Raw genomic sequence first — 72,089 nt, forward strand, 5'->3', positions numbered from 1 at the left:
AAATATATTTTCTATCTGGAAATAAACTAACCTACGCTAAACAAAATGGATATCGAAAAATTTTGATTGGATGTGTTTGGGTGAATGATGGACGTGGGGGGGGGGGGGGTTGCCCTCCAATCAGTTTCGACTATAAAAAAGGGTACTAGCCCTTTGAATTTCCAATCAGATGAACCCCTTTTGAAGTTTCTATGACAAAGCCTTCCATAAAAACCTTATATACCCCAGGACATAACTTAAAACCCTTGCCCTGAGGGTTGTTGGGGAGTGTCCTTCTCAAAAACATATTTTCTATCTGGAAATCAACTACGCTGAACAAAATGGCCATATCAAAATTTTGATTGGATGTGGTTGGGGGATTGATGGGCGTGGGGGAGGGGCTAGTTCCCCTCCAATCACTTTCGATTTTTAAGAAGGGAACTAGCCCTTTGAATTTCCAATCGAATGAGTCTGTTTTGACGTTTCTACGACAACGCCTTCTTATAAATCCTTATATGCCCCCAGGGCATAACTTAAAACCCTTTCCCTGAGGTTTATGGGGGAGTGTCCTCTGGGGGAGTGTCCTCTTAAAAAACATATTTTCTATCTGGAAATCAATTAGCCTACGCTGAACAAAATGGCTATCTCAACATTCTGATTGGATGTGTTTGGGGGAATGATGGACGTGGGGCGCTAGTTGCCCTCCAATCACTTTCAACTATTAAAAAGGCCACTAGCCCTTTGAATTTCCAATCGAATGAGCCTGTTTTGAAGTTTCTACGACAACATCTTCTGTAAAAACCTTATATGCCCCAGGGCATAACTTAAAGCCTTTGCCCTGAGGGCTGTGGGGGAGTGTCCTCCTCAAAAACATATTTTCTATCTGAAAATCAATTATGCTGAACAAAATGGTTATCTCAAAATTTTGATTGGATGTGTTTGGGGGAATGATGGGCATGGGGGGCTAGTTGCCCTCTTATCCCTTTCGACTTTTAAAAAGGGCACTAGCCCTTTGAATTTCCAATCGAATGAGCCTGTTTTGAAGTTTCTACGACAACGCCTTCTATAAAAACCTTATTTGTCCCCAGGGCGTAACTTATAACCTTTGCCCTGATGGTTGCGGGGGAGTGTCCTCCTCAAAAACATATTTTCTATCTGGAAATCAACTACGCTGAACAAAATAGCAATCTCACAATTTTGAGTGGATGGGTTTGGGGGAATGATGGGCGTAGGGGGGGGGGGCTAGTTGCGCTCCAATCACTTTCGGCTATTAAAAAGAGCAAACGCCCTTGTATTTCCAATCGAATATGCTTGTTTTGAAGTTTCTACGACAACAACTTCTATAAAAACCTTATATGCCCCCAGGGCATAACTTGAAACCCTTGCCCCGAGGGTTGTGGGGGAGTGTCTCCCTCAAAAAGATATTTTATATCTGGAAATCAGCTACGTTGACAAAATACCTATCTCAAAATTTTGATTGGATGTGTTTGGGGGAATGATGGGCGTGGGGGGGGGGGCTAGTTGCCCTCCAATCACTTTCGACTATTCAAAAGGGCACTAGCCCTTTGAATTTCCAATCCAATGAGCCTTTTTTGAAGTTTCCACGACAACGCTTTCAGTAAAAACCTTATATGCCCTCAGGGCACAACCTAAAGCCCATGGCCTGAGGGTTGTGGGGAAGTGTCCTCCTCAAAAAAATATTTTCTATCTGGAAATCAATTACGCTGAACAAAATGGATATCTCACAATTTTGATTGGATGTGTTTGGGGGAATGATGAGCGTGGGGGGGGCTAGTTTCACTCCAATAACTTTCGACTTTTAAAAAGTGCACTAGCCCTTTGAATTTCCAATAGAATGGGCCTTCTTTGAAGTTTCTACGACAAAGCCCTCTATAAAAACCTTATATGCCCCGAGGGCATAACTTAAAATCCTTGCCCCGAGGGTTGTGGGGGAGTGTCCTCCTAAAAAAACATTTTATAACACGAAATCAACTACGCTGAACAAAATGGCTATCTCAAAGTTTCGATTGGATGTGTTTGGGGGAATGAATGGCGTGATGGGGGGCCTAGTTGCCCTCCAATCACTTTCGACTATTAAAAAGGGCACTAGAACTCTCTAATGCCCTTTGGATGTATTTGGGGGAATGATTGGCGTGAGGGGGGGAGGCTAGTTGCCCTCCAATCACTTTCGAATATTAAAAAAGGCACTAGAACTCTCGATTTCCAATCGAATGAACCCTTTTGAAGTCTCTACGACGATTCCTTCTATATGAAGTGCCCTGCTTTAAAGAAAAGAAAGTAATAAACTGTACATTGTCAACATTGATCTTATATGCCCTCAGGGCATAACTTAAAACCCTTGCCCTAAGGGTTGTGGGGGACTGTCCTCCTCAAAAAGATATTTCCTGTCTGGAAATCAACTACGCTGAACCAAATGGCTATCTCAAAATTTTGATTGGACGTGTTTGGGGGAATGACGGGCGTGAGGGGGGGGGGGAGGTAGTTGCCCTCCAGTAACTTTTGACTATTGAAAAGGGCACTAGCAACTCCAATTTCCAATTGAATGAGCCCTTTTCGTAGTTTCTACGACAACTTCTTCGATACGAAGTGCCCGGGTATGGAGAAAAAAAAACACATTGTGCCCACATCGTTCTTTAATTAGACAGCGCTAGCGCGCTGCCTATGATTTGAACTTATATAATGATTAACGTTCTTGCATCTTCATAAAATGAAAAAATTCTTGCTAGACAGTTTTCTTCCAAATCCATTTTTAAAATTTCGTTCCAATTGACCGTGGTGCACTCTTTGATAAGCTTTAGCTAGTACTGCAGCTACGATCCCTTGAAAAATGTCTAGCATGTATTCATCACCCTTTCAGATCACCTAGGTTTTAAGCCTTGATTAAATGTCGTTACTATAGCTTTCAGTATTTTATAATTCAAACGAGAAGCCCACCCCCTCTCAGCTGTACTCGCCTTAAGTTCCTGGAGTCCCCTAAATAGATAAGTTCTAAAGAGTTTTCTTCCGTTCTTTCCAAAATTATTTTTCGAATGTATGATAAGATCTGAGCAATTGCTATTGTATACTATTTATGCTACCATGTTCGTTTGGTCCACATCCCAGCTTCCATAAATATTCTTCCCTCCTTTGCATACTGAAGATTAATTAACCCGGCCAAATAAATGACCCCTGCGCATTTGAGCAAACTATGCTCTCAAAACAGAAGAAAATAATCCGTACTTATTAGACACGTTACAAACAGTCTTTTTGTGACTAAACTAGACTATAACTTTTGAAGAAGATACAATCTCATCTGATTGCTAAGTTGAGACACACATGATTTTGAGTCTTTTAAGTTCTTTTTTTTACGTCTTTCAACTTGAAAGTTTTTAAAGCGAGTATAAGGTTTTCTATAACCGAGGTAAATGACCAAATTTATGAGAATTAATAAATATTAAAAGTTTTGAGTTATTAATGATTATTTCTGAGTTTTTTTCTCAGCAGGGGCCTCCCCCAGGCCACTCAGTGCGTCCCTAGGTGGCGCATAGGGTCACGTCCTACAGATATGTGGGATACCTCCATGGATATGGGAGGAACGGACCAAGGGGGGCCCAGTTCTTGGGGTCTTGAAATCTAACTGGAACACCCTCAACTGGGGGATAAGAAAGCAAGTGGAGGAGAAGGATGGCCCCTCTGATGTGCACTGGGCAGGGCCCACCGGCGAGTGGACACGTCCTTCCAGTCAAAATCGACACCCCCAGCAATGAGTAAATTGTTCGTGATGTAGGATGCTATAAGGACGCAATTATTCGCAAGAGATATAGTTTTCCCCTGTGAGGGACTTAAGAGTAGTGGCTTTTCGCTCTGTCCGGACGTCAGCCAAGAACCCTCTTTTTCACTTTTATGATGATTATGAGCAAACAAATGAATGTGAGGACAAGTGTTACCGCTTCCGCGATAGCCATACTTTTAGATCTACCATGTCCAGGGCAGCCGACGATACGACGACCGCAAATCACGAGAATACCTCAACTTTGACAACTCCACCCTTGGAGGCCATTATATAACCTAAATAGACTTTATCAATTGGTACCCTTAACATCAAAACCATTGCAAAACAAGGAAAAAAGGAACTCCTGAGAGAGATGAACCGTTGCAACTGGGACATAGTCGGCCTATCCAAAACACACCTCCCAGTCACCGGCGAAGAAAAACTTGATGACACTACTCTTATACTGTCAGGAAACACTGATGGGAAACACCGCAAGGGAGTTGGCTTCCTACTCTCCAGTAAGGCTAAAAGATTACTAATCGCAGCAACACCCATCTCTGAACGTCTGATCATAATTCACCTGAAAGACTCACTAGCGAATCTGAAAATTATCCAAGTATATGCGCCCGACTCTAGCAGAGATCATGAACAATCTGAAAATTTCTATCTCCAACTTCAGTGTCAAGTGGACTTCGTGGCAAAAAGAAGATATAGCGTTTGTCATCGGGGACTTCAATGCCATTGTCAGTGACGACCCATCTGACAACGAGGACGTGATGGGTAAATTTGGCCATGGCCAGCTGAACAAAAAAGGTCAGCGCCTAATCAAATTTTGCCGAGATAGTATTCTTGTTATCACTAACACATTATATCCTCGTATCTAGACACTCAAAATCTTCCATCACAAACACAGTCATTTTGGTTGGTGGAGACTTCGATAGCGACCACTCGCTTATTATGACTGCATTTAAACTACGTCTAAAAGCGGTCGCAAGACGCTTCAAAAAGCCACCCAGATTCAGAGTTGACCTCTTAAAAGACCAAACTATCTGACAAAAATACACCGCTACTCTTTCCAAAAGAATTTCTGAACTCCTCTATGCATCCCCGCTAACTCTATCAAAGGATGGCATCAATAATATTGTGAAGAGTAGCTCGCACGATATGTGCGATGTCGCCCAGTCAACCCTGAGAGTCCAAAAGGCGGACCAAAAACCTTGGATCACGGATGAGATAATCTCATTATGCGAAGAAAAACACAACCACACTAACAAACTAGATAGGAAAAGTCAGGATATGTAGAAATGATAGAAACATGTGGTAGAGAAAGCCACTCGCCGTGATCACCACTCCTATATAAGGGAACAAAGTGAGCAATGCAAAATGACATTCAGGAAAGATGACGTTCACTTCATGTACAGGCGAGGGCAGGAGCTAAACAAAAAAAAGGAGTGAAAGTCTCTACCCTCCTCGATGAAGATGGTAACCAGATGGAAAGAACACTTTGAGAACACATTCAACTCAACGTTCCTCCCAGACCCATAGGTGGTTAACAGCCTCCCCATAACCGCCGCAGACCCAAGCCCACCCCCAGTTCATTCTAAGATAGAATCGGCTACCAAGGGTTTAAGGATAAACAAATCTGCGGGCCCAGATGGAATCCAACCGGAGTTACTAAAAGTAAATTGCATTCCTCTTGTTGACCATTACCTAAAAATTGCTACTGTTGCTTGGGAAGAAGTTCACTTCCCCTCTTCATGGCGTGAAGCCACGATAGCTCCACTCCATAAGAATGGCTCGAAAGCAATCTGTGTTAACTACCAGCTAATGAGCCTTACGAGCCTCGCCACTAAAATACTCACTAGAGTAATACTGAAGCGTATAAGAGCTATATCTTTAACTGTTATCCCAGGATATCAGGCCGGTTTCTGCCCAAACAGGTTAACGACTGATCAAATATTTACGGTCCGTCAGATTACTGAAAAATATCTTGAACTTGTATGTAGTATTTTCTACCTTTTCATTGACTTTAAGCAGGCTTTCGACCTCATAGGGAGAGAAGGTCCGTGGTACATTCTTCTCCACCTTGGTATACCACAAAACATAGTATTATTGATCAGAGATATGCACCCAAAGTTCAGAAGCCGCGTCATGACGGGAGAGGGCCTTTCCGATAGCTTTGAAACATCGACTGTGTGCTGCAGGGTTGCATGCTTTCACCGGAACTGTTTAACCTGTTACTTACCGCCGTCCTATTACTCCTTGACAACTCGTCAGGTGTCCTCATCGGGGGAATATTGATTGATAAATTAGCTTATGCAGACGACATAGACCAAATAAATGAGAACCTTGGGGATCTTCATTTCCAGGCCGAAAACATCCAGTCAACCACCAGCCGCTTTGAAATGACCATCAATTCCGCAAAGACGAAAGCCATGCTCTGTTCACGAAAGCCGTAAAACCAAAAAAGTTTAAGCCTTCAGCTCAGTGGTGCCAACATAGAATGGGTCGAAGATTTCACCTATGTTGGTAGCCTTATAGCGTTCGATAACAACCACTCGAAAGATATTAAGAGGTGCCTAGCGCTTGCCAACTTTAGCTTTAAAGCCTTGATGCCGATTTGGAGGAACAAGAATTTGTCGACACTGCTATAAATAAGACTTTTCAACACACTGATTATTCCCATTGCCATTTACGCTTGTGAATCATGGGCCCTCAAAACAAATGATTAACTTTGCCTAGCCACCTTCAAAACAAAGTCACTTCACCATTGCGGGCATTACGCACCTGGACATGATCTCTAATATTAGACTGTTTGAAAGCCTCAAGATCAAACATACCATACTTGAAAAAATAAAACTGCAACAGCTTAGGTGGCTAGACCCCATCCAGCATATGGAAAATTCCCGTCTTCCATGGTTGCGTGCATGGTTCTCGCCCCAGAGGTCGGCCCCTGAAAACAGGGAAAGACAACTTCTCTACACTCATAACTGCCCCAACTACTACGCCTGACTGAAGATAGATGCTCATACAAACGCCACATCAATAACATAGTGAATGAAGACGCCCCAAAACAACCTTCGAGGATGGATGGGACTTAAGTCAAGTAAGTTTAAGACATCAACACTCATATTTTCCATTTTATCTTCATTACTAGTTAAAAAAATTATTATTTAAAAGATAAAGTTGTGACACAGAGTCAAACTTTAGCGTAAAGAGCGAGGCTTTGAGGAGGGGACAGCCCCTTTCATATACGGAACAATTTCTGTTCGTTTAAGTTTTAATGTCGCTCCTTACTTTCAGCTAAAAAAAACTTGTTTTTTTTTAGTTAATTTCTGAACGTTTTTGAGTTAATACAGCTTTGATTTTGGCTCACCGTACATGAATATTTAAAACAAAATTCGCATATTAATTTTCCTTTTTTTGGCTAATTGGCTTTCTCGAAATTTTGTTCTGACATAACTTACAAATTAACTTACGTAACGAATTTCTATATTCGTATGTTTTTATTACGTATATTAGGAAGTTCGCTCCCTAGTCAATACCTTGCTCTTCACGCTAAAGTTCGAATTTTGTTCGAATCACAAGCCCCTGAATCACAAAGGCCTGTTAATTAGAATAGATAGCTCTTTTTAAAGTGCTAAAAAACTTTTGCATAAAGAGCGAGGCATTGACTAGGGGGCGAACCCTCTCATATACGTAATAGTTTCTGTTTTTTTAAGTTTTAATGTTGCTCGTTATTTTCTGTTGAAAAAAACTTGTTTTTTTTATTTAATTTCTAATCGTTTTTTAAATAATGCTATTTTTTTTCTTCATAGAAAAGTTCCTTCCCCCAAGGAAATATCCTCCATGGAAAGATCCTCCCCCGTCACCCCTACTCCGACCCCCGAGTAGAAAAAGAATCCTTCTGAAAACGCCTGTATATTACCCAATAACCAATACTATATGTAAACAATGGGCAAAGTTTATAACTTTCAGACCTTCCCCCGGGAACTGTGGGGGATTAAGTCATCCTCAAAGACATATTAATTAGGTTTTCTATTATGCTGAACAAAATGCATATCTAAAAATTTTGAATGGGTGACTTCGGGAAAAAAATGAGCGTGGGAGGGAGCCAAGTTGCCCTCCGATTTCTTTGGTCTCTTAAAAAGGGCACTAGAACTTTTAATTTCCGTTCGAATGAGCCCTCTCGCGATATTCTAGGACTACTGGATCGATACGATCACCCCTGGAAAAAAAAAAAACAACAAACAGATAAACACGCATCTGTGATCTTTCTTCTGGCAAAAAATGAAAAATTCCACATTTTTGCTGATAGGAGCTCGAAACTTCTATAGTAGGGTTCTCTGATACGCTGAATCCTGATGGCGTGATTTTCATTAGAGTTCTGTGACTTTTAGGGGTTGTTTCCCCCTTTTTTCAAAAATAAGGCAAATTTTCTCAGACAGTTAACTTTCGACTGGTAAAATTAACTTTGATGAAGCATGTACATCTAAAATCAAAATTCAGAATTAATACTTCTAATTCATCTATTGATATCAAATTTCTGTTTTTTAGATTATTATTTACTACTTACCCTGGTAGCACCTTAGGCTACGTACAGTTCGTTACCACGAACTGTTTGATAACGTCCAAGTCAAAATTTTACTTTGTGCACAGAGGCATTAATTTGTGGAAGGCGAATAGTGAAGTCAAGAATAACGAGAGTTTGAAAAATCTCAAGTGTTTCTTAAAGGATAAATTATATGATACATAAAATTTTGAAAGTGTAAAAACGAAAAAAATTATAAATATATATAAAGTTAAATTTTTTTTTTAGTCGGGGAATTGGAAAATGATAACGGACTGGTATTTGATAGTTTATGTAGCAGGTAATTGGGTGACTACTGTTAGTTGATTGGTGATATTTCGACTGAATCAAATTTTAGATAAGGGTGTATTTGTTTTTCATGTTTACTGGACTGCGCCTTTGGAGAGCCGTGTGTTAGGCTCTTGGGCAGCACAGAAGAGTATTATATTGTTATGTTTCTGTGAACATTTTACTTTGTTCGATAAAATAGATTAAAGTTAGTTTTTGACAATTCCATTTTTTGATTCGCTCTTATCTCGAACTTATTTTTTTAATTTATGTGATGCGATAACTTATAAATCATTTTGCGAGCCTTTGTGTCGACTGACTGTCTCAGAGACTAAGAGTTCACTAGTGAATACTCCAATGGGACGAGATATCATCGAAAGCAGTCAAGAATGCGTGGTTTTACTGCGAAATTTGACCAAAAAGACAGTGAAATTTTACCTCCCTTTTTTTCGGTGATTTTGTCAATTAAAGCTACTGGCATCATAGGGGACTCTCAAAGCGGCAAAATACCTCAAATAATAATTGAGTTGATTTTCAATCTTTTCCCATCAGGTATGCTAAACCATTATCAGGGACTGAAATAAAAAAAATCTTGCTCCGTCTAATCGACAAAAAAAAATTTAAACTTTCTGATGCTGCAAGGTTTATTAAAACTGAGTATCTTTATATCCTGCACAAAACGGAGGAAGTTAAACCTTTTTCTTAAATTTTCGGGAAACTAGGCGTCGGATTTTAGCTTTCTGTCGCTTTTTTGGTCTCTCACCCAAGCAATACAAGTTACGGCTAGACCGCACAATTAAGTTTAAATCGTTTTGCCACACAAGCTAAAAAGTTAACAGTGGACGAGAGTTGGTTAATTCTTTAAAATACCGCATTGCCTTAAGTATTATTAATTTTTGTTTTTTATCAAACCTGCAATGTATACGTACGTACTCCAGGGTTTAGATGCTATTCTAGAATTGAAATCTCTGACTTGTGGACCGTTATACAGTTATTTATTGGTAAATGTTGAACAACATATTATTTTAAAGCAGTATGGAAAATACCTTGTCCAACCATTCTGGTAGGCTAAGTTGAAAGTGATTAACAACCCTTCCCAGAATAGTCGTAGTTTTTAACTGAATGTTTCTATTTTGAGGGATTTATACCCTTTTATGGGATTTTGTGGAAATATTTTTTTTCTGGAAAGGGATACGAGATTTTCCAGGGATAATTGGTGTGTCTAGAGATTCGCCATATTAGGAATTGATACATTCAAGATTTTTGGGATTCAAAGAAAAGATTTTTCTATATTATAAACATCGACAGTCCATGTTTAAAAATATATCTGCAGCATGTTGAAAGTCCTCAAAAATTCAAATTAGATTAAGGAAGAAGACATATCCCTTAATACATCCCGTAATGAGCAGCAAAAATCTGCAATTGCCTCATTATAGAGCACTTCTGGCATGTTCAACTTCTGAAAACAATTCTTCTGACAGTTTTTTCCAACCAACTATGAAATCCTAGTCAGGAAGATACCCAATGGGCATTCTTAAAAAAATTGCATCCTATCGAATGTAAAAGTAACATTCAACTACAGTTAGTATCCAATGCAGATATCAACGAGACAAATAAAACTGCTTCTTATTTTCCTAAAATATATTCAGCAGAATATTATCCTGTCCAGCTGAAAATTTGATAGTTCATATAATAAACAAAATATCCACCAGGTTAAATATCAAGTAGTTCAAGCTGTAATACATCCAACTAGGTGACAGTGAAATAATTTATGGTGGGAATACCCGACTAGAATTCCCAAAGTGGGAATACCCGACTAGAGGAACAATAAGATCTCTTAGTCTGACCCTTGTGACATTGAAGAGTTAGGTGAAGTCAAACTTGTACGAAAGGAAAGAGCATAAGCCAAGACAACGAGAGCGCTGAAAGAAATAAATAGCCCTTTAAGCCTGCTAAGCTTCACAACGTATATTAGCGAACATACGATCTTTTATGTGACAAACTGAAGCATATAAAATCATCCAGAGAAATAGCATTCTGCAGTGTCTGCAATAAAAAGTCCATGTCTGGAAAGTAAGAACTAATTAAACGCGCTATGTATAAAATAGAATGATTTTATTTATACAAGCAACCATAGTTTAGAATAAAAATTCCGACTAAATGGCGCTAGTACTTACACCAAAACCAAGAAAAAAAAGAAGAAAAACACGAGACTACAACTTATTCAACACTGACATGTAAAAAGGAACGAACGAATTGGTGAAACGATTTGTTCTTGGAGTAGGCAATTTCAGTCTCACTTTGTTAGCTGACCTTGTGTTTATTTTATTCCTCATGACTGGTGTTTTTCACTACTAAGAAGAAATTGGCCAAGTTTGCATATCAAACCCAAATGACGTTCGTGAGGGACGGTAGTTTCAGGACAGATAATGCCTATTCATAACTTACATACGCGTCTGAAAGAATAACTTTAAAGGCTCTTTTTTGTAATGACTCAAGTTGATCGCTTAGGAAACTTGTGTTGTTGAATTGAGGACCCCATACAGGGCAAGAATACTCGAGAATTGGTTGGATGCATGTAAGATAAGCCGTCTTAAGTTGGGACACAGAAAAACCGAAACGACGTAGTAAGATAAGGGTACGCATCGCACCATAAGCCTTCATAGTGATTGTATCAACAAGAGTACTAAACGAGCAGTCAGCACTAAATGGGACACCGAGAATTACAGCCGAAGATACACTAGCATTCGGTACAGGAGGAGATGGACTTCACGGACTAGGAAAAGACACATAGATTTAGTAGTAAACCTGATTTAAAGACATAGAGTAGTTACAAACTTGGAGAAACAAGGGCACGCATAGTAAGTTTTATAGTGGTTAACAGTTCGCCTTTGGTTTTAGTTGAATATTCAGTGTCATTGGTCGAAACTTTACGGCACAAGAACGGTTTGGAAAGGATGAAGCCGCAGAGGAAAAAACAAATAATATCATGCGACCGGGCCTAGTAGGGAGCTATAAAGACAAATAAGAATGACTGCTCTATCTATGATTATTGATAAAACTAGAGATTTTAACAACATCAAACAGCTGAATTCATATATTTTTTTTTGTTCAGAATTGGGTCTAATCAACATAATCAAATCAGCAAAATGTATCTACGATTGCTAATGAGTGTTTTCTGAACACTGAAGTGCAAATGCCCAGTGCTGTCGGTTTCAGTACGAATACAATGATCATGATGATGGCCAATATAAGCTCACCTTAGTATGTCTAATGCAAATTTTTAGTGAATAGTTGTTGTTAAATGTACTTGCTAAATATACCTTCTGTATGCCTCATATGCATGAAAAATTCCCAGTAAATTTGAAAAATCTCTGTAGGTCTGTCAACTCTCATATCAACATGACTGCTAGGCAAGGATTAACTCTGAAGGTGTTCCAAGCATTTTGCGACCTCCACCTTCATATGGCACTGTCACAAGGAAAAACAGAATGACTTTCACCAAGGTTAAAAGCCTTCAAGCTATGTTTCGTGAATGTGTCACCCAACTCATGGTCATAACTAGGTTTTCGAAAAACTTCATAACCATCTGATCAGAACATTACTTTATATCTAATGTATTCGGGCTGTTGAGACTTTAATTGTTTCTTCCAGGCCACGGATGGCTTAGACAAGAAGTAGAAGAGCTCGTCAGATGCTTTGCCAGCAACTTTAAAAACCTATTCTGCGTAAGGCCCACTTCAAACTCACTGAATTTCAACGAAATTCAGTGCGTGTTCGACATATCGGTCAAGTTAACGGAATCATATTGATTTGGAAAGATTCTCAATCATTTATATTGCAGCAAATACACAAATGAAAGCATAATTCAACTTTCAAGATCTTTGAATTGCCAAAGTGTTGTTAGGGAAAAATTGTCTTGGCTATAAAATTCTGTCAAATCATCTCGACAAATTAAAAGCATGCCCGGAAGGTATAAAGCAAATATTGATGGGGATCAGAAACTCCAAACCACAATCGGCAAAAATATACAGGGGACAGATATTAAACCTAAAGGACAGGGCTGGATATGTTTTTTCCCAAACCTCAGTTGAGTCTTCCTTTTAGAAATTTCGCAGCATTATTCAGCGAGTTCCAAATAATCAAAACTGACTGTTGCAACCGCCCTGAGCAAGCAGACTTCTCGTCGGTTTCAGTCCAAATACACAATGAGGAGGGTCTACACCACACCAGTACCATATCAAATCAATGATTTTTGACTCCTCGATTAAAAAAAAGCCTAAAATGGTAAAGGCCAATGCTACTTCCGAAACGGCAGCGTCACTGGTGTCTCAGTGCTAGCTTTCTTGTAAATAGTTAATTCACTAACAAAAAAAAAATATTCATCGAAACTCCTTCTAAGTTGGAATAATTACACGCAGATATTCAAAAAAATTAGAGGGGAAGAAAGGAGTTAACGCAATATATTTTAGAATACCGGGGGGGGGGGCATATTTGTTGTCATTTTTTAAAATTAAAACAACTCCCAAAAAAGTAATTTTAAAAACCTACGAGAGGACAAAAAAAAAATCTATCGGGACACATACACCAAATCACTCCACTGAGGGAGGCACGTGGTACTGCCCCTAACTCCAGATTAACATGGTCTTCATAAATATTTCTGTATATTCCTATAGATATTGACACATATCCCATAATTACTTTGTAATTTAAATGAATGCCACTGTTTTTCTTTACCTCCTCCAAATTGATGTATTCCCCCTCTATATGAATTTCTGATTGCTGGGTTGCCGAGTTTCACAAGTACTTTTATTTTGTTCTTTATCAGTATATATCCACCCTATTTCTGTCGTTTTTTTCTTAATTATCAGTAAAAAATGAAACTATTGACTAAGGTTTTGGTACGTATACATTGAAAAGGAACTTTTAGACCCAGCCCTCTTCCAAACCTCACAGTTCTAACTATTTTTTCCACTAATCGCTCTTTTACCCCCCCCTCCATCCCTTCCACCTTTCCTGATTCCTGGGAATATTTTTGAACGACACCTGTAATACGGTTGCTTTATAAGCGTCAAGCCCCGAGCAAGCGTCCAATGTTACCATAGATTATGACCGTCCTGATTTGCACTCTCCTAAAGTAAACTGTGTAACTCCTAAACTAAACTGTGGCCTTGCTCAAGTAGGCACTTATGCTGTTATCTCGTCAATCAGATAAGCTAAAGATATTTCATTTTAAAGACCTTCATATATTTTGATCATTAATAAGAATTCATCAGTCATTGATGTTTTTTTGTCACTTCTTAATTATATTGTTTATTGATTTATTTCTTCTGACCAAATTTGTTCCTATTATGGCAATAGAGCAGTATTAGAAGAGAGGAAGATGATACAATTTTAACTGTAAAATATGGTATATACAGAGATAGGTGGCCTTTGAGCTGTGCCACCCAAGATGTTTAGATTATTGCTAATTCTCAAATATTTCCTAATTACTTGTCTGGTCTTTCGGTTTTCTAAGTTCCATACAGCCCAGACAAATGTCAGGAGACTTACCTAATACAATGCCACACTATAGGCCATATTACCAAGGGTAGGGGACAATTAGTAGAGAACAATATGACCTCTGTTCTCAGATCAGAAGCATCTCACAGGAATGAAAAAATGGATGAGTTCAACAATAATTAGCATGGTGCGCGATAATCAAAACACAACTATTTTTTTTCCTTCAACAACTTGAAGCCAAGGGACCCAAATCAATTAACTTTATTTAATTTTTTTAGGCTTTACTTCAAAGCATTTACTTGTCTAAGACAAAAACAGAAACAAAAATATAAGCAGTGGTTTCTTAGAAGCCAGTTGCAAAACAAAAATTTAACACTTTCTCAAAACACAAAAAAAAAACAAGTTAAACAACAAGAGCTCTTTCGATAGGGCTCATATATTAGTAAAAACAGCAAGATTATATATATATATATATATATATATATATATATATATATATATATATATATATATATATATATATATATATATATATATATATATATATATATATATATATATATATATATATATATATATATATATATATATATATATATATATATATATATATATATATATATATATATATATGTATAAATGACCCACATATAATGAAAAATAGTGGATTAAAAAAGGAAAATAAATTAAATTTGCTACACAAAAACAAGTACATAACTATACAAACGTCAAATATACATATAACAACAGAAATATGAAACAAAGTATCTTCTGATTAATCTTTTCTATTTATTCTACACATAATCATAGTATTGAGTTCTAAAACAAAAGAGTAAAAAATCAGATATTTTTGTGGAAATGCAATAACGCACCTATTAGACTATTGATATGGAAACATTAAAATTATTTAATCGGGAGTAGACTCCAAGAACGCAATATTATAAAGCTGCTTTGACTAAAAATTAATACATTATTAGATAAGTACTATACATCTAATAACGTTATGATAACAATTTAGTGGTAGGTGTGTGGCCACTTTCACGTGTTGCCCCCAATGTACCTTGATTGCGGGACAGACGTTAGCGAAAGAATATCTGCTGAATATGGACATCTTTATGAGTCTTAGAGCCCGGAGCCAACAGTGATGAAGGGGGACGAGACAAGCGGATAAAAATGACCAATTAAAGTTGCTGCCTCTTCCAGGCAATGAAGCGACACCTACCAATAAATGTTTTTTTCTAGAAATAACCTAATATAAGAGCCCAGTGCTACAAACTTAAGATCTTTCCCAGAAATAAGGTTTTCTCAACACATCGTCAGCCCCTGAGGCTATAATTATCACAGAACGTAAGATAGCAGAAGAGGTACTCGCAATGGGACTCACGGATATATGACCGCTATGAAAACAACACTGAGATCTTCATTGTAATATCTGGACATATTAAACTTATTTTTAAGCCGTGTAGGCAATGGGTACTTGTGTCCCAAGTCTTGATCATCAGATTCAACCTCAACTAAACAAAAATTAAACCACAATGCTTTGTATTTAAATTCCCCTCACACAGACAGGCATTTCTGTTTAACTTTGCTGGAAATGAAGGTAGCAATATCTGTTTAATATAGTAACTTCTCAATTTTATCTGTCCTTTTTTTTACTCTAAACCTTCATTGGAATCACCAATGCAAAACTAATGAATATATGATCTCTCTAAAAGGCTATTTAGTATAATGTTTGCTACAACTGCCCTATGTCTCCCATAGTGATTCGTACATCTGTGGTTTTAGTTGTGGCTGCAATCACTTATTGACTTCAATAACATTTTGATATGAAAATGAATGATATGAAAAGGTCAAAAGGGATAAGAAGGAGTTCTCTGGAGAGGCAAAGCGAGGTATTCTGTTGGTGTGTGTTCAAAAAGAAGTAAAACATTACATAGGCGATACCAATAGCATACAATAAGACATTGGAAGGATTCAAGGGACAAAATAATTGACGGTCCAAAATTATTTTTTTGCTTTAAATGTTTTCTTTTTACTGTTTAATTCATGTCGTCCGGCTTTGTTGCTAGTTTCAAATCAAATTTTGCTTGTTTTCCAGTGCTGATCAAGGGTTAAAGAGTCATTTATAATGCTCTCACATAGATAACATCGAAATTTTACTTTTTTTAATTCGGCAAAGCAACACTATAAATTGCAGTGCTACTATTCTTTTTAATCCTATCATTCAGCAGTCAAACTCACAAAGGTCCAAATTTCAGCAATTTCCCATGTTCTTTTATGTGGAGTTTCCGATGTCTATTCAAATTCGAACAGTTGGTAAAGTCTTTATTACAAATTTCACACCGATAGGGCTTTTTTCCAGAATGGATAATCATGTGACTGGTTAAATTTGAACTTCGAGAAAAACTCTTCTTGCACATTACACACGTGAATGGTTTTTGCCCTGTGTGAATCCTCATATGATCAACTAAATGGGATTTCCTGGAGAAATTTTTCTTACACTTTTTACACTCGTATGGCCTTCCACCAGTACAAATTCTTCGATGTCTGGTAAAGTGATACTTTGACGAAAAAACCTCTTTACATATGTCACATTCATAAGGTTCTAACTGTAAAGCGTTTTCTTCAAACTGAAACAGAGCTACTGCTTCTTCAAGAAAACCTGGGTTTTGACCATCCATATTTTCAAAATAATAGGGACTATCTATTTTAGAGACTTCTTCAAACTTTATAAGTGGACTGCTTTCATCCTGGTATTCATAAAGAGATGGGGTTTCCCTCCGTGAAGCAACTTCAAAAACTGGGTCTATTTCTTCTTTTATGTAGACACTGACACAGTCAGGCATATAAAGGGTTTCAGATTCTTCTATGGATGAATCATTGCCGCACAGTAAATCAATTCGTTTTCCTGAAATAAACAAAAATTTGAATCTCCCTGAAACTGGATAATACACTTTTTCATACATCCCAACTTCTTGCTAAAATCGACAACAAATTTCAAGAAGATATAGAAAAAGAAGCCCTCCTCCCGAACATTTTCAACCCAATCACCCAACTATCACCTTTTTAGAAGAAATGTAGGCCCGTAGCACCGTATTTGAACCAGAATTAAGCAAGGATTTTCAATGTATATGATTCGAGGACCGAAGTGGACCCACAGAGCCTCCAAAAACATCAGATGTGCCAGAAAGGAACCAGAAAAAATCTACAGAAACTATAAGTAAAATCTTAAAACATGATGAGGTTCCGGGAGTTTTATCTCGAGGGCATTCTTGGGAGAATCATTACACTGGGACAATTTTATGCAGACAATGCGTTTTCTTTTGTTTAGTTTTCTCTTTCTTTTCAACATTTTTTATTATTGTTTTGTTTAATAAGTTGCTGCATAGTGAATAAATCCTCATCTCTATAATGCACGAAACTTTTGATCCCGTTGAAAGGGGTTAACAGACCTCTCCTAAAATTCTAACTTATTTTTTAAATTGACTGTGAGCTTCAGGATAGAGATAATTTTGAGTTTAGTTAAAAAAAAGCTAAAAATACAAGAGATGTCAATTAAAACATATATTCTGTTTAGGTTTTTTCATTAAATTTCGTTAATGTATTCTATTTTACATGTGACCTTATTACCTTCTTTTCTACAAATTTGGATAAAATGAGGATTGGGGAATAGGCTATTGAAAAACAGTATTGGAATACCTTTATCCAGAAAAGCGCATTTTGAAGGGACCACTAACAATTCTGTATTTTAAAATGAGCCAGAAATAAATAAAGGTTAGTGAAGAAACTAATAAAAAACACTGATCAGCAAAGATTGACAAGTAACTTAAGTCAAATAAAAATTTAAAAGTTAGAAGTTTTGTTTTTACACTTTCTATTATTTATTAGCAACAAGTTGGGCGTTAAGACAATCTAAAATACAATAGTAAGGTTTTCTTTATATAACTTTTAGTGCTAAATATAATGTTCAATATATCATCCACAAATGCACAACTATTGTTTTCTGGGACCCCAGAGACTCCACAAAAAATTAACAAGTCATTGCCTCTAGAAAAAGTATGATCATGTTTTTGAACCAAGTATAAAGTGACGTTGAGAAAAAGTACTAGTCAAACTTCATTCCTTTTTTTTTATATTTCTATTTTCTAGATTATATTCTTATCCGTTAAATCACAAAGAACATGATTAATTCCTTAAGACCATGATTTTCCTAGATTTTTTATTTAGTTGAATATTATTTTATTGAATATAGCGATGACACGTTGAATAAAAAAAAATAAATAAGCAAAACTAATTAGTCAAATTTGATTAAAACCATTTATCCAACCAAAAATTAACCCATTAAAAATCTGTTGATTTACAAAGACAGTTAAACCTCCTAGTGGCTTCAATTCACTAAAATTTAGGGGTGAAGGAACAATTGTCGATTATTTTTTTCCATTGGAAAAAAAAACTATTTTCAATGAAAATAACCCAAAAAATGTATTTTTCTAAATTTAGGGAGGGGGGGGGGCGACACTTTCAAAGAAAAGCTAGAGCTTCTTAAGCTGTTTGGTCGCTTAATTTTTAGCGTCTTTTTTAACCTGTGCTATATTTCTCTTCAATTTGGCGGTAGCTTCTACCAAAAGCTGGATAACCGCATAATAATATTAACAATAACATGTTTTTTTTATTACTCTGGAACCCTTGGGGCCATGGTAATGCAAAATTAAGAATTTAATTCTACTTAGGCTAGTTCTCACTGTATAAACAAAAACATAACGCAAATTAAAAAGATCTATTTCTGTGCTCTATACTGGAGGTCTTATTAACTAAAAATTGAATTTTTAATTTTACAGAATTTTTTTAAGACACATGTGGTTGAGAAAAATTCAACTTAACCAAATTTAAACAGTCAAATTTCATTTTCACTGTCTTTGATATTTTAAGAAAGTTATATTGCATTTCTGGAATGATAGCTTAGGACTAAGTTATGAACTTCGAAAGTTGATTCTTGATTGGCTAATTCTTAAAGTGCTTAAAGTTGATTCTTGAACATTGGCTAATTCTTAGCCAATGTGGTTTAAGAAATTATCTTAGAGCCAATCATATTTCCCGTAGAAACTGCCTGGCTGAAAAGTCCCATGAAACGTCTGACTGGCTTACATTATCACTATGCAAGTCTCAGTATTAGTAAAAACTAATTATGACTGGGGCATAAGGAGAACAATCATTTCTGGTTTGGTGAGTTCATCAGAACGTAAATACTTCTAAGTATGGTACTTTAAAAATATGAAACAGATTTTTGGTTCTGATTATCACTTTAAAATAGCAGTGAGTTTGAGATTCTGGTCTTGCTTTGAGTACTTCCAAAAGCAAATCATAGAATGATATTCTAAAAAAAGACGGGGGAGCATTCCTGATAATTTTGCTATATTAAAATTTTTGACAATGAGAAGGCACCACTCCCTGGCAAGCGTTGCAGTCCAGTTGGTTTTAACTTGTCAGTTTTGTATTTGAAGCTCCAAGACATATTCAACTGTTCAGATATTTAAGCATGTAACCCTTTTCTGTTATGCCAATTGCCGGAAGGATATGATACCAGAGACGCCTGTACATGTAGTTCTGTTCCTCATCTATATAAAGGAATTTGTTCCAGAAAAGGTTTTTTCAATAAGCTGATTTGCAATCCACATATATTAATAATACAGATTATTCCAACTTCCTTCAATGCCAAATCAAGAAGGAAACAATAGAGAGAAAAAAAAAAAAAACAATGAAAGATATTCATAGACCCCAGTAGATGCAAGACCTCTAGCCTTTGCATAACATTTAAATTTTTCCCACTGGCCATTTTTTTTTAAAGCGCGTTTTTAAATTTCTGGTTACTATGGACAATTACCATAAAGAAACGATAACTGTTATTTCAGCTAATCTTAGTATCAAAAGTTTATTGCATAAACAAATTTATTAGAATTTCAAAAAGAGCCTAAAAGTCTTCAAAAATGGCATCACCATGGTCTAAACACCTATAAAAGAAAATCACGCAATATCCTGAATAAAAATCACTACCATAGGCAGCGCGATGGAGCTGCCTAAGCAAAGAACGATGTGGGCACAATGTTTTTTTTTCGTCCACACCCGGGCACTTCGTATCGAAGGAGTTGTCGTAGAAATTTCGAAAAGGGCTCTTTCGATTGGAAATTGGAGTGTCTAGTGCCCTTTTTAATAGTCAAAAGCGATTGGAGGGCAAATAACCCCCCCCCCCCCCCCGCCCCTCCTTCCCCCACACACATCCAACCAAAATTTTTGCTAGTTGGATGCTTCACTTTTTTCTGCTAGGGCATTGTTTTAGAGTTTGGACACATTCTATTAAGAGCCATGGGGTAGGACTCTAGTTTAGGGACTTTTTGGTACCTCGGAAAGTAGCTGAGATGGGTGAATGGAATTAATCCAATCCTTAAAATGTAATCTGGAATGTTATTCCCAGACTACTATTTGTACCCTTTTCTTATTTTCAGGGCTTGAAGATTGCATTTATGATAGCCATGTGCCTATCTTAGGTGAATTCCGACCGAAAACATTTTTCCTTTATTTTGAGTTCTTTGTCCTTCACACTTGCTTTTTTAGTTCTGGAAATGCAATTCCAACAGAACTATGGCCATGCAAAATATATAATTTGGGCTATATATCTGCAAATTAGGGGGGGGGGGATAAGGGCACGATAAAATACTCTAAGGAATTCAATAAGTAAGTATTTTAGAATAAGAATTTCATCATTTTTTTATTTTTACAAAGTTTCTTTGTGTAGCCTAGGACTATATAGTGCTATTAGAAGGAGACTAGGGTTGAATGTCAAATTTGCAAACAATTGCACAATTATCCTAGTAATAGATTCAATATATTACAAACAAATAAATTTGCATTTACTAGCCTAGCTTTGACCTATTATGAATATCCTGTTTTTACATCACATTCAGAATATTTGTTTCAAAGCTATCAATCCTAAAGCAAACTTGTTTGTTGGCACTTTTTATAATATTACTACTGACCTTCAGCTGAATTAAGGTATAATTTAGACTAGGCCAGTTCGACAGGTTAAATTCTTGATGATGGCCTTTTTACAATATTGACATAGCCATTTTGTTCAGCGTAGTTGATTTCCGGATAGAAAATATATTTTGGGGAGGACCCTCCCTCACAACCCTTGGGGCAAGAGTTTTAAGTTATGCCCTGGGGGCATATAAGGTTTTTATAGAAGGAGTTATCGTAGAAACTTCAAAACAGGCTCATTTTCTTGGAAATTCAAAGGGCTAGTGCCCTTTTTAATAGTTGAAAGTGATTGGAGGGCAACTAGGCCCCCCCAGCCAATCCTTCCCCCAAACATATCCAATCAAAATTTTGAAATAGCCATTTTGTTCAGCGTAGTTGATTTTCAGATAGAAAATATCTTTTTGAGGAAGACACTTCCCCACAACCCTCGGGGTAAGGGTTGTAAATTATGCCCTGGGGGCATATAAGGTTTTTATAGAAGGTGTTGACGTAAAAACTTAAAAAAAGGCTCATTCGATTAAAAATTCAAAGGGCTAGTAACCTTTTTAATAGTCGAAAGTGATTGGAAGGTAACTAACACCCCTTCCACGCCCACCATTTCCCCAAACACGTCCAATCAAAATTTTGAGATAGCCATTTTGTTCCACGCAGTTTAAAGTTCAGGAAATTATACCTTTGAGCAGGACACTACCTTCACAATCTTCAGGGCAAGGGTTATAAGTTTCCAACTAACCCCCCCTCTCCGCCTACCTTTTGCACTTTTTTGCACTTTAACTTTTTCACTAATTTACACTTTACTGAAAAAAATACAAATGAATGTGTATTGTCAGTTTAATATACATATACTGATATTTAGTAATCAAAATGTTAATATTATTTGATTTATTAAAGTTACAAAAGTAAAAACACTTATATTTTTTTCAGTAAAGTGCAAATTATGATCTGGCCTTGGGAAGGCATAGGGCTTTTGAGCCCAACGTATGTTAATTTCTGCTCGTTTTGAGTTTGACTCGGTTATTTGTAATTTCTGTTCGTTTTGGGTTTCCTTTATGTATCGATGCTGATTTGTGGTAGTTTCACGCTTGGTAGATTATTTGATTTTATTTTTGCTCATTTTTGTTTAATGGAGTTCTTTACTTTTCTTTGAAAAACTTATTTTGTGGAAAAAGTTTTTTTAATTAATAAAAGGAATCACCATGGTCTAAATACCTATAAAACAAAATTACAATCCCCCATCTTGAATGGCAAGAAAATTATATTTTCGCTTGGGAAGCACTGATAACAAGATAAAATTTTACTACAAAATCCGGCAGGCCATAGCAATATACAAACACCAACAAAAGAAAATTGCATGAAGAACAAAACACAACTTCGCTTCTAAACATCTGTTTAGAAGCACAGGCATTCCTCTGAGACATCTGCTCAATTAATCAACACTCCCTTCTAGACACTCTCCCTAAAGATTCATCCTTCAGCTCAGATAGCTCTTCACACATGGATATAAAATGAAAGAATCTCATTGACACATCAAGCAAAAGTAGGGACTGCTTCCCCCTAGTGCTCTTTAGCTCAGGAGTAAAACCTCAAAGATATGGATTTGTCTTTTTGGGCTTGCCACTTGAATATCCTGGTTGGTTATGGTTAGCTGTACTTCCTTCCATGCTTACACAATCTCATCCATCAGTCCTTTTCCATCATTCTACATCTCTGACAGGCCACAATGGCCCATTATTTTTCAACTAAATTTGGCACAAATCACATCCACCATCCTTCAAACTCTCAAAATCAGGGAACCTACAAATCCAAACTCTAGGTAATCTGACTATTTTTCTTCCAAAATTTTGCCATTTTAATCAATCTAGTACTGCTTAAAGTAAAAAGCCAAAAGTCTCCTTTTAGCGATTTTTGAGATTATTGAAATTATTAAAGAATTTCAATGGGATGTTGAATTATAATCAAAAAAGTGTACCAACAATAACTCTCAATAAGCTTAAGGTATGAAGTTAAAATGTTCAGGGAATGTTTAACAAAATCAAAAGAAACTACATGGATCCACATTGTGAAAAGAGCATACCTGCAATATCTCTTGATTGGCTTTAGGTATTGAGTTGACACTTCCAGTGAATACTTCACTGAATATATGACACACATAGGAAAAATTCTTTGGCAATTTCTCTATTGGAACCTAGTAAAGAACAAACCCCATGGTATTGGGAAGCAGAATTACTCAAATAAGACACCATATCAAAGAACAAAAACTTGCAAAGGATGCTTTTGTTACATCATCTTGAATATAAAGACACAGGATTAGCCAAAACATGGCTTTTATTTTAATACTATCTTTTGTTACTAACAAAAGGTAAATATATATAAAAATTAGCTTTCAATTTTTTCTTAAACATCTCTTATGAAACTTGAACTTCTTAGGAAGGAATACAGAGCAGGGGCGTCCCGAGACTCATTTCATTGGGGAGGGGGGGATCTTCGTAAATTTTACCGATTTGCTACCTGATTATGCCGAATTTTCTGCAGAAATCAAGAATTTTGCTAAATTTCGGGCAATTTTACGAAATTTCTGCCGAAACTTTCGCCTTCAGCGAAAATTCTATTGAAGCCAAAAATGTTGGAGGGGCGGCGCGCCCCTCCCCGCCTTTTTTTTTTTTTTTTTTTTTTTTTTTTTTTACTGAAGATTAAGCTAAACTAATAAAGGTAGATACCAAACAACTAATGCAGAGGATAATTAGAACCATGAGAATGGAAAAAGACTATAAAAACCCAAAACGTTCAAACTAAAAAACCCTAGGACTTTCATGTCATGGTAACAGGTATGGAAGGAAACATTCTGTATACATTTTCTCATTTTTAGCTTGATATACAGGATTAAAATGCATAAAAAACTATTATTTCAGTTAAGCTTGTCTAGCTATACAACTACAATATCTCTTTGCTATACTTCAGATTTGCACCTGCATCATGTTTAAAAAAAATAAAAAGTAGGAGCAAAAAAAACATCCCACAGTACTTTTGAGACATACCTTCATCATCACTAGGACTTGAGTCAGCTTCTAGGGAGTCAGAAACACCACCAGAGAGATCTTGATGTTTACATAATGAAACCAAATTTGCCATCCTAAAGGTCTTATTGTTTTACCTTGTAAACATGCATTCAACTACTAAAAGATATAGTAAAACTTATAATTATTATTTCTATGCTGTGGTACTAAAATTAAATATGGTATAAACCAATAGCATTTTACACAAATGCGTGTTCCAGAAGGTCTTTTGGTGACCCAGGACACCAAATGAATTCTACCATCTAGCCACATGTCTTTTGCTCAGCTACAAAAATATATATCCCTCTTCTTTACATTAAACAAACACTATTACTTAGCCTATAATATAAATATCAGTAAGCAAAAGATTGTAATCTGCAGGGTTCACATACTCACAGTTAGTTGAAGGTCTAAAGAAGACCCATTTTTAAACTACTTGGAATATGCTGTTTCTTAGTTTTCATACAATCCAGAACAAGGGCCTTCAACATCAGCACAAATCACCTTTGACAATGACTTTTGATACAGATTTGATGATTGGGCCCTCCAGAAGGTAGCACTGTAAAATTGTGAAAACTACTTTTAAAAATTCATTAGCACTTGCTTATATTATCAGAGGTAGCGCAATCGCGCTGCCTAAGTAAAGAACGATAGCGGCACAATGTATTACTTTTTTTTGCGTTTTTTTTTGTCTTCCATACCAGGGCACTTTGTATCAAAGGAGTTGTCGTAGTAACTTCAAAAAGGGCTCATTCGATTGGAAATTGAAATGGCTAGTGCCCTTTTTAATAGTCGAAAGTGATTGGAAGGCAGCTAACACCCCTTCCACGCCCACCATTTTCCCAAACACATCCAATCAAAATTTTGAGATTGACATTTTGTTCAGCGTAGTTGATTTCCAGATAGAAAATATGTTTTTGAGGATGACACTCCCGCACAACCCTCGGGGCAAGGATTTTGAGATACGCCCTGGGGGCATATAAGAACAATGTTGGCACAATGTATTATTTATTATTTTTTCCTTTTAGACCAGGGCACTTCATACCAAGAAGTTATCGTAGAAACTTCAAAAAGGGCTCATTCAATTGGAAATTGGACTGGCCTGGCCTGTGGAAATGTGCTGGCCTGTGCCCTTTTTAATAGTCGAAAGTGATTGCAATGCAACTAACACCCCTTCCATTCCCACCATTTCCCAAATCACATCCAATCAAAATTTTGAGATAGCCATTTTGTTCAGCATAGTTGATTTCCAGATAGAAATTACGTTTTTGAGGAGGACACTCCCCCACAGCCCTCAGGGCAAGGGTTGTAAGTTATGTCATGGGGGCATATAAGGTTTTTTATAGAAAGCTTTGTCGTAGAAACTTCAAAAGAGACTCATTTGATTGAAAATTCAAAGAGCTAGTGCCCTTTTTAATAGTCAAAAGTCATTGGTGGGCAACTAACCCCCTCTCACGCCCACCTTTATTTATTCAAGTAGTTTTAAGCTCTGGAAATTAGGTCTTTAAGGATGACAACCCCCACAGCCCTCAGGGCAAGGGTTGTAAGTTACGCCCTGGGGGTACATAAGGTTTTGAAAGAACTTGTTGTCACAGAAACTTCAAAAAAGGCTCATGCAATTGGAAATTGAAATGGCTAGTGCCCTTTTTAATGGTTGAAAGTGATTGGAAGGCAACTAACACCCCTTCCATGCCCACCATTTCCCTAAACACATCAAATTTTTGAGATAGCCATTTTGTTCTACGCAGTTTAAAGTTCAGGACATTATACCTTTGAGCAGGACACTCCCCCCCCCCCCCAGTCTTCAGGGCAAGGGCTATAAGTTATGCCCTGGGGATATCTAAGGTTTTTATTGGAATCTTTGTTGAAGAAACTTTAAAAAGGGCTCATTTGATAGAAATTCAAAGGGCTAGTGCCCTTTTTAATGGTCGAAAGTGATTTGAGGGCATCTAACCCCCCTCTCAAGCCCACCTTTTCCCAAACACATCCAATCAAATTTTTAGATAGCGATTTTATTCAACGTAGTTGAAAGTTTTGGAAATTAGGTCTTAGAGGATGACAACCCCGTCCCCCCACCGCCCTCAGGGCAAGAGTTGTAAGTTATGCCCTAGTTGGATATAAGGTTTTTATAGAAAGTAATGTTGTAGAAACTTCAAAAAGGGCTAATTCAACTGGAAATTGAAAGGGCTAGTGCCCTTTTTAAAAGTCGAAAGTAATTGAAGAGCAACTAACCCCCCTTTCACGCCAAACATTTCCCAAACACATTCAATCACAATTTTGAGACATCCACTTTGTTCAATGTATTCGAAAGTTCTGGAAATTAGGTCTTTTAGGATGATAGCCCCCACAGAGCCCTCATGGCAAGGCTTATAAGTTATGCCCTGGGGGCATATTAGGTTTATATAGAAAGTTGTTGCATAAATTACAAAAAGGGCTTATTTGATTGGAAATTGAAATTCTCTATTTAATAGTTGAAAGTGAGTGGATAGTGATTAACCACCCTCTCACACCCACCATTTCCCCAAAAACATTCAATCAAAGTTTAGAGATAGCCATTTTGTTCAAGGTAGTTAAAAGTTCTAGAAATTATGTATTTAAGGATGATAAACCCACCAGAGCAAAGGTTGTAAGTTATGCCCTGGGGGCATATAAGGTTTGTTGTAAAACACAAACCTTTGTTGTAAGGTTTGTCATAAGGTTTGTTGATAGAGAGTTGTCATAAAAACTTCAAAAGGGGCAAACTCAATTGGAAATTGAGAGGGCTAGTGCCCTTTTTAATAGTCAAAAGTGATTGGAGGGTAACAAACCCCCCTATTATGCCCACCATTCCTCCAAACACATCCAATCAAAATTTTCAGATAGCCATTTTGTTCCACGTAGTAGACAGTTCTGGAAATTAGGTCTTTGAGGGTGACAGCCCGTCCCCCCAGCCCTCAGGGCAAGGGTTGTAAGTTATGCCCTGGGGGCATATAAAGTTTTTATTGAAAGCGTTGTCATAGAAAATTCAAAAGGGCTCATTTGATTAGTCATGGAAAGGGCTAATGCATTTTTTAATAGTTGAAAGTTATTGGAGAGCAACCAAGGCCCCTCTCACGCCCACCATTCCCCAAACACATCCAGTCAAAATTTTGAAATAGCCATTTTGTTTAACGTAATGAAATTTCTGGACATCAGGTCTTAGAGGATGACAACCACCCTAACAGCCCATAGGGTAAGGGTTGTAATGTATACCATGGGGGCATATAAAGTGTTTATAGAAAGCTTTGTTGTAGAAACTCAAAAAGGGCTCATTCAATTGGAAATCAAAAGGCCTAGTGCCTTTTTTAATAGTCAAAAGTGATTGGAAGGCTTGACATTTTTATTGTAAAGATTGATGTCAGCATAATGTATTATATTTTTTTTAAACCAGGGCACTTCATATCAAAGGAGTTGTCATAGGAACTTCAAAAAAAGCTCATTCAATTGAAAATAGAAAGGGTTGATGCCCTTTTTAATAGTCAAAAGTGATTGGAGGGCAACTAATCCCCCTCCCATTTGCCCATTATGTTAAAAATAAATGTTTCCTTAAGATTAAATCAAAATGCACTGTGTTAATACTAATTCCCAATAAGGCATCTCAGCAGTATCCCCAGAACGACTGATGTATTATGTTCAAACTTTTAGAGCTACTTCTGCTCTTAGAATTTAACCAAATCAAAATAGTGTAATTGCATCCAAGCTATCAAAGAAAGTAACCAGATTTTTTTGCAAATGGTATCAAGTTTTCCATTTCAGGTTAACTAGAGGAGGTATGAAACTAAATAAAACACTACTATTTGTGTCCAGATTTTTAAAAGGGTATATCCTGTTAAAAATTGCTGAAAATTTTTCTCCAGCATACATATAGCAGGCCAAACTATAAAGTCTTAAAAAAACAAAATAAAAAGAAAATTATTATTTTCTTTTTCCCTGAAAAGACTATGTCAATATAAAACAAACAGAAATTTATTAAAAAACTTTTTCCACAAAATAAGTTTTTCAATTATAAGTAAAGAACTCCATTAAACAAAAAATAAGCAAAAATAAAATAAAATAATGTACCAAGCATGAAACTACCACAAATCAGCATTGATAAATAAATGTAACCAAAAATGAACAGAAATTACAATAATTAACCAAGTCAAACTCAAAACGAGCAGAAATTATTATAAGTTGGGCTCAAAACTCCTACGCTTTCCCAAGGCCAGAACATAATTTGCACTTTACTGAAAAAAAATATAAATCTTTTAACTTTTATAACTGTAATAGATCAAATAATATTAACATTTTGATTACTATATTTCAGTATATGTATATTAAACTGACAATGCAGATTCATTTGTATTTCTTTACTTTTCTTTTGAAAACTTATTTTGTGGAAAAAGTTTTTTAAAATTAGTTCCTAAAAGGAAGCTACTTTAATTTACCCCTACTCCCCTAATTGTCAAATATATACCCCAAATTGCATAGGCAAAACATAATGAATTTTTATATGTGAAATTTCAATTCTAGAAGACAATATACTTTTGGCTACATATTTCACAAATAAGGAGCAGTGGGGGTAGGCTAAACTAAGTGGTGGCTTTTAGGGATAATATAAGTTAGTATACTAGAACATTTCAAAGTAGTTTTAAGAATTTATTATGTTTCCTTCTGGAGAAGCTAACCACCAAAATAGTACTTTTTATTTTATTTCTGAAATAAAATAAACAGAAATAAATTTTATTTCTGATGTAAATGAGAGGTACCGTAAGATTTAACTTTCCCCTGCCCCCCTAATGTACAAATATATACCTGAATTGGTATATATAGGGGTGGGGGCTAAAATTTATTTCTTGCAAAATGATTATTATATTCATAAAGAGCATAAAAAAGGCATCAAGTGGTATATTAACTTTATTTGTAAGTCAATATTATGATTTGGTAAAAATTTACCCCCTTTACCCCCACCCAATATATATAAAAAATTCAATGTAAATTCCAATTCAGGGTATATATTTCCACATTAGGGAGGTGGGGATAAAGTTCATTTCTGGTGCAAATGAATGTTAAATTTAGATTCAGGATGCAATTCTGACTGTAGAGGTAAGTTTCAAAGTTAACCCCCCTCCTAATTTGCAAATATATAACTAAATTGGTATATTTAGGGGTAGGAGTAAAGTTTATTTCCAACACAAATACATGTTAAATTTGGATTCAGGATGAAACTCTGACTATAGAAGTGAGTTTATTTCTTAGCTACATGAAAAGTCTGTAAATATACACTTTACCCTTATAGACCTTCAAAGATGATACATTTTTCTCTGATTTTAAACAAGGCTTATACAGCTGGTATAATTTTAGAGTTTGTACTGTTGATGAGGAGTCATGTTAAGAAAACAATTCTTACTTTAAAATATGTATAATGATCCTAGTTAGGCTAATATATTATTCAAGAGCAAAACCTTTTTCATCAATTATTTCGTCTGAAAATCCTTCTTTTTTCAGCTTAGAATAAAAAAATTAAAATAAAGCATCATGCTAGGAAAATGCGCTAATCTTTTGAAATTGTCGCTATGAATTGCCAAAGAAAATGTTTAATAGATAGTATTCATCCTGGTCACTTTTAATTCTGTTTTTTTTTTTAAAGAGCGGTGGCAAAAATAAAAAATATTAATACAACCACACCTAACCTAAACTAACTTCAACTCAAAATCAGCAGACTCAGCTGGGAACTCATCAGTTGAACTCAGCCAGAATGAATGCTATCTATAAAAAAAGTTTATTATAGTGGCAATTTCAAAAGATTTACACATTGCATTTTAGCACGGAGGTTTATTGTAAACTTTTTCTTTTAAGTTGAAAAAAGAAGGATTTTTAGAGGAAAGACTTGATGATAAAGGTTCTCCCCTTGGATAATATGTTAATTAGGATCATTATAGATATTTTAAAGTATGAATTGTTTTTTCAACATGTCTCCTTGTCAACAGTACAAACTCTAAATTTATACCATACATCCTACCTCTGTTGGCATCACTCTTGTTAAAACCAGTCTACCCATTAATTAAATCACAGTGACAAATTTGAGAATCAATAAAGGTAAATATTTACCAAATCATATTATTGAATTGCGCATGAAGTGAATACACCACTCAATGCCTTTTTTATGCTGATTTCAAATATAAAAATCATTTCTATCAGAAATGAATTTCAGCCCCCCCCCCCTATATATACGAATTCAGGGTATATATTTCTACATTAGGGGTGGGGTTAAAGTTTAAAATTACCTCCCATTTACATAAGAAACAAAATTTGTCCCCACCCCCTCATGTAGAAATATATACCCTGAATTGGAATATATAGGGGGGGGGCTGAAATTTATTTCCAATTGAAATGATTATTATATTTGTAATCAGCATAAAAAAAGGCATTGAGTGGTATATTCACTTTATGAGTAAGTCAATAATATGATTTGGTAGATAGACCTATTTACCTCAATAAAGGCATGAAAAATACATAATATGTGCCATATATTTGGATAAAGTTAAAACTGAATTTAACCTAAAAACAATTATTATAGGACCTAACCCTAATAGCAATTTAACCTAATAACCTAAATAACAATTATTTACCTATTCAGAAAGAGCATAAAAAAACTTCACTTTATTCGTAAGTCATTTGTATAATTTATTCAACATTTAAGGTCTTTAATACCAGCACTCTACCTGTTACTGAACCTAATCGAACCTCATGAGCACAAATTGGCAAGAAATAATGATTCCAGTCAATTTTCCTTGTCATGGGTTTGTAAATTTGAATTTTAGAAGATATGCGACATAAAAGCAATACTTACGTTATGTTCAGACCACAATATAAAGATATAGCAGTAAGTTTACCGCAGATTATGGTTCGTTTACACATTGCGGAAATTCATGCGGATTTAGCAATCCGTGCGGAAATTCTGTCCGTTTTCATGGTAGAAAAAATCTCTAGCTTTCCGCAACGTTTTGTTCAAATCAGGACGGAATCTTGCAAGGTATTTAAAGGAATAAAACCATGAGCATGGATTATCAAAAACTACACGATCTTATAACTTTGGTTCAAAGCTACCCCAACATGTATGATGTGCGCACCTAGGCTATAAGAAAACTAAGAAAAAGAATGTCATTTGGCTCTTTATTGCTAAACAGCTTTCAGAGGAGGGTAAGAATATAATACCCTTCTTGATGTTTTGATGATAGCTACAGGAGATATCCACCATATGGGGGTAAAATCCATTCGTGATGTAAATGAATGTTATATTCAAATTATGGATGCAATTCCGAGTATATATTTGCACATTAGGGGTGGGGGGTATGTAGGCCTACTCTGTAAATATAGACTAGGTTCTAAGAAATTCTTGTGTTTCCTAGAAAAACTGGCAAAATAAGAAAATAAATGAAGGTAAAGGTGGTAAAATTCTACTTTAGCTACTTATGGCTATCTTGGAAAGGGGTTAGGTTAGGAAAAAAAAAAATTTCAAGAATGGGTCTATAGGCTAAAGTATGTCTTAGGAAGATATTTTGAAAAATACCTACCTCTACTCTTTCTCCCTCTAGAGGGTCCTGAAGTTTGCCTGCACACCATGTTTTCATTCAAATTTTAATTCAAATCCATTGATTTGGAATTAAAATCAAGTATTTGCAGGCATCAAGACATGGCTAAATGTAGAAAAAGCCAGGGTAAAATTCTCCTTTAGCTACTTTTGGCTATCTTGGAAAGGTGTCAGGTTAGGAAAATGAAACTTTCGGGGATGGGTCTAGATGCTAAAGTTTGTCCCAGGAAGATATTTGAGGTACCTACCTCCACTTCTTCTCTCTCTAGAGGGTCCTAAAATTTGCCCACATGATAGGCCTATTACCTATTGAAATTTTGACAATGAAGCATTTTACCTTAATTTTTAGTTATCATTTTCTTTTCCTCTCGGTTTAGTTCTGTAAATGTAACTCCTGTTATTTGAGTAAAATTTTAAGCCATATGATTTTTTTTTCATAATTTAGGAAATGTATTTTTAAAACCTTATAAATTGGAATTGAGCAAAGTTGTGAAGCTGAAAACAATTTTGTTGTACTTCATTTAAGCAGAAGATCTATTTTGCAAGGTTTAACTTTTAAAACACAAAGATTTGTAGAGATCATCAAAGGTCAAACCACTCTAGAGGGAGAAGGGGTGGAGGTAGGTAGGCTACTTTATAATATCTTTCTTGGACATACTGAAGCCTGTAGATCCATCACTGAAAGTTTTATCTTCCTAATCTAGCCTCTTTCCAAGATAGCCTAAAGTTAAAGATAGCCAGGGCAGATAGTCCAAGTGATTGAGAGGTAAATCTAGGATAAGCGCTTTTTAAGGATTGAATAAAAATGATGGCATTTGATTTGTTGATAGACAAGTCTATCTATCATCCATTCTTAGGGAAGAGCTAAGGTAGATAGTCATAGAATTAAGGGATAAAAGCTGCCCCCCAAATTCCTTGGTATCCCTCGAAAGCTTGATTTACAGAAACTAGGAGATGAGTTTCTGCTGGAAATGATTGCTACATTTGGATACAGCATTGAATTCAGAGTCAAATAGTATGTTTGTTTCCTAAGTATTTCATTATTAATAGTTGTAGTTGATTTGATAATTATATAGTTGGCTACTGGTACTCCTAAGTGATAAATAGTTTGTATACATTATATAGAAGTGTATGTGAAGTCCCATGGTGCATGGCCACCCCGGGAAGAACTACCAAAACAGAAAATCTTGCCAATTTTGATCCCTTGCAGGAACTGTTGAGAGAAAAATATTATGGTAATTCACCATTCAAAACCAATTCCAATTTTGATGTGTGAGTAGCCTGAGCAGAGTGTATAAACCCCTAGAACCCAGCTCTCACATTGGTGCATTATTTCAAAAAGGAGCTATTGTATTAGACTGCTCCACCATTGATCATGAAGACTGAAGGGTTGCAGTTTAGATGGTGGCTGATGGCATTTTGTGTGTTCTAGCTCCTCTAAATTATTTTTAGCACTAAAATCATCCTTTGGAAGGTTTTATATTGCAGAGGGTACAAGTTTTTATGCATTTTTTACCCTTCTTAGCAGTTATGTACCGCCCCTCCCAGCAATAATTTTCATTTAAACAATTTTTCAAACAGGCAAAACCTCCATTTCCACGAGATTTTGTGGGGTGATTTTCCTCTCATTATCTCCTCCCCCCAGCATCCCAGACATGGGACCTTATCATGACCAAAGCTAGCAACTGATTGAGGGTATTTTTTTCTCTTTTTTAGTTGAGGTATGCAAAAGCAAGTGGAGGTACTTGAGGGATGAATTTGTCAAGAGGCTCAACAAGTCAGCAGGTTTCAGTGGACAAAGCCCAATTGAAAGCTTGGATGTTTGGAACTGGCCCTTTTTCAAGCCTTTACTGTTTTTGAAGGAAACAAGGAAACCACGAGAGTAAGTTCTATCTTAATGAGAAAAAATAAATGAAAATAATATAAAACTTTGCAAGAAAACAATCTGGAAATAACAACCAAATTTTTATTTTCAGCTATAATATACAGTTTTTTATGAAATCATGTTTTGTGGTTGCTTCTGTTTTAATTAACTATTTCCCAAATTTCAATATAATCTATGGCTTAATTTTTCTCATTAAGAGGGGCAGAGGGGAGGGGCTGCAATTTTTATGGTAGGAAGATTATATTTAGGAAAAATTTTGAATGGTAAATCCAATTCTGCCTCAATTTTTTTATTCTATTATTTATTATGCCCAAAACCTAGAGTAAAAGAAAATAAGACTTAAACTAAATTGCAAAAAATAAGAGAAAAAGGTATCATCTTAAAGTGCCCTTTCTGAGTAAAATGATGGTTATATTTTGAAAGAGCGTAAAAAAGGTCTCAAGAGGTATGTTCATCTAATTTATAGCTTGATAATAAAATTCTTTTGTAGGTGATTTCTTTGTAGCTCAGCTCGTAGTAAAAAATTTTGGATCTTATTGAAACTTCTTCAAGAGGAAAGCTTTGGTTGGTTACTGCAGAAAAAAAACAGCATTAAAACAAACAAGTTAAGTTTTCAAAAATATTGTCAATAATTTGAGCCAATAATTTTATTTTGCTGTTGGTCATTATTGCTGAAATGAAACAGCATATTTTTTAATGATAGAGTAGTTGATATGTCCTGGGAAATCATGATTTTTTCTTTATCATTGCTTGTAGGCCATAGCAGCTCTTAGTAAATCGTATCCTGAAGTATTATGAATGTATTTCAAATGATTTTCACTTATTTGAGGATTTAAATACAAAAATATTTTAGAAAACTACAAATACCATGCACTGCAATATTAGTCACTGAAAAAATTTTTTTACTTGAAAGAGAAACTTATTTGGGAGGTGGGACCAAGAAGATACTTTTGCTGCTCAAGGTAGATGCTGGGTTTCTGTAATTAGCTAGTTTGACCATCATTTTAATTTCATTATTAACAAAAATTAATTTTTAATGTCATTTAAGCCACCTTTTTTTTAAAGCTAAAGCTTACCTTTAAGGTCCTCTAAATATATGTTTCTTCTTTCTCTTTAAGAACTAGTGGCAATTTCGTTCCCGATTGCACAGTTGAGATTTCACTCAATAGTGACAAAGGAAACAGTTTTGATGGCTTGAACTTCACTTTTGCTAGCCCTTCATCATCAAAACTACCAAGACAAGACCTTACTACACAAGAGCTGATGAAAAATTCAAAAGCTATGGCTGTTGATAGGAGATCTGACTTTGAGGTACAGGAAGTCACAAGACAAACAAAGGTACTTAGCCCACTACCAAAAATAGTGGTTCTTCGTCAAAATAATTCTCTGAAGTACGCTAATACTTCAAAGCAGCCCCTGATCTCAACTTCGCCACGACGCTTCCCTGTCCTTTCACTGGAACCCCAAAGGGAAAATCAAGTTTTGTTGCCCTTGCAATCAAAAGAGTTTCCTTAAACAGCAAGTCAGGGAATATGTCCAGAATAGTGACAGTCTCGCACAGTCGTGAATCCTCCTCGTCTTAGGGAGGGAGCTAATAAGCGAAACAAGGTAGGTAGTTCTGTTCCTTCTTTTGGCAAAGATGCTTCCGATACAATTGAAAGTGCAATAAATAAAGAGAATATCTTAAGTGCAGTCTGTTAAAACCTGAGTAACCTATAAAAGGAAGAGAGAAGAACACCTAATACGAGTTTTTCGTGGCTCTTGCTCGTGATATAGATAAGTTGCCGACTTTGCGTCAGGCATATCTCAAAATGAAATTCCAGACAATGGTGTTTGAAGAACTTCAGGCCATTGAAGGACAGTAAAATTTTTTCCGTTTTCTTCCTTTTTACGTAGAAGTGCCAAAAGGGGATCACGTTACATCAAGTGTTTTTGTACCATTTAATTTTGATTTAGAAAAAATTCTTTTGTTATTACAATAAGTGATTCAACAAAAATTACTGTTGTTACAGCAAACTTTAGAGCAACTAAGTTTTATTTTGGTATACTGCTGAAATACTGAAAATATTGAGTCTGGCACAGAGCAATAAGGAAGCTTTGTATTCAGCGAGATTTGGTGTGTGAGATTAGGCTAAAATCAGGCCAAAATAAAATTTTTGTTTGCTAAGGATTGAGGTTTGCTCTTTAGTAGGTCTTGAATGCTGCAGCCCTGATTAACCTTAAACATTGTTCATATTGGTCTAATAAGGCAAGGGAGTTCTCTTAGAGCCTGTACTTTACTCTATTTGCAGCTAATATTAAGAATAATCAGATATAAAAAAAATTGCATTTGAATTTACACCATAAAAATCAGACTAATCTTGGTCTTTACTAGAAAAAAATAACCTAAAATCAACTTTTATAGCAAATAATTGGACATAAAAGTTGCATATAACATTAAAAATATCAAAAATCACATATTGATATACAGCATATAAAAATCAGATTCAGTACTACAGATAGAATACTCAGATTAAAGCATAAAAATTACTGCTCAGTATTTTTCAAAATCAGAAATAAAAAATCCTATTCAATACTCATACTAAACCATATAAAGATACAGCTCAGCATAGATAAGTTTGATCTTCTTTCTGATAATTTTTTGGTTTAATAGTGGTCTTTACTAGAAAAAAGCTAGAAAAAATTACACAAAAATCATCTTTTATAGCAAATAGTCTGATATAACAATTGGATACAGAATTAATAATGAAAAAAAATGCATACAAATTTACAGCATATAAAAATCAGGTTAAATACTAAAGATAGAATACTCAGATTAAAACATATAAAAATACAGCTAAGTTTTTTTCAAAATCAGATAGATCGGATTAAATACTCAGATTAAAGCATATAAAGATACAGCTAAGCATAGATATGTTTGATCTTATTTCGGATCATTTTTGGTTTAATGGGGGTCTTTACTAGAAAAATGGAGTAAAATCATCTTTATAGCAAATAATCAGATATAAATACTGCATATAAAATTAAAAATTACATATAAATTTACAGCATGTAAAAATGAGCAGATTTTATTCCTTTCAGCAGGGGGACTCCCCATTCCTCATCCATACCTCCACCTCATGGTCACACAGACTTTGGAGTGTGGTCATTAGATCAGAAATTGAGAGTTATAATCTTTTTTTTAAGTGTAAAGGGATTGAAGACCAATCAGCTGCATAGGGATGGTATTTTACTAGGGGAGATTTTCAGCAGGGGGGGGGGGGGTTAAACGCCTAGAACCGTAATTTTTATATAGCTTATTAACCAATTATTCAGGAAATTCAAATTTCCTTCTAGCAGTTATATGGGCTACAGACAGTCAGGAGGAATAGCTTGATAAGGCGTCTCATTTAGAGCAGTGCTGTTAGTAGTGGCAAAACTCAGTGGTCCAGCTCTGAAGGAGGTGCAGGAGCATTGTGCATCTTTAAGTTGATAGCAAATTTGCAGTGGGCCATATGATTTAGCTAGGATGATAGTAAAAATCATTTGATGCTTTTTTATGCTCTTAATTCATAATTCATATACAATACCTTTGGGGCCCCTCTAAGGGCTCAAGATGCAATTAGCCCAAGAAGCAATTCTTGAATTATGAAAGAGCATAAGAAAAGGCATCAAATGACATTTTCACTTTCAGCTTGGCTAAATTATATGACCCCCAAGAATTTTTCTGGATCCAATGGCATAGGCTATTCTAACTTATTCATCAATTGTTCAGGAAATACAGTTTCTTCTATCTACTATATGACAGACAGTCAGAAGCACTAACTTTAGAAGGCGTCTCATTTAGAGCAGGCATTACTATTAGCAGGAGCAAAAACTCAGAGATGCCAGCTCTAAAGGAGGCACAACAACAGTGTGTATGGTGTATGCCTTGGCACTGTAACCAAGGCCTACAATGGAGCACTAACCAGACAAGGTGCCTACAAGTTTTATCATTGATTACGCAAATGAGTCGCAAATTGATTCTCTACATGAGACGACTTCCAAAGTTAGTGCTCCTGACTGGGTACAGAACAGCTGGATTCTTACACACCTGCCATGCTGGTCGAACCCACCATCTCCTCTTCCCAGACTTTGGTTCAGACTCAATTTCTTTCTCTTTTTGTCTTCTGCGCCTCCTTCGCCTTATAAGGACTAAAGCGAGAGTCACATTAGCCAATATTCTTCTTTTAGAACTTGCCCTCATCTTGAAGACTTTGTTCCAGTTCCTAAAATTTGTAGCCAGGTATATGAACTACCAATAAGTCCTTTCACCCCTTTGATTCTAGGTGACGCGGTTGCAAGAATTTGAAATCTTTGCCTTAAAACGCAGCGTTATTTTAGTAGTTTGAACGGAAGCGGACGGATTTCCGCATGAATTTCCGCAATGTGTAAACAAACCATTTGACCCCGAAGCCGCGCCTAAAAGTCGGCGGCGCGCCGCCCAAAAAAACACGGCGGCGCGCCACCGAGCTTGCATCAGCGCGCTGACGCCGCCGCTGATTCTATCGGCAGTGGCGTCACTAATACGCCGCCGTTTTTTTTCTCTCATATTTGGTTATCGATATCGACCTCCAGGCTTCAACCGTCATCCCGGCTAATCTGTTTCTTAAAAATAAATACTGTCATCTTGGGCTCGCCATGTATATCTGTTCATAGGAAGGAGAAGAAGAAATTTTTCTTGAAACAAAAATTCTACCTTCCACTTTAAAATTCTGTTCGTTTTTCTTTCTGATTTTTCGGATGAAAAGAGGTAGGTTAAAGAGCATTAGGCAATTCAGGATGTTGTCATAGGCAGCGCAATCGAGCTGTCTAAGTAAAGAACAATGTTGGCACAATTTATTATTTTTTTTTTCCATACCAGGGCAATTCGTATCGAAGGAGTTGTCGTAGAAACTTCAAAAAGGGCTCATTCGATTGGAAATTGGAATAACTAGTGCCCTTTTTAATAGTCGAAAGTGATTGGAAGGCAGCTAACATCCCTTCCACGCCCACCCTTTCCCCAAACACATCCAATCAAAATTTTCAGATAGCCATTTTGTTCAGAGTAACTGATTTCCAGAGAGAAAATATGTTTTTTGAGGAGGTTACTCCCCCACAACCCTTAGGGCAAGGATTTTGTAGTTATGCCCTAGAGGTATATGAGAACGATGTTGGCACAATATATCATTGCTCTTTTTTTCCTTTAGCCCAGGGCATTTCATATTAAAGAAGGTGTTAAAAAAACTTCAAATAAGGGCAATAAAATTAGAGATTGGATTGGCTTGTTTCCATTTTCATATTCGAAAATGACTGGAAGGCATCTAAAAACCCATCCACGCCCACTATTGACCCAAACACATCCAATCAAAATTTTGGGATAACCATTTTGTTTAACGTAGTTGAAAGTTCTGGAAATTAGGTCTTAGAGGATGACAACCACCCTAACAGCCCTTAAGGTAAGGGTTTTATTTTATGCCCTTGGGGCATATAAGGTGTTTATGGAAAGCGTTGTCGTAGAAACTCAAAAAGGGATCATTAGTTTGGAAATCGAAAACCCTAGTGCCCTTTTCAATAATCGAAAGTGATTGGAAGGCTTGACGTTTTTATAGTAAAGATCGATGTGGGTACAATGTATGATTTTTTTTTTGTTTAGACCAGGACAATTTTTATCAAAAGAGTTTTCTTAGGAACTTCAAAAAGGGCTCAGAGTGAAAATAGAAAGGGTTGATGTCTTTTTTAATAGTCGAAAGTGATTGGAGGGCAACTAGTCCGCCTCCCACGCCCATCTTCCCATTTGCCTTTATGTTTAAAAAGTAAATGCTGCCTTAAGATTAAATCAAAGTGCACTGTATTCATGCTAATTCCCAATAAGGTATCTCAGCAGTATCCCAAGAACGACTGAGGTTATTATGTTCAAACATTCGGGGCTGCTTCTACTCTTAAAATTTGACTAAATCAAAATAGCGTAAGTGTATCCAAGCTATCAAAGAAAATAAACAAATTTTTTTGCGAATGTTATCAAGTTTTCCATTTCAGGTCAACTAGAGGAGGTATGAAACTAAATTAAACACTACTATTTGTGTCCAGATTTTTATAAGGGTCTATGTTGTTAAATTTTGCTGAAAATTGTTTTCCAGCATACAAATAGCAGGCCTAAGTATAAATTCTTAAAAAAACGAAAAGATTTAAAGTATGATTTTCTTTTTTCCCTAAAAAGACTATGTCAATACAAAACGAAAAGAAATTAATTAAAAAAAACTGAGTCCACAACATAATTTTTTTCAAAGGAGATTTATCAATCTCATTTAACAAAAACTTCGCAAAATAAAAGCAAAACTAACTATCCAGAGTGAAAAAACCACACATCAGCATTGGTAGGCAGATGAAACCCAAAACGAACAGACCATAAATTAATCAGCCGAGTCACGTTAGAACTGAGCAGAGATTAATCCTAAGTTAGGAGTGAAATCCCCAAGTTTTTATAAGCTCAGAACATAATTTGCACATAACTTGTTCCAACTTCCAACGTTGAAGCCAAGTTTCGCGTTCAAGAGAAATCTCACTTGCCTACCTGTGAAAAGATCTAATGTCGCTTATATTTCTACGTTCTCTGGAGCACTTGCACCTCGGTCCGGGTTTTCATAATGGGTAAGATAGGGATAGATCATACTGCTTATAATTTATATACTGTGGTTCAGACGCATAGGATTTTAAAAAATTCCTTTAAGGATTTAAGGGCTGGGCACAAGTAGCTGATTTCAGGAACTGATTTCCAAATCAGCGCCGATTTTAAAAGAAATCGGCGTCGATTTGAGGTTGAAAAATTTTCAACAGATTTACAAAATCAGCGCCGATTTTCATCTTGATCATCACGAAAAAAAATAGATAGAAGGAATACCCTCCAAATAAATAGAAAATAATTAGTCAGCCAGAGATGTCTGTTGTGAAAGATTCCACTACTGAGCTCCTCATCATGGAGATACAATCCTAATCAATGCTATACCTGCCTAGTGTTGCAGATTATTCAAAGACAAAGAAGAAAGAAGCTGCTTTGGAGGAGATTGCAAAAAAATTGGGAGAGATGGTGAGTGGCATATCCTCCAATATCTGTTGCCCAGCTAGTTTTATAAGAGCAGTGAAGATCCAGCCCTTTGGTTTGCCTATATTTATAGGATAGTTTAACCAATGAATGTGTAGGATATTGCAGGGCTGCTTCCAGAACTCTGAAGTTTTTCTCCCACCCTTTAACTATCAATATTGAAATAAAGTTCAATTATCTTAAATTAAACATCATTTCTTTCAAATTCAATTCTAATTTGTTCCATGATGGCTGATGACAAACGTAAACGCCGATTGACAGGGAGCTTGTCCAAACAATTTGCCACTGTTTGACCAAACCTATAATTTTTGGACTGGCTTTACTCGCCTTGAGGCATAGGAGGTGGTACCCTCTCTAGTATTCTTGCAGCAGCATTTTTAATCAGTTCTCTTGTTTCCCCTGCTAGAAATTTTTGTTTTCCTGTTTTATTTTTCTTGGGAATATTTTGCACAATAGGTGAAAGGGAAGTTTTTTTTTTTTAGCATGATTTGGTGAAGCAGGACTAATGGAAGTTTCATTGGAAGGACTAATGGTGGATAAATTACTAAATGGGAATTTTTGGTGAGGAACTTTTATTTGTCTAGCTAAAGATGATACTTCATCAATTGATGACATGCTTGGTGATGTGACATGGGAAATTTTAGGATAATCTGATCTTTATAAATGAATGTTTTTTTTTTATATTGTTGGTTATATAAGTGGTATGTAAGATGATACTTCATCAGTTGATGACATGCTTGGTGATGTGACATGGGATATTTTAGGATAATCTGGTCTCGATAAATGAATGTTTCTTGATGTTGTTGGTTTCGTAAGTGGTATGCATCTTGAAGAAAAACTGGTGATATTGAATCAGTGCTGGTGTATGGGTTTAGTGAATAAAAAGAATGTTGAATTATATTTGACGAGGGAGATTGTGTATATCTTGTGGAAGAGGCTTCATTTTCCCTGTCACCATCCATTTCAGATTGCGAAAGTTGGATGGTAATTGTATGATCTTAAAAATCAAGATTTCCTGACGTCCTGGAAAAAGAGATTACAATTAATAAAAAATCAAAACAGCATGTCTAGCATATTTAGTACCTCCTTAGTGCTGAATCAAAACATTTAGAAATTATATTAACTGTAAGTTTCTTCTCAAAATTATTTGTATAAATTAAGAATGAGTTCAAAACCCAAAATCATCTGCATGATTTCATAGAACTTGACCCTACCATAATGAGTGATCTTGATGCCAATTCTACAATGAAATATCTGATTATTTCCCAAGCTGTGTGTAACTAGTGGTTGCTGATTTTCATCAGGGTAAATTCCTACGAAACATTGAAGTTCTATCACCGCTTCTTAGTTACAACAGCATATAGAGTCTTTTGATTGTGTTCGGCATCCCTCTCAGCATTTCCTTAAAGTTTCAATTTAATGGTCTAAGCCTTTTTGGTGACCCAGGATCAAATAAGCCCTCTTTTCCAATACAAATCCTTATATTTTAACAAGGAGCAAACCGCATAATATGCGGTTTTCCTCCCGTGGGGGATATTTTAGCAAACGATCTTCTACAGAAATAAGTTGCTACGAAAAGTATTCTCAGGAATAGTGCACTCTGGTATAATTTGAAGTTCGTGGGGTTGTGGTGATTGAAATATATTCACATTTGTGTAGCTCTGCCTGATCACTAGTTATGTTTCATCTAGAATAGATTTGATAAATTTTTTCTAGAGAATTATCTAGGATAATACTAGGTACCCGTTTGATTTGCCGTATTTCAAACATCAAGCAAAAATATACGACCATTTATTCCATATTAACCTTATAAGCCATTAGGGCATAAATTACAACCCTTGTCCACGGGGTCTGGGGGATGTACCAACCCTTTAGGTAATGTTGTATTTTCTTTGGACTATTTTGAACAAAATGGCTATCTCACATTATCAATAAGATCCGTTATATTATGCCTCCCTCAAAATATTCCCATAGGTGTTCATAGGTGTTCCATAATAGGTGTCCGCATATTATGAAACACCTCCCTCAGCCAAAGGCTGAGGGAGGTGTTTCAACCCCAAACGCATAGTGATTTGGCATTTGAAATATTTTGAACAAAATGGCTATCACTAAATTTTGATCAGATCCATTTGGGGGCGAGAGGTATAAGGGAGAGGAATGGTTGCTCTCCAATCTCTTTGATTCTTAAAAAGGGAACTAAAACTTTCAATTTCCAATCAAATACGCTTCCTGTGAAGTTTTTGGGACCACCCTTTCTATATAAAAAAAAACCTTATATGCCCGGGGCATAACTTATAACCCTTACTCCAGGCTCTTGGGTTTTGTCAACCCAGAAGGCATTATTTTACGATATTTGGACTATTTTGAACAAAATGGCATTTCAACATTTCGATTGGATGCATTTGTGGAAAAAGGGTGCAGGGGAGCTAGTCACCCTCCAATGACTTTAGATTTTTAAAAAGAGAACTATAATTTTTAATTCCAACCAAATTAGCTTCCTCCAAAGCGTATACAACCTTCTATTCCATAAAAACTTTATATAACAGGGCTGTGTCAACTCTGGAGGCATTATTGTATGATCTTTTTACTATTTTGAACAAAATAGCAATTTCAAAATTTTGATCTGATGAATCAGGAGAAAAGAGGGCGTCGGGGATAGTTGGGCTCTGATCACTTCCTTACATGTGCCTTATTTATTATTGCATTTTTTTTTATTGGATTTTGTTTAATTGTGAATATTCTTTTGTCATTCTTTTTGTTTTTTTAGTATAGCGTTTGAGCTTTTTCTTTCTTTTTTTTTCATATTCTGCTAAGCTATTTTTTTTGGCTAGTATTGGTTTTGACGTTCATAAGACTTCCAGATGTGAAGTGGAAATGATGGACTTGTATTACTATTTTTGTGTTGAAATGTATTTTTTAATTTTTTACTGTCTTAGATTACGGTATATCCGTTATTGGTAAATTTTCGTTTCAGTTGAATATAAAAATGACAATCACATGTTGACGGGTTTGAAAAACTTTACAATGGGATTAGCCCAATTTTACAATATCTTAACAACTAAATGTCAAAGCTGTAACGGAAATTTCATAAAGATATTGCTATTAAACTAAAATCACAAAAAACAATCATTTTCGATTAATCTTTCTGGGCAAATCGGTTATGCAATACTAGCTTATGCAAATCGGTGCGTACAAATTTTGTCACCCCAGTCTCTCTAATTTATCAACTATGAATTCTGAGACCAAACAAATAGAATAGTTTTAAGTTTTCAATGGTTGTCAGTAAAGTTTGCACTGCAGCGTCCCTTTTGCTTTCGATAATTAGCTTCCTGGATGATTTATTTGCTTGAATTTATGCTTTACGCACTACATCATAATGAATCAATAGATTTAGGACAAATCCCTGGTTTTACGATTAAAATCACTAGCCGAGGAAAAATCACAACAAAATATAAAAGATCTCTTGAAATAGTGATAAATCACTAGGGATGGCAAACCTGAAATAAGGTTTATTGAATAAACACGCTCGGATAGTTGCTTGCCTGTTACCTAAAGTCAGGCAATCATTTCCTGGCATTCTAAACAAGCCGACAATCTTTCCTCCAATAAACAAAGAGGAAGGAAATTAGAGGGTATCTTCATTGAAAAATACCTTTTGCTAGTATTCTAAAAATTGGAAAACCACAAAAATTTCCCCCTAGATATCGAAAATACATTTGTCCCCCCCACCTGCGATCTATTGAGGTGACTGGCACTAGGCATTAATGTCAGAGGCAGCGTTTCTGTGGTGTCTCTGACAAATGGTAATTATGTGGTGCAATGCAATTACTGACAATCAAACTCAATTTGTCCTCCAATTCCAGTAGTTTGAATTCATTAAAATTTAAGCGGGGCGGGGACAAGGATTTTTGCTTTACTTCAAAAGGAAGAAAAAAAATGTATTTATTAAAATCTAGAGGGGGAAACTTCGCTATTTTTTTCAAAAGACAATGTAAAAAGTGTATTTTTCAAAAGATAGGAGGGGGATGTAAGGGGACAAGGTACTCGTGTATTAGCCACAGCACACTCGCGAATTTGGATCTGCAAGATGAGACAATAACCGGTTTAGGTACTGTTCTGTTAGCTACAAGACATGCAATAAGTGCAGTTTGGCTAATGCTAATGAAATAAAACAAAATAGGATGAAAATATAAAAATTTAGAAGCAAATTTTGGCTATATATTTGCACATCAGGGAGTGGGGGTAAAGCACAATACGTAACCTAACCTTGGAACCTTTAGCCCCCTAAACCCCAAAAAGCAATAGTTTAAACATTATAAACGCAGTGACAAACCCTGCTTTGAGATCCATTTATCTAATGACAGATACCCGCTTGACTGGTTTCATTTAGCATTTCCCTATAGAGCATATCGCTTGGGTACCAGCTAATAGAACAGTACTGATCTATTTCCCCCACATGAAGAATTTTATGCAGCACTTACACGAGCACAATTCCAGGGTCATTAGACGCATTATATTTTTATTTGTAAATTGTGTAAAATATTGTTGAAATATTTTTTTTTACTCTTACTCCCCTTTATTTACATATTCGTCTTTTATATGCTTTTCTATATTAAAATTGAATGTGTTAACTGAGTTATATTGAAAGTATCAAGTAGTAACAACGATTAAAGTTTTAGATAATTGTTGATTAGTTTTTTATTGAGTAGCTACAAAACTACTTTTTATTTTCTTAATATATGAAAAATCCAAAAATATTTTCTAACCTGTATTTCAATTTTTAAGTAGAATACTGCAAAGGCACGAGATCATTATCCTTGGGAAATAAGGATTCAATTGGAAAGAAAAGGTTGATGAATTTGGTAATAGCTACTAGTAAAAACTAAAAATTGCATTCAAGCAGAAACTTATAATCAATTGAATTTCTGCAGTAAATTAGCAGGAATGTTAAACTTGGAGTTCTTACATCTTTGAAGAAAATGGTAAGAGTTGGAGTAATTATATTTAAAGTTTCAGGAGTTGAAGTCAGGGTTGGTGGTTAAGAGGACCAAAACTCCACAGCCTTGGAAGGATAACGTAATTTTTTAGTGAGCCGGCAAATGAAAATACTAAATTTGTAGGCTAATGATGCTTAATTTTCAATGAAGTTTTTAAACCAGTCTTTGGTTGTATGGGGGCAGGCAATTTCATCCTGTCAAAGTATGGATATGCTATACTTAGATAACAATGCACTCACTGTTTAAGATTATGGTACTTTCTTAGGAATTGCAGAGGCCTGAAAAATGGCCTATCATCATTGGAAATATGGTCACCCCCATCACCACTTCGTTGTGAACTATATGATCTCATCTTTTTAAAGAATTGGCTCCTCAAATATGTCCATGTATCTTTGCACCAGGTAACTAAAAAAAATTTGAAAGAGAGGAGAAAAGATGGTGGATGTCTGCCATGGATGGTGGTGGATGGATGTCATGTCATGGATGGATGGTGGTGGTCTGCCATGTGTCATTGCATCAGATAATTAAAAAAAAATGAAACTTATACTTATTTTATGCTGGGGACCCCACCCCACCAAACCATCAAGAGATCTTAATGAAAACCATATCAGATTCAACATCTAAAAGAACCTTACCATAGAGGTTTCAAGCCCCTATATAAAAAATGTGGAATTTTGCATTTTTTGCTAGAAGGAAGATCACAGATGCATGTTTATTTTCTTTTTTGTTTGTTTTCCCCAGGGGTGATCATATTGAACCAATTGTCATAGAAGACTGGGAGTTCTGCCCTTTTTAAGAGACCAAAAATGTTGGTGGGTAGCTAGCCCACACCCCACGCTCATTTTTTCCCTGACTTCTTCAAATACAAATTCTGAGATAACAATTTTGTTCAGCATAGTCAAACAATCAAAGAGTCATGTCTTTGAGGATGAATTGCCCCCCCCCCCCCAGCCTACGGGGGGGGGGGGAGGAAGAAGCTATGAATTTTTCCCATTGTTAACATACAATATTTGCTATTGGGAAAATGATAAATATAATTAGAGGGGGAGGAGTTTTCTCGCAGTGTGGGTTACGTGGGAGGATCTTTCGTGGGGGAAGATATTTTCCATCAAGGGGAAGCTGGATTTCCTGGCATTATTTAAAATTAATTAAAAAAAACTTTCCGAAAAATAAGTTTTCAAAGAAAAGTAAAGGCCATTTTAAACTGAAGCTCAGCAGATACAAATACCTTTTAAAATTGAAACTCAAAACGACCAGAAATTACTATTAAAGAATACATGAAACCCAAAACAAACAGAAATAAAATAAACAATCATAGCAAAAACATACAACAAGTAATAATATAAATGAATAAATAGATCTTAAAGCAAGTAATGCTTAGATTGAATATGAAAATCAAGCTTAAAACGAAAAAAATTTTGTTATTGAAGTATAAATGAAACTTAAAACAAACAGAAATTAAATAAACAATCAATGCAAACAAACATACAATTGATATTAATGTTAATTAATAAATAAATCTTAAAACGAGTGAAACTTAAATTGAATATGCAAATCGGGCTTGAAACGAAGAAAAATCACTACAAGCAAGAGTTTGGGTATGACCTCCTTCTCTCACTGCAAAAGTCTAAAACCTACTACGGCATTGGCGCTTTAATGAAAACCAATTTTATGACAAATATTTTAATTTGTACTTAATATTGAAATAAACATTAAAATTATAGTAGCATTTTGAACTGATGAGCTTTCAGCAATTAATGTTATTATACATCAAATATTCAGTTTAGTGTATTAGCTCTTTTTAAAGTTGTTAAAGACAAATATAGTTTCACTACAAACAAGTGTTTGGATACTGCCTCCTTTTCCTAACTGTAAATAAAAACCAAAAGCTTACTGCGTCATTGGCGCTCAACTGAAAACGAATTATATTACAATTATGTTCTTTTCCAGTTCTTACAGCATTGAAAATAAAAATACAATTACAGTGAAATAAATTATTGAACTGATGGAGCTTTCAACAATTAATATCATTATACATCAAATATTCAGATTGATGTTTATACTTTCCAAGACTGTTCAAGACGCCTATAGTTTTCAGTTTGGGGAGTTTGGGGAAAAAGAGTATGTGGGGAATAATTAAGCTTCGGTCTCTTTTGACTCTTTAAAATTGAACTAGAACTTTCTATTTTCAATGAAATGAGCCCTCTCTGAAGTTTATACAAGCATCCCTTCTATAAGAACCATTTATACCCCCAGTGTATAACTTACAACCGCCTATCCCTGGGCCCTGGGGGGTCGTGTCGACCCTGGAGTTTTAATATCTGATGGTTGAACTATTTTTAACAAAATGGTCACCTCAAATTTTTATCGGATGGGTTTATCCATTCAATACACCCAAAGGCGTGGAGGGCGGGAGGGGCTAGTTGCCCACTGATCTTTTTTCACTTTGGGATAATGAACTACAACTTTTAATTTCCATTAAAATGAACCCTCTCTGAAGTTTATACGAGTATCCCTTTCATAAGAACCACATACGGCCCCAGGACAAAGCTTAAAATGCCTGCCCCCTGGGCCCTGGGGGGCTGTGTCAACACCGGAGTTTTTGTTATCTGACCTTTGAACTATTTTTAAAAAATGGCTCTCTCAAAGTTCTTATCGGATGGGTTTGAGGAAAATAGGGCGTGGAGAGGGGGCATAGTTGCACTCTGATCTCTTTTGACTCTTAAAAAGAGAACGAGAACTTTCAATTTCCAATCATATGAGCCCTCCGAAGTTTATACGAGCATACCTTCCATAATAACCATATATGCCCCCAGAGCAATACTTACAGCGTCTTCCCCGGGCCATGCCGGAGGGGGGGGGGCTTGTGTCGACACAGGAGTTTTTCTTATCTGACCTTTAAACTATTTTTAACGAAATGGCCGTACGTAAAGAGTTTTTGTTATATGATCTTTGAACTATTTTTAAAAAAAACGGCTACCTCAAATTTTTTATCAGATGTATTTGGGGAAAAAGTGCTTGGGGCGGAACAGTTGCCCTCTGATCACTTTCGACTCTTAAAAAGGGCACTAGAACTCTCGATTTCCAATCGAATGTGCCCCCTTTGAAGTCTATACGACGACCCCTTTTATATGAAGTGCCTCTGGGAAAAATTAAATGGAGTGTGGGTGGAGGCTAGCTGCCCTCCAATCTCTTTTGAATCTTAAAAAGTGAATTACAGCTTTCAATGTCCTTTCAAATGAGCCCTCTAGGACTTTTTAACGAGCATCACTTCCATAACAACCAGATATGCCCCCAGGGCATAACTTACAATGCCTAACCCCGGGCCCTGGGGGGCTTTGTCGACACCGGAGTTTTTTGTTATCAAAACTTTGAACTATTTTGACAAAATGTCTATCCCAAAATATTTATCTGTTGCATTTAGGGCGTGGAGGAGGGGGGCTAGTTGCCCTCCGATCTCTTTTGACTCTTAAGCAGTGAATAAGAACTTTCAATTTCCAATCAAATGAGCCTTCTCCGAAGTTTATACGAGCATGCCTTCCATAAGAACTATATATGCCCCAAGAGCATTACTCATAAGCCTGCCTCCGGGCACTGGCGGGTTCTGTTGAAACAGGAATTTTTCTTATCTGACCTTTGAACTATTTTTAATGAAATGAGTGTTATACAACTTTTATCAGATGGACTTGGACAAAAAAGGGTGTGTGTGTGGGGGGGGGGGGCTAGTGGCCCTCGGATATATTTTGAATCTTAAAAATTTAAATAGAACTTTCAATTTCCAATCAAATGAGCCCCCTCTGAAGTTTCTACGAGCATCCCTTTCATAAGAACCATATACGCCCCCAGGACAACACTTACAACGCCTATCCCCCAGGCCCTTGGGGGAGTTTTGTTATTTAATTTTTGACCAATTTCCAAAAAACTGGTTATCTCAAAATTTTTAGCGGAGGGGCTGGGGGAAAAAGAGCGTGGGGGGAGCTAGTAGCCCTTAACTCTCTTGACTATTAAAAATTGAACTAGAATTTTCAATTTCCAATCAAATGAGCCCTCTATGAAGTTTATATGAGCATCCTTTTCATAAGACCCATACATGCCCTTAGGGCATAACTTAGAACATCTTCTCCTGGGCCCTGGGGGTTTATATTGACATCGCATGTTTTCTTATTCGACCTTTGAACTATTTTTAACAAAAATATCTATATCAAAATTTCCGTAAGATGGGTTTGGAAGAAGAGGGCGTGGGAGAGGGGGCTGGTTGCCCTCGTGTCTCTTTTGACTATTGATAAGCGATCTTAAACTGTTAAATTCCACACAAATGAGCCCTCTCTGAAGTTTATACGACCATCCCTCTCATAAGATCCATATATAACCCAGGGCATAACTTACAACGCCTGCCCGCGGGCCCTGCGGGGATGTGACGACACCTGAGTTTTTGTTATCTGACTTTTTAGCAATTTTTAACTTAATGGCTATCTCAAAATTCTTATTGGATGCATTTGGGGAAAAAGGGGCTTGGGCTAGTTGCCATCCAATCTCTTTGACTCTAAAAAACTGAACTAGAACTTTCAATTTCCAATCAAATGAGCCATCTCTGAAGTTTTTACGAGCATTCATTCAGTTAGAACCATATATTCCACCAGGGCATGACTTACAACGACTACTCTCGGGCCCTGGGGGGCTGTGTCGACCCCGGATTTTTCGTTATATGGTATTTGAACTATTAAAAAAAAATTGGCTATCTCAAAGTTTTTATAGGATGGGTTTGAGGAAAAACGGGCGTGGAGGGGGGGGGGGCAAGGTGCCCTCCAATCTCTTTTGAATCTTAAAAAGTGAAATACAACTTTCAATTTCCAATCAAATGAACCCTTTAGGGAGTTTATACGAGCATCCCTTTCATAAGAACCATATATGCCCCCAGGGCATAACTTACAATGCCTTCCCCCGGGCCCTGGGGGGCTGTTTCGACACCGGAGTTTTTTGTTACCAGAACTTTGAACTATTTTAACAAAATGTCTATCCCAAAATATTTATCTGTTGCATTTAGGGCGTGGAGGAGGGGGGCTAGTTGCCCTCCGATCTCTTTTGACTCTTAAGCAGTGAATAAGAACTTTCAATTTCCAATCAAATGAGCCTTCTCCGAAGTTTATACGAGCATGCCTTCCATAAGAACTATATATGCCCCAAGAGCATTACTCATAAGCCTGCCTCCGGGCACTGGCGGGTTCCGTTGACACAGGAATTTTTCTTAACTGACCTTTCAGCTATTTTAATTAAATAGTTATATTAAAATTTTTATCGGATAGACCGGGGGGAAAAGGGTGTGTGTGGGGGGGGGGCTAATTGCTCTTGCATATCTTTTAAATCATAAAATATCAAATAGACCTTCCAGTTTCTAGTAAAATGAGCCCCCCTTGAAGTTTATACGAGCATCCCTTTCATAAGAACCATATACGCCCCCAGGACAACACTTACAACGCCTATCCCCCAGGCCCTTGGGGGAGTTTTGTTATTTAATTTTTGACCAATTTCCAAAAAACTGGTTATCTCAAAATTTGTAGTGGAGGGGCTGGGGGAAAAAGAGCATGGGGGGAGCTAGTAGCCCTTAACTCTCTTGACTATTAAAAATTGAACTAGAATTTTCAATTTCCAATCAAATGAGCCCTCTATGAAGTTTATATGAGCATCCTTTTCATAAGACCCATACATGCCCTTAGGGCATAACTTAGAACATCTTCTCCTGGGCCCTGGGGGTTTATATTGACATCGCATGTTTTCTTATTCGACCTTTGAACTGTGTTTAACAAAATGTCTATCTCAAAGTTTTCATCAGATGGGTTTGGAAAAATAAGGCGTGGGGGGGGGGGCTAGTTTCCCTCGGATTTCTTTTTACTATTAAAAATTGAGCTCGAACTTTCAATTTCCAATCAAATGAGCCCTCTCTGAAGTTTAAACGACCATCCCTTTCATACGATCCATATATAACCCAGGGCATAACTTACAACGCCTGCCCGCGGGCCCTGCGGGGATGTGACGACACCTGAGTTTTTGTTATCTGACTTTTTAGCAATTTTTAACTTAATGGCTATCTCAAAATTCTTATTGGATGCATTTGGGGAAAAAGGGGCTTGGGCTAGTTGCCATCCAATCTCTTTGACTCTAAAAAACTGAACTAGAACTTTCAATTTCCAATCAAATGAGCCATCTCTGAAGTTTTTACGAGCATTCATTCAGTTAGAACCATATATTCCCCCAGGGCAGAACTTACAACGCCTGCCCTCGGGCCTTGGGAGGCTGTGTCGACCCTGGAGTTTTCGTTATTTGGTCTTTGAACTATTTAAAAAAAGCTATCTCAAAGTTCTTATCGGATGGGTTTGAGCAAAAAAGGGCGTGGAGGGGGGGGGGGCTAGGTGCCCTCCAATCTCTTTTGACTCTTAAAAAGTGAGCTAGAACTTTCAATTTCCAATCAAATGAGCCCTCTTTGAAGTTAATATGAGCATCCCTTCCATAAAACCCATAGCCTATATGCCCCCAGGGCACAACTTACAACGTCTGCCCCCAGGCCTGGGGAGATTGAGTCGTCGCCGGGATTTTTGTTATATGATCTTTGAACTACTTTTAACAAAATAGCTATCTTAAAATTTTTAGTGGATGCATTTGGGAAAAAGATGTTTGGAGGTGGGGGAGGAAGCTGGCTACCCTCCAATATCTTTTTACGCTTAAAAAGTGAACTAGGACTTTCAATTTCCAGTCAAATGAGCCCTTTCTGAAATTTATATGAGCATTCCTTCCATATGAACCATATATGCCCCAAGGGTATAACTTATTACCCTTGCCACTGAAGACTGTGGAGGGAGTGTCCTGCTCAAACATATAATTTCCAGAACTTTCAACTACGTTGAATAAAATGTCTATATCAAAATTTAGATTGGATGTGTCTGGGGAAATGGAGGGAGTGGAGGGGGTTGCAGTTGCCTTAGAATCACTTTCAACTATTAAAAACGAAACTATCCATTTAAATTACCAATCGAATGAGCCCTTTCTGAAGTTTCTATGACAACGCTGTCTATACAAAACCTTATATGCCCTCAGGGCATAACTTACAGCCCTTTCCCTGAGGGATGTGGTGGGTTGTCATCCTCAAAGACTTAATTGGCTATATCAAAATTTTGATTGGATTTGTTTGGTGAAAAGGTGGGCGTCAGAGGGGGTTAGTTGCCCACCAATCACTTTCGACTATTAAAAAGGGCACTAGCTCTTTGAATTTGCAATCGAATGAGCCGTTTTGAAGTTTCTACAACAACGCCCTCTATAAAAACCTTATTTGCCCCCCGGGCATAACTTACAACCCTTGCCCTGAAGGCAGTGGGGGAGTGTCCTCTTCAAAAACATAATTTATATCTGGAAACCAACTATGCTGAACGAAATGGCTATCTCAAAATTTTGATTGGATGTGTTTCGGGTAATGGTGGGCGTGGAAAGGATGTTAATCGCCTTCCGAATACTTTCGTCTATTAAAAAGGGCACTAGCCACTCCAGTTTCAAATTGAATGATCCCTTTTCGAAGTTTCTGCGATAGCACCTTCGATACAAAGTGCCCTGCTCTAAAGGAAAAAAATATATAATACATTGTGCCAACATTGTTCTTATATGGCCCTGGGCATAACTTAAAACCTTGCCCTGAGGATTGTTGGGGAGTGTCCTCCTCAAAAACATATTTTCTGTCTGAAAGTCAACTATGCTGAACATAATGGCTATCTCAAAATTTTTATTGGATGTGTTTGGGGGAATGATGGGTGGGGGGGGGGGGTTAGTTGCCCTCAAAACACTTTTGACCCTTAAAAAGGGCACTAGAACTCTCGATTTCCATTCGAATGAGCCCCCTTTGAAGTGCCTCTGGGGAAAAAATAAATATATAATAATAATAATAATAATAATAAAACATTGGAGCATATTTACTATAGGCAACACTATAGCGTTGCCTCTGATAGCCAAACATAGAATTTTACTATGAAAATGGCAGCCACCATGACTTGAGTTGTTTTTCAATATTTTCCTTTTTCAAACAATTTTTGTTATTTGGTCAAACTGGTGTTCCTGGCTAAGTAGCTAGCCCTTTGGGTTTGGAAGCCGTTGTCCAAGAAGCAGAAGTTTAATCCCTGGTTCTGCCAGTTAATTTGGGTAGAAATATGAGTCAGTGAAGTGACTAAGCTGAGCAAGAGTTGGTCCAGCTTTAAATGGGCACCTGGAGGAATCTGGGGAAGGTAAGCAGGAAGGGCATGCAAAAGTATAGGATAGCTGGTCCCTAGCTTCCTATTGCTCTTTCTGGCTAACAGACCACAAAATGGAAATCAGTACTGCTAGTTTGGACCTTGAAAGTCTAGAGCCACCATACTTACTTACATATTGGTGTTCAGTTTGCAAACAACATTTTATCTTCAGTTATTTTTAAAAGCATTTAGACAATCAGTCAATCAGGTCTCTATATATGATTAGTATTAATTAATTTTTAAGGTCATGTTGACTTTTGATTTTAAACAAATATGTTTTGCTGTGTTGGAAGTAGAGATTTTAAAATTATTCATAGTTTGAAGCCCTTTCACAGGTTTTGCCACCTTTTCAATCAATAAACAATTTTTAACCTCCTTAAAATATTTAGTTTTGTCCTTTACCATTCTAGTACACGAAAAAATGATTAAAAGAAACTATGGCCACTAAAAAGTCTGAAAATCTAACCTATTTTACCAACTTAAGATTGTTCCAAAAGGTGTGAGAAAATATTGAAGTTGGCGTACTGACTTTATCTAACTTTGTTGTAAACCCATTAAATGTAAGAGAGATGAAGAAATGCAAGTAAGATGGTCCTTTCTTTTGCCTGAATAAGTCAGGGTCAAGTGTGGGTCATGAGAGATAGCTGGTGAATGTACTGAAAGGCCATAAAAATTGAAAAACAGATCCTAATGAACAAACTTCATTAAAAAACTTGGGTTTGTAGCTCATTTTTGAATTCTAGCGGCAATTACTGTGAACCCCGTGTTTGAACTTGGTGCTAAATCAGGTTCAAGATTTAAGAAAGTCGAGTTTGAACACAATGGCTGAAAACGACTGATAGACTCGTGCACAAAGACGTACTATTAAATAGACATCAGACCAAATGGGATTTTGTGAGTTTCTTGCGCTTTTTCTTCTTTGCCTCCAGTACATGCATTTAAGACCGAGAGTTACATGAAAAACATGTTTTATCTGCCTTGTGAGGTTTTGCTCACTCCATGACAAAGATTTAAACTTTAGTTTTTTGGGGAAGGGGCAAAAAAAGATGTCTAGGTTGGTTTAGGTTAAGTTATGTATTTAATATATGCTATGCTTAACCCCAACCCCCTAATTTCCAAATATACAGCCCAAATTTGTTTATGAACTATTGTATTTTCATTCTATTTTATTTTATTTCATTAGCATTAACAAATATTCACTTTTCTTGTAGTTGCCAGATTCTTAATAAGTACCAAAACTACTCTTAAAACACGGGCCATTTAATTAGAATAATAACCCTTTTCAAATTTTAAAAGTCAAAAGTTGGCATAAAGAAAGAGGTATTGAGGCAGGAGCAACCCCCCTCCTGTGAGTAATGATTTCTGTTCATTTGAAGTTTTGATGTTGCTTCTTAATTTCAGTTAAAAAAAACTTTTTTTTTAAATATCATTATATACCAAAGATACCTAATTATAAGGTAAATGTTTAGTAATATAAAAGTGATTTATCAGAAAAAAAAGACTACCCCCTCCTAAGTCTGTGAATGAAGGTTTACCATTCTCCTAAAACATCTTTGTTGCGCTTGAATTTCTTGCGCTTTGTCTTCTTTGCCTCCAGTACACGCGTTTAAGACCGAGAGTTACATGAAAAACAGGTTGTCTCTGCCTTGTGAGGTTTTGCTCACTCCATGGAAAATATTTTACCACAAACGCCTCGCTCTTTACGCTAAATTTTTTTTTATTGTTTTAAAAAATAAAGTTGTGAGACAGAGTCAAACTTTAGCGTAAAGAGCAAGGCGTTGAGGAGGGGACAGCCCCTTTCACATACGGAATAATTTCTGTTCGTTTTAAGTTTTAATGTCGCTCCTTACTTTCAGTTTAAAAAACTTGTTTTTTTTTTTTTAATTTCTGATCGTTTTCGCTCCTTACTTTCAGTTTAAAAAACTTGTTTTTTTTTATATTTAATTTATGATCGTTTTTTAGTTAATGCAGCTTTTATTTTTATTTTTTTGTTTAATCATTTTACGTTTTGATGTTGCTTCTTAATTTCAGTTAAAAAAAATTTTTTTAAACCTTTTGATGTTGCTTCTTAATTTCAGTTGAAAAAAAATGTTTGTTTTTTAAAATTATCATTATATACCAAAGATACATAATAATAAGGTCAATGTTTAGCAATATAAAAGTGATTTATCAGAAAAAAAAACATGCAGACTACCCCCTCCTAAGTCTGTGAATAAAGGTTTACCATTCTCCTAAAACATCTTTGTTGCGCTTGAATTTCTTGCGCTTTGTCTTCTTTGCCTCCAGTACACGCGTTAAAGACCGAGAGTTACATGAAAAACAGGTTGTATCTGCCTTGTGAGGTTTTGCTCACTCCATGAAAAATATTTAAACTTTAGTTTATTTGGGGGTTGAAGGGGCAAAAAAAGATGTCTAGGTTGGTTTAGGTTAAGTAATGTATTTAATATATGCTATGCTTAACCCCAAACCCCTAATGTGCAAATATATAGTCCAAATTTGTTTATGAACTATTGTATTTTCATCCTAAATTGTTTTATTTCATTAGCATTAATAAAAATTCACTTTTCGCGTACTTACCGGATTCTTAACAAGTACCAAAACTACTCTTAAAACACACGGGCCATTTAATTAGAATAATAACCCTTTTAAAAAGTTCTAAAAAAGTCAAAATTTAGCGTAAAGGAAGAGGTATTGAGGCAGGAGCAGCCCCCCTCATGTAAGTAATGATTTTTGTTCGTTTTAAGTTTTGATGTTGCTTTTTAATTTCAGTTCAAAAAACTTTTTTTTAAACCTTTTGATGTTGCTTCTTAATTTCAGTTAAAAAAAACTTTTTTTTAAATATCATTATATACCAAAGATACATAATTATAAGGTCAATGTTTAGTAATATAAAAGTGATTTATCAGAAAAAAACGAGCAGACTACCCCCTCCTCCGTCTGTGAATGAAGGTTTACCATTCTCCTAAAACATCTTTGTTGCGCTTGAGTTTCTTGCGCTTTGTCTTCTTTGCCTCCAGTACACGCGTTTAAGACCGAGAGTTACATGAAAAACAGGTTGTCTCTGCCTTGTGAGGTTTTGCTCACTCCATGAAAAAGATTTAAACTTTAGTTTTTTTGGGGGTTGAAGGGGCAAAAAAAGATGTCTAGGTTGGTTTAGGTTAAGTAATGTATTTAATATATGCTATGCTTAACCCCAACCCCCTAATGTGCAAATATATAGTCCAAATTTGTTTATGAACTATTGTATTTTCATCCTATTTTGTTTTATTTCATTAGCATCAATAAAAATTCACTTTTCGCGTACTTACCGGATTCTTAACAAGTACCAAAACTACTCTTAAAACACACGGGCCATTTAATTAGAATAATAACCCTTTTCAAAAGTTCTAAAAAAGTCAAAAGTTAGCATAAAGAAAGAGGTATCAAGGCATGAGCAACCCCCCTCCTGTGAGTAATGATTTCTGTTTCAAACAGTTTGTGGTAACGAACTGTAAGTAAGGAGCGACCCGGCTCAATGGTAACCGAAACTCTAAAAAACAGGTTTTTGATACCAACAGATACATCAAAAGAATCATATTTCAATGCTGATTTCAAATATATATTTTTCATCAAGTTTAGTGCTACCCATCAAAAGTTACGCGCCTGAGAAAATTTGGCTGATTTTTAAAAAAAGGGGGAAAGACCCCCTAAAAGTTATGGAACCTTAATGAAAATCACACCATCATATTCAGCGTATCAGAGAACCCTACTGTAGAGGTTTCAAGCTCCTATCTACAAAAATGTGGAATTTTGCATTTTTTGCCAGAAGAAAGATCACAACTGCGTGTTTATTTGTTTTTTTGTTTGTTTTTTCCCCCAAGGGTGATCGTATCGATCTGGTTGTCCTAAAGTATCGTGAAAGGATTCATTGGAATGGAAATTAAAGGTTCTAGTTCCCTTTTAAAGTGACCAAAAAAATGGAGGGCAACTAGGCCCCCTCCCACGCTTATTTTCTTCCCAAAGTCACCCGATCAAAATTTTGAGATAGCCATTTTGTTCAGCATGGTCGAATATAGGATAAATATGTCTTTTAGGATGACTTAATCCCCCAAAGTCCCCAGGAGGAGGGCTAAAAGTTATGAACTTTACCCAATGTTAACATATAGTATTGGTTATTGGGAAGTATACAGAAGTTTTCAGGAGTTTTTTTTTCTGGTAGTAAGAGGGAAGGGTGGGTCGAGGGTTATGTTGGAGGATCTGTTCATGAAGGAAGTTTTCATGGGGGAAGGGAAATTGCCATGAAGGGGGCACCGGACTTGCCAGCATTATTTATTGGTTATTGGGAAGTATACAGACATTTTCAGGAAGGATTTTTTTCTGGAGGGGGGGGGGGCTAGAGGAGGGGGTTACTCTAGAGAATATTTCCGTGGAGGATGTTTCTTTGGGGTAAGGGACATTTCTATTAAGGGGGCGCCGGATTTCCAAGCATTATTTAAAAAACGATCAGAAATTAAATAAAAAAAAAGTTTTTCAACTGAAAGTAAGAAAGAACATTAGAACTTCAAACGAACAGAAATTATAACGTATGTGGGTGGTTCTCCCCCAAGTCAATACCTCGCTCTTTACGCTACAGTTTTTTTAGTGCTTTCAAAAGAGCTATCTATTCTAATTAAACGGTTTTTGTGATTCAGGGGTTTGTTAATCAAATTTTTTTTTTACTTTTAACGTAAAAAGCGTGGTATTGACTAAGGGGGAACCCCCTTATATACGTAATAACATATACCGTAATAAAAAAACAATAAAAAACAAGCAATACGGCTCAATAGTAATCGAAACTTTAAAAAAGGAATTTTGATGTCAATAAATGTATCAAAAGAATCTATTTATAATGCTGATTCTAAATATATAAATTTTATTAAGTTTAGTATTACTCATCAAAGGCTACGAGCCTGAGAAAATTTACTCGATTTTTTAAAGAGGGGGAAACATCCCCTACAAGTGAAAGAATTTTAATGAAAATCACACCGTCAGATTCAGCGTATCAGAAAACCCGATTACATAGGTTTCAAGCTCATATCTGCAAAAATCTGCAACTTTGTATTTTTTTGCCAGAAGAAAAATATACGAATATAGAAGTTAGTTACGTAAGTTAATTTGTAAAGACATCCATTTAGCAGAAGAAAAGTAAAATTTTTATGCAAATAAAAGCTGCATTAACTAAAAAACGATCAGAAATTAAATTAAAAAAAACAAGAAGTAAGGAGCGACATTAAAACTTAAAACGAACAGAAATTATTCCGTATGTGAAAGGGGCTGTCCCCTCCTCAACGCCTCGCTCTTTACGCTAAAGTTTGACTCTGTTTCATAGCTTTATTTTTTAAAACAATAAAAAAATTTAGCGTAAAGAGCGAGGCGTTTGTGGTAAAGCTTTCTAATTTAGTTAATTATTAATTTAGTAAAAATATATATGACGCAAATATGAAGTTTGGAAATACCCCTTTTTATATAAGATAAAGAATATATCCTGCTAAATTCTGTTTAACGGGAAATTGAGAAATTACCACTTCCTAGCATTTACGTGGGAAGGTGTGGTTGATAAAAATGTATAAAAGATACATTTTATCGGAAGGGAAAATCTCTTACTAATTCTATGCCGGACTGACCTCTGGTCCGTTGTTTTAGAAATACTTTGGGACTTTGTCTTATCATTGTAAGTGTCTAAGTATCTTATTTATATTCTATTGTTGTTTTATTGAGACTTGTGGTCTACTTGGGACAGCCAGTCCCCGTAGACAGATTATATCCGATTATATTATATGGTAAATGAATAAAAGTATTGTATTTTAGACGACCTCTCTACGATCTATTTTTAGCCTCTCGAACATACTCAGTTGGTACGCCTCATTAGTTCGGTCATAGCCTAAGGCAAGCTACCAAAGTTTAAATACTTTAGGGCCAGAGTTTATCTCCCCTATAAAAGGAGAATAAAGGCATCTACGACTACAACCCCCAAATACAACAAATAACACATCACAACAACTGGTGGTCGCTAGAAAAACTGGGTCGAGAAGGCTAGATAAAAATAGTAGATTGAAATAAAATGGCTTTACCAGAGGAAAAAATGACTTCCCTATCAACAGTACTTGAAATTGCAAAAATTATACCAGAATACGCGGGAAATTCAGATGTAGATGAGTTTATCGAAAAATTAAAAATCTTCAATGAACTAACTGAATCATTTGAAGATAAGGTCAAAGAGCAATGCGTTGCAGCCAGATTAAAGGGAAGCGCCCTTAAACATTTTGAGGCAATTAAGGAAAAAGAGCCCAAGGACATCAGTACTCTAAATGAATATTTTAAAAAAAGATTCATTGAGACAAGCATCTCAGAGAGTCTAAGAACTGAGGTAGTCACATTTGATACCTCAACTAGTATCAGGGGGCATGCAGAAAAAATCTGTAGATCCATGTGTTTACAATTAGAGAAAGCTGGAAATAACGAGACAGTAGAGAGTGTACAACTACATACTTTTACCCAAGGGTTGCCAAAAAAGTTATTAAGACTAATATTATCGCGAAAACCTGATAATTTAGAGCAGGCTATAATACTAGTCGAAGCAGAGGTAAAAATTGACGAGGCTATGAAAAAGTTTGACCAAATTTCAATAAATAACACAGGAGCCCAAGAAAATATAAAATATGAAAGAGGACAGAAAAGGGTGAACTTTGAAGAGCCAAATCGTGAACCAAAAAGGCACGACGGAGGCCGAGGGTCGCCGTCTAGGGAGACAGCTGACAAATTCCACGACCTTGAGAGATTAGCAGCTAATAAATATAGAAAATATGGGCACCCTCCCCCACCAAAGACAGATAGTTGGGGAACCAACAAGGACAGATCAAAAATATTTAGAAATAACCAGGAAATAAACAAACAAATTAAGAGAAAAATTTATTGCTATTATTGTAGCAAACCAAACAACTATGCAGCAGATTTCTGGCATAGAATACAAAAAGAAGACCGTATGTGCAAGATATGAGACCAATTCGGAACATAGGGGAACAGATATTTAGGAATACAGGAAACAAATAATACTTGGCAAACACCTAATAATATTCCTGAATTTAGGCCTAGAAGGCAAACGGTTAACAATACCCAGGGTCAAATTACCAGCGCTGAAGAAAACTGGGATAATCCCAGAAATTTTTGGCCAAACAGTGGGCATTTAAACGGAGAAACCAGCCTGGAAGGGTCGACAGAGCTGTTTCCTTACAAAGACCCCTATATAGTTTAGAATGTTGTGATACAAATGCAAATAATAATAATCTACCGATTCTGCGTTGTTTTAAAATTGAGTGTTTTCAAAATTTACCATGTTTACTAGATACAGGCGCATCTAAATCATTAATTCGAGAGGAAGTTTTTAATAGGTTTCCTCCTAGTGTCAAAAATCGAGTAAGCAGATGCCAGAATACTCTAAGATCCGTGACAGGGCACAAGCTGACAATTTTGGGAGAATTCCCACTAAAATTTAGTGCATGGGATAAAGAAACAACAGTAACCGTAATAACATGCAGGCAGCTACCAGTTTCTTGTGTTCTAGGAGTATACGCTATCAGAAAATATTATATTGTATTGGAGCCTATACTAAATAAAATAACAATAAACCAGTAAAGTGAAAGCAATAACCAAATTTGCGTAACAACAAATAAAGAAAGTGAAGATTCGAATTATAACCTAAAAATAAGCGGAAAAATCACAATAGAAGGGGGAATGACAGCTCAAGTTCTAGCTACATTAAATAAAAAAGATGTAAAGGTTAAAACGATGGATGCCGTGATAGGGGGATACACCGTAAAAGAATACCCAATGATTTTCGTGGAAAATCAAGTTATAAAAATTGAAAAGGGTATAACATACTTAAAACTATCAAATCTAATTAATGATAAAATAAAACTGAACCAGGTAGAACTTGGATCAGTAGAAAAAATTTCAAATTCAGAAATAAAATCTGTAAACAGTCCATAATTTAGCAAAAACGTCATTTTTAACCACAAACATTTATCCTCATTAAACCCCCAACCACAAGAATAGTATGCAATGGCGGAAATTGATTTTTTGCAACAATTTGATGTAAAAAATTTACCGGAAAACGTAAGAACCAGGATGGAAAATATTCTCTGGGATTTTAAATGGACTTTTGCAAGACACAAATCAGATTACGGATTAACTCACTTAATCACGCACAAGATATCAACAGAGGGCCCTCCAATCCAAAATTCACCGCATAAAACACCTTAACATTTAAAGCCATGGCTAGAAAGCCAAATAAAAGAAATGGAAGATCAGGGTATAATTAAAGAAAGCATTAGTGATAGGTGCTTTCCATTAGTGATAGTCAGAAAAAAAGATAACACCTGGAGATTATGTATAGACTTTAGAGCACTAAACACCGCCATAATTAAAGGCGTAATGAAGCTATAGAGAATTGATTCGATTTTAAATGCGTTAGGGGGTTCAAAATATTACACTGGTTTTGATTTAATAGCAGGATATTGGCAAATTACTTTAGATTCCGAAACTAAGCATAAAGCTACAGTAATCTTAGACGATGGCAGAACGTTCACATTTCAACGTATGCCATTTGGCTTATCATTTAGTCCAAATTGTTTTAGTCGCCTAATGAATTTGGTGTTAAAAGATAACGAACCAGGAAGAAAAAAATATACATTGGATTCTTTAGATGATGTAATTCTGTTTAATGAAAACCTAGAAGACTATTTGATCGGACTAAAAAAAATACTGGAAAAGTTTGAAAAAGTAGGCTTAATAATCAAACCCGAAAAGTTAAAGATGGTGGTACCAAAATTATTTCTTCCTGGACACCGAATAATTCCAGGTACTAGTTTACAAAATCCAAAAAATTATACAGTCATAGAAAATTTTCAGCCTCCTAAAGATCAAAAAAGCTGCAGATCAGTTTGTGGGTTGTTAAGCTATTTTAGAAGATATATTAAAAATTATGCCACAATAGCACAACCTTTGACAAACCTTTTAAAGAAATCAGGTAAACTCGAATGTCCAGAGGACGCAAAACTAGCGCTAAATGAAATAAAAAGGCAATTATTACTGGCACCAATACTAAAAATGCCAGGGTTGTCAAAACACTTCTGTTTGCAAACAGATGCTTCGGGGTACGCTATAGGGGTCATATTAATAAACATTAATTCTGAAGGAGTAGAATCAATAGTTCAATACGCCAGTAGGTCACTGACGGAAGCAGAAAAAATACTCGACAGTTGAAAGGGAGAGTTTAGCAGTTATAGTATTTACAGAATATTTTCGACAATTTTTACTGGGAAAATAAATTATTTTTAAAGTAAACCAAAAATTATTAGTTTGGCTACATAAGACGCAAAATACTTCAGCCCGGCTGACACGGTGGATACTACGTCTGCAAGCATATTCATATACTCCAATATATATAAAGGGCCGTACAAATATTTTACCAGACTGTTTATCACGAAATCCAGATAAGAAAGAAAATGTGATAGCAACCATCCAGAACGAACTGGAAGGGATAGAAATACTGTCTAATGAAAATATTTCAAAGCATCAAAATAAAGATGATTTTTGTTTAGTAATGAAATCCTTTTTATCAAAAGTAACGGAATTGCCAGAGCACTTTAAACATTTTTTAAAGGACTTATATAATTTTGATCTGGACGAAGGTAAAAATCTTCTAGTAAGATACCATAGACCATCACAAGAATATAGAAAAAACGACTTAAAAATTATTCCAGTAATTTCAAAATCTCTGGAAGGAGAAGTTTTACAGATGGCACATGCAACGATGGGCTGTCACACGGGAGAAGCAAAAACTATGTGGAGACTGAAGGGAAATTTTTATTTTCCAAAAATGCACTCCAAAGTAAAAGTTTTTATACAAAGCTGCCTAGAGTGCGCCAAACAAAATTCGCCACCAAAGACCCCTAGGGCTGAATTAGGGTAATACCCCACCCCGTCAGTGGTAGGAGAAATAATGTCAATAGACGTTTGGGGATCCGGGGGAAGTTTACCAGTTTCAAGGAAAGGAAACAGGTGTGTACTCACCATAGTAGACCATTTTAATTCATATTTATACGCTTTTCCAATTAAAGATGAAAAGACAAAACCATTGCGAAAGTTTTGGTCAATCGCCTATTTTTGGAACACGAGGTTTTTCCTAGAGTTTTACTTACCGATAATAGGCCATGCCTTCGAGCCAAATTATTAGACGAAATTAAAGAATATCTGGGGGTTAGACGATGGTTTGCCTTGTCTCACCTTGCAGCAGCTGATGGGAAAGCTGAACTTAAGCATTGGGAGTTACCCTACATGCTGGGAATACATGCTAGAGAGGAAAATGAAAATTAGGATGAACATTTACCATTTGTAGTCTTTGCAATAAATACGGCTTTTTCACGTACCTTAAAAGAAACGCCATTTTTTTGCAACACATAAGAGATCCCAGAATTTGTTTAAAGGAAATAGAAAATGACAGAATATATTACAACTTAGACCAATATAAGCAAGAAATGGTGATGCGAATGAAAAAAGCTATGGAACAAGTTAAAGACAATCTGGAAGATGCGAAAACAGAACAAAAAGAAAAATATGACAGGACAAGCAAAAATAGAACGAATTACTGTCTAGGAGATTTGGTTTATGTTCAAAAAATGAGCCTGGAATGAACAAAAAATTTAAAACCGAAATGGGACGGACCTTATAGGATTACAAAAATTCTACCAAATAACTTGATATGTGTTCTAAAACATTAGCATAAGGAAAAAGAAGAAGTAATACACCATAATAGAAAGAAAAACGGATATTTTTCAAAACCGTGGAAAACAGAGCCTATACTTTCAGAAGAAGAAATAGAAGACACAATCTCACCAGTATATATCAGAAGACCATATGAATTTTATGACCTTTTTAACGACCACAACAGTTGGGGGAAGTGAAAGGAATATTTAGCCCAGACTTGGCTGCAAACTTTCCACAACAAACAAGAGAAAAAAGAAAAGTTCAATATTCATCGGATACAAGCGATGAAAGCGACATAGAAGAGCCTCAAACACAACCTACTGGTTTTAGACATAATAAACCAGAGGTTAAATCCAAAGAGGAAGAAAAATTGGAAGAAACCAAAGAATTATCTGATTTTTATACGCTAGACTCACCTACAGTCGTAGCGCTAAAATGGCTTTTGGAACAAACGCCATCTACCAGACGCGAGCTAACAGAATGTGACACCGAAAATTCTTCGAAAGAAATCGATATAGCTAAACCTGGACCATTGTCAAGAAAACCTTCTTTGAGAGAAAATTATGGAGAACAGTAAAGAAACCAAAGGGGCAGCAAGAAGCTCCTTTGTCAGCAGCACAAGTCACCAAAACACTTATGAAAAAAGTCAAACATCAAGAGAAACAACGATTAAAGAGATTTGACGAGGCAACAAAACAGCACTCGGAATCAGAGCTTTGTAAGCCACACTATAGGAACCATGGAAAAACTTGCGAATAGTATAAAGAAGAAAAGCAAAAATTTGGAGTCCAGAACTCGGACCAGGAAACGGAGAAAGGCAGAACAAGCGCAGCCCCCAGCAGATTAATATATGAAAAAACAATAATAAAAAAAAAAAAATATTAAAGAAAAATCAAACGAGTATAAAAGCCACTAAAGAAATATCTATATTTTCTTTTTTAATCGGTAAATAGATAACATCAAATTTCCTTCAAATATATATCGCCAGTAAAAATTATGAACGTCACATTCCAAAGCCAAATTATTATTTCCGATCGGAAGTGACATCGTAGGTTCCTGCAACAAATTTTGTTTCCAATATGAGATAAGACTTCTCTAGCGGTGAAATGTCAAGATTGACAAAACGAATTAGGCTTCGTTTCATAGAAAAAGAAAATAAGTAAGGCCACGTAACTTTTAAATGGGTGTAGTGAACCTAATTAAGATATACATATTTAGAATCAGCATTAAAATGCGATTCTTTTGATATGTATATTGAAAAAAATTATTTTTTTTCTTTCGGGGGGGGGGGGGGATAATTAAAAAAAAAAAGAAAAAGAAAAAAAAGGAGGATGGTTTACTGAAATAGAGTCATTGGAAGCTAGCAAGTTTGGAGTTGAGCTCAACCACTGCTGGCCTCTCGTTGTTAAATACATGCAATGCTAAAATTATTTGTTAAAATTAAAATGTAAAAAGCGTTATAATAGGAAAATCAGCAAGAGTTTACATTAAGTGCCGGCTATGTGTACAAGCTAGCTGTGATCTTATTATAATTAGTTATAGTTTAATATAATAATTTTTGGTAAAAAGAAAAAAAATTAAAGACGATAATTAAGAGTTATAAAGGTTTAAGCAAAACTTAGAATAAGCTTAGAAAGCAAAACGAGTGAAAAGCGATATAAAAATAAATTATAACCTAAAAACATACCAGGAGGTAAAAGCCAAGGACAAAATCCAGTAAAAATAAGCCAAAAATTAAACCTCATCGTCACGAACAAACCACAGTAGTTCAAGATAATAATTCTAACTCTAGCGATGTTTTGGATCTGAGAAAACGAACTGGCACAGGATAATCCTAGTTTAAACAATTGGTTTTCACCTGTGCCAACCCAAACACCCAAATCCCAAGCCGTCAAACCCTAACAGAAACTAAACGTATCCACTTTTTAATTGAAAATAAAATATAACCTTTCACAACAAAAAAACTTACAGTAATGAATAAATTCATTCTTGTAATTCTCCCAGACTCAAGCTTATCAATAAACCGCAGATACGGAGCACGGCATTCAAAGCTATTCAGCCTTGCCAATGGGATTATTTTCTTTCTTTCCTTGGCAAAAAGGATCGTAATTAAATCTAGAATAAAATTTGCAACCAGTATATCGTAAAAATTGCATTTTTATGAACAAAGAAGGGCTAGAAAATGCGGCCTAAAACTTAACTAAAAGTGCTCTAAAAATCAACTGGAAAATACAGTGTTTTTAGAATACAAACACTTTTGGACGGAGAAACTTAAATAATTTCAAAATAATACAGGTTGCGACAATAGACCCCCCCCTTAAAAACAAAGGGATAATGAAATTGACCGAAGAATGGCAATTGGCGTAAAAACTTGTAAAAGTTGTTGAATAAAACAGGAGACATATGAATATAGGATTAGAAAAGTCCTATTAAACTAAAAAAAAAGCTGACAAAGATTTAAAAAAAACCGCCTAGACTTCACTGAAGTAAATAATAATAATAATAAAAAAATACAAGTTGAAAAAATAGCCAGACGGAAGTGAAGTAAAAGAAATTGGGTGACAAATGAACACAAGTTGAAGTCGAAATATAAGGCAAGACAACTTAAAGTTGGGAAGTTAAAGCGAAAACAGTTGTGTTTATGTGGTAAAGCTTTCTAATTCAGTTAATTATTAATTTAGTAAAAATATATATGACGCAAATATGAAGTTTGGAAATACCACTTTTTATATAAGATAAGGAATATATCCTGCTAAATTCTGTTTAACGGGAAAAAAAGGCTTACCTAGACGGAAGTGGAAAGAACCACTTATTATAAAGGCTTATTAGCCGGAACTTGGGGATATTTCATAACTGCTTTAATGATTATGGGATTGATTATATATGTTTTTAAATATTGGTATTATAGGAAACATCAAACCCCAGAGGGAAGGATGTAAGAACCCCTGTCTGCACGAAACCATAATCTCTCGCAAAGAAATTAATTAATTAAAAAAAAAACTTTTATCTGCAACCACAGACAACGGTTGGCACTACAAGTCCATAAGTATTAAAGTAAAAAATGAGTTATAGAGTTAAGTGAAGTCTTTGATATTACAGAGTTATCATTTTTATTTCAATTAACCAGGCATATTGACCTATATTATTATGGAAAAAAAAGAGTTGTGAAGCATTTTATTTCGGAGTTTGGAGTCGGTTAAATTGAAAAAAATGCCTTTCTCATAACACAATTAATATTGATTTCCTTAAGATTAATTCTCAGAATTTAACAAAATGTATTTTTGGGTAAATATTTTATATAAGCTTTTTTAATCAACACTGTTTGTGTAAGTTTATTACACAATGCTTGTGTATATACTATGTTTTTAATTTACTTTAAATTTTAACTAGTGATGTAATGTTATATGTAAATGTTGACCTCGAGTCAAAGTATTAATATTTTTTTTGTAAAATAATCAGTTAATTATTAATATTGAAATGAATTATCAACCCAGAAACATAACGTTTCGATTTAAGCGATATATTATTTTTGTAGTAATTAAAAGCGAAAAAAGTAATGAAAATAATTAAACTTTACAAAATTGATTTTTTCTTTCTACTATATATGTAAAATTTTATGCTTTATATGTATACTAATGTGATTTAAATTTATTTTAATTTAAAAGTAATTAATGTGATAATGTGATTTTAAATAATGTGATTTTAAATTAATGTGATAAATATTTATTTTAGATACAGCCTTAGCTAATTTTTTTTGGAAATCAAATTTTTCATAACATCTTTTTGGATCCATTTCTCAATCATTTCTTTGACACATTTTTGGAAAGTAACAAATTTCAAAGCCAGTTCAAATATATCCTGATACTATCATCGCTTACCATCGGAAGCCAAAACATACTTGATCAACTGATATTTGGAAACTATAGCAGAAATACAGACTTTACTACAAGTTCATCAAAAGTGAGATAAAAATCAGAACTTAATTTAGGCCAACAAAATGTGCTACATAGCCCAATGGCTTATGTTATTGAAATATGTGAAAATGCTTTGTGCTGGAAAAATATGTGAAAATTTAAAAATCAAAATGTTATGTGTAATTTACCCAAGGCATTTCTAAAACGAAATATAAACGGAAATATCAACCACATCACACAGATAAATTAAATTATTAATGGGAATTAAATTTAAACAAAAAAAAATTCTTAAAACTTTTCTAATATAAATCTAATTTAAGCAAAACTACTAATATTATGTTTAAGCCGCTTGGGGTCAAGTAAAACAGAAGATGCATATGAAGAGGGTAAAAGAGCAATTTTCAGTCCTAGAGACAGAGAAAAAGAGAAACAAGGATGAATTTTAAATTGAAATCCTTCGACAGAAAAGAACATGGCCTATATTGGACCAGAAACATGACCCTAAGGAAACCCATTGAGGGTATATGCACATAATGACCCAAAGATGGCAGCATAATAGCTGTAAACAAAATTAAGTTGTTTTAAAAGTAAAATATTGAGAATTGGGACAATTCTTCTTTAAATGGGGAGTATTGTGGTAAAGCTTTCTAATTTAGTTAATTATTAATTTAGTAAAAATATATATGACGCAAATATGAAGTTTGGAAATACCACTTTTTATATAAGATAAGGAATACATCCTGCTAAATTCTGTTTAACGGGAAATTGAGAAATTACCACTTCCTAGCATTTACGTGGGAAGGTGTGGTTGATAAAAATGTATAAAAGATACATTTTATTGGAAGGGAAAATCTCTTACTAACCCTATGCCGGACTGACCTCTGGTCCGTTGTTTTAGAAATACTTTGGGACTTTGTCTTATCATTGTAAGTGTCTAAGTATCTTATTTATATTTTATTGTTGTTTTATTGAGACTTGTGGTCTAATTGGGAAAGCCAGTCCCAGTAGACAGATTATATCCGATTATTTTATATGGTAAATGAATAAAAGTATTGTATTTTAGACGACCTCTCTACGATCTATTTTTAGCCTCTCGAACATACTCAATCGGTACGCTTCATTAGTTTGGTCATAGCCTAAGGCAAGCTACCAAAGTTTAATTACCTTAGGGCCAGAGTTTATCTCCCCTATAAAGGGAGAATAAAGGCATCTACAACTACAACCCCCAAATATCACAAATAACGCTTCACAACACGTTGAGGAGGGGACAGCCCCTTTCACATACGGAATAATTTCTGTTCGTTTTAAGTTTTAATGTCGCTCCTTACTTTCAGTTTAAAAAACTTGTTTTTTTTGTTTAATCATTTTAAGTTTTGATGTTGCTTCTTAATTTCAGTTAAAAAAAAATTTTTAAACCTTTTGATGTTGCTTCTTAATTTTAGTTAAAAAAAACTTTTTAAAAAAAATATCATTATATACCACAGATACATAATTATAAGGTCAATGTTTAGTAATATAAAAGTGATTTATCAGAAAAAAAAACATGCAGACTACCCCCTCCTAAGTCTGTGAATAAAGGTTTACCATTCTCCTAAAACATCTTTGTTGCGCTTGAATTTCTTGCGCTTTGTCTTCTTTGCCTCCAGTACACGCGTTTAAGACCGAGAGTTACATGAAAAACAGGTTGTCTCTGCCTTGTGAGGTTTTGCCTACTCCATGAAAAATATTTAAACTTTAGTTTATTTGGGGGTTGAAGGGGCAAAAAAAGATGTCTAGGTTGGTTTAAGTTAAGTAATGTATTTAATATATGCTATGCTTAACCCCAACCCCCTAATGTGCAAATATATACTCCAAATTTGTTTATGAACTATTGTATTTTCATCCTATATTGTTTTATTTCATTAGCATTAATAAAAACTCACTTTTCGCATACTTACCGGATTCTTCACAAGTGCCAAAACTACTCTTAAAACACACGGGCCATTTAATTAGAATAATAACCCTTTTCAAAAGTTCTAAAAAAGTCAAAAGTTAGCATAAAGAAAGAGGTATTGAGGCAGGAACAACCCCCCTCCTGTGAGTAATGATTTCTGTTCATTTTAAGTTTTGATATTGCTTCTAAATTTCAGTTAAAAAAAACTTTTTTTTAAACCTTTTGATGTTGCTTCTTAATTTCAGTTAAAAAAACTTTCTTTTAAATATCATTATATACCAAAGATACATAATAATAAGGTCAATGTTTAGTAATATAAAAGTGATTTATCAGAAAAAAAATGCAGACTACCCCCTCCTCCTTCTGTGAATGAAGGTTTACCATTCTCCTAAAACATCTTTGTTGCGCTTGAGTTTCTTGCGCTTTGTCTTCTTTGCCTCCAGTACATGCGTTTAAGACCAAGAGTTACATGTAAAACAGGTTGTCTCTGCCTTGTGAGGTTTTGCTCACTCCATGAAAAAGATTTAAACTTTAGTTTTTTTGGGGGTTGAAGGGGCAAAAAAAGATGTCTAGGTTGGTTTAGGTTAAGTAATGTATTTAATATATGCTATGCTTAACCCCAACCCCTTAATGTGCAAATATATAGTCCAAATTTGTTTATGAACTATTGTATTTTCATCCTATTTTGTTTTATTTCATTAGCATCAATAAAAATTCACTTTTCGCGTACTTACCGGATTCTTAACAAGTACCAAAACTACTCTTAAAACACACGGGCCATTTAATTAGAATAATAACCCTTTTCAAAAGTTCTAAAAAAGTCAAAAGTTAGCATAAAGAAAGAGGTATTGAGGCAGGAGCAACCCCCCTCCTGTGAGTAATGATTTCTGTTTCAAACAGTTCGTGGTAACGATCTGTAAGTAAGGAGCGACCCGACTCAATGGTAACCGAAACTCTAGAAAACGGTTTTTTGATACCAATAGATACATCAAAAGAATCATATTTCAATTGTGATTTCAAATATATAACTTTCATCAAGTTTAGTGCTACCCATCAAAAGTTACGCGCCTGAGAAAATTTGGCTGATTTAAAAAAAAAAGGGGGAAAGACCCCCTAAAAAGTATGGAACCCTAATGAAAATCACACCATCATATTCAGTGTATTAGAAAACCCTACCACAGACGTTTCAAGTACATAAACGTGACAACGTATAATTTTGTATTTTTTGCTAGAAGAAATATCTAGGGGTCGTGTTTATTTGTTTTTTTGTTTGTATTTTTCCCCCAGGAGTAGTTGCGTCGAGCTAGCATTTCAATAATATTACAAGAGGACCTGCTGAAATGTAAATTTAAAGTTCTGTTGTCATTCTTAAGTGACCAAAAAAATGGAGGGTAATTAATCCCCCTCTCTTACCCATTTTTTTCC

At 35.6% G+C, this 72,089-nt stretch overlaps 1 protein-coding gene across 3 annotated transcripts; it reads right to left on the reverse strand.

The window, feature by feature from the left end:
- Window positions 1–14,772: 14,772 nt before the first annotated feature.
- LOC148949196 (uncharacterized) lies at window positions 14,773–46,291 on the reverse strand. Of its 3 annotated transcripts, none has more exons than XM_089093241.1 (3): window positions 46,008–46,291; window positions 24,179–24,316; window positions 14,773–17,019 (listed from the first exon to the last, which is right to left on the reverse strand). In XM_089093241.1, exons 2-3 carry the CDS (start codon window positions 24,270–24,272, stop codon window positions 16,349–16,351), a joined length of 765 nt encoding a protein of 254 aa, XP_088949367.1. In that variant the 5' UTR covers window positions 24,273–24,316; window positions 46,008–46,291; the 3' UTR covers window positions 14,773–16,348. The 3 variants fall into 3 exon arrangements, with proteins under 3 accessions (XP_088949367.1, XP_088949368.1, XP_088949365.1); XM_089093242.1 differs by lacking the exon at window positions 46,008–46,291 and adding an exon at window positions 31,047–31,068; XM_089093239.1 differs by lacking the exon at window positions 46,008–46,291 and adding an exon at window positions 30,919–31,036.
- Window positions 46,292–72,089: the final 25,798 nt, after the last annotated feature.

This window comes from Artemia sp. Qi Xiang Cuo, chromosome 8 (assembly GCF_049724085.1).
Source record: "Artemia sp. Qi Xiang Cuo chromosome 8, ASM4972408v1, whole genome shotgun sequence".
NCBI classification, from domain to species: Eukaryota; Metazoa; Arthropoda; class Branchiopoda; order Anostraca; family Artemiidae; genus Artemia; species Artemia sp. Qi Xiang Cuo.

What these genes read in the sequence shown, in the direction of transcription:
- LOC148949196 (XM_089093241.1), bottom strand. Translation starts at nt 24,272, where the DNA reads ATGGCAAATTTGGTTTCATTATGTAAACATCAAGATCTCTCTGGTGGT. An exon ending in AAGTCCTAGTGATGATGAAG is followed by an intron (nt 17,020 to 24,178) that starts GTATGTCTCAAA and finishes TGTTTATTTCAG; the next exon opens with GAAAACGAATTGATTTACTG.